General features: G+C 38.1%; 2 protein-coding genes across 3 annotated transcripts; one reads left to right on the top strand and one right to left on the bottom strand.

Annotated features, from left to right (window-relative positions):
• Positions 1-19,688: 19,688 nt before the first annotated feature.
• Positions 19,689-40,480, bottom strand: GOLGA5 (golgin A5). Its single transcript, XM_026679211.2, has 12 exons — positions 40,268-40,480; positions 36,630-37,231; positions 34,664-34,882; positions 33,098-33,317; positions 31,149-31,272; positions 28,170-28,373; positions 27,218-27,517; positions 24,868-24,966; positions 23,813-24,038; positions 22,694-22,799; positions 21,968-22,031; positions 19,689-20,460 (listed from the first exon to the last, which is right to left on the bottom strand). The coding sequence occupies exons 2-12, from the start codon at positions 37,183-37,185 to the stop codon at positions 20,380-20,382; spliced, it is 2,199 nt and encodes a 732-aa protein (XP_026534996.2). The 5' UTR covers positions 37,186-37,231; positions 40,268-40,480; the 3' UTR covers positions 19,689-20,379.
• Positions 40,481-43,131: 2,651 nt separating this feature from the next.
• LGMN (legumain) lies at positions 43,132-71,769 on the top strand. Of its 2 annotated transcripts, none has more exons than XM_087952090.1 (14): positions 43,132-43,214; positions 50,635-50,794; positions 55,831-55,928; positions 57,395-57,476; positions 57,957-58,042; positions 58,150-58,225; positions 58,851-58,913; positions 61,503-61,569; positions 63,561-63,679; positions 65,434-65,523; positions 66,342-66,542; positions 69,051-69,221; positions 70,455-70,522; positions 70,932-71,769. In XM_087952090.1, the coding sequence occupies exons 2-14, from the start codon at positions 50,657-50,659 to the stop codon at positions 70,966-70,968; spliced, it is 1,296 nt and encodes a 431-aa protein (XP_087808216.1). In that variant the 5' UTR covers positions 43,132-43,214; positions 50,635-50,656; the 3' UTR covers positions 70,969-71,769. The 2 variants fall into 2 exon arrangements, with proteins under 2 accessions (XP_087808216.1, XP_026534994.1); XM_026679209.2 differs by having other exon boundaries at positions 43,132-43,218.
• Positions 71,770-72,089: the final 320 nt, after the last annotated feature.

The following is a 72,089-nucleotide window of genomic DNA, read 5'->3' as shown; positions in this document are numbered from 1 at the left end:
GGGTTCCTCTTTCTAGTGAAGCTGGGACCCAACTATCTTTGAGTAAATGTTTGTATGCCACACTCACTGGAGTGGGATGGAAAGTCAGGGGAGACCTTTGCAGTCATAGGCTCGTACTCAATGTATTTGATCCAGCTGGATATAGGAAAGCCAACTCCAGATCAAACCTATTAGCATAAATTTCCCCCAGCTTGTTTGCACTAGCAATGATAGCCTGATCTTGTTGGTAAAAATCCTGCATATTTACCCAAGTTCATAAATAAAACACTATAAGAAATTCTTAAAATCAGTCTTAATCTGTATTCTGTATTTATATCTTATTAGGACATGAATTTGTTATGTAAAGTATTTATATTCCACTTTTCCATTAGAATTCCCAAGATACCTAATCATGCAAAAATATGAAACGATTGATATGCAGTTGGCAAAACCAAATAAATATGTGCTTTAGCACGCAAGGTGAAGTCATCTGTAGAGGAAGGAAAATTGAGCAGCACTTCGCTTGACATAGAAAGATTCATTTGACGTAGAGAGCAAGGCAATTCTGGCAGCATTGAAGACCAAGTTTAGGAAGTTAAGAATGAAGAAATGAAATTGTAGCACTGGACAGTAACTTGCTAATCATGCATCCAATTCTCCTTCTGTGCATGATCCTAATTGGGTACCCGATTAAGATTAAGAGAAAGTACAAGGATTGGAAAATTTAGAATATTATTCAGAAGAGAAGAATATGGTGCACTACCTTGCAACAATATTATTTTCACACACCCCATTGTAGCTAGGCACCTTTTCTGCCTGTGTTATAAAGATGTACTCCAGGGGGAGGATGAAGCAGAATCTAATAATACATCTATCCATTCTGAAACCTTTCCATCCTCCTCTGAGTCTAATTAATTGGATCCATTTTTTTTTTGGAGGCCTTATAATGGGATGCTTCTCTCAGCTACCACTACATTAGCACCATTAAGCAGCCAATATACAGAAAAACACTTCAACCCTAGGCCTATTTAAAAAGATTGCTCCAGCTTTTGAAATTTTGAAAGGAGGTTCCATGCAAGCGCTTATGTCTCCTGACCATAAAACAGTCATACTCACTGTTTTTTTTTTTGTGATATAACAAAGCAGCAAAAGGGTATAGCTCAGAATTTTGTTTGTTTGTTTCCAAGGAGGATGCTGATTCTACTATTTATCTAATTTACCAGCTGTTTTGATTACCGCTCTAATGCATAAGAAATATTTTAAACAGTCTAATGCTAACTATTGTGACTGCAAACTGTTGATGGTCACATTTCACATAGACTTGACCAATGGAAATGGATGCCTCTTTTACAATGCAAATGTGTGCAATATGTAGCCTCATTTGTAAATATCAGTGGAGGCAAAATGACTGAATATGCAGACATCTTAGCTCATTGTTGCTTAAAAGAGTTGTGATGGAAGTCAGTTTTCATGGTTATTCAAAAAGGAAAGGACAGGAAAAGAAATATATAAATAAATGACAACACGCATAAACAGTTTCAGTTAACTTATTGCCTTCTCTTAAAATCAGTAAGTGATCTCTTCTTCCCATGTCTCATCTCTTATCTATAAACAGGCCTTAAAATATCATAATTTCAGTCCTGATCAGCAAAAGTCCACTAAGGGTTATCAGAGACAACAATAAATCCATTTTAACCTTGATCAGATAAACCAACTTTAAATTTCTTCCTTTTACTTTTAACAATCTTGCTCTTTAGTCTCTTTAAGGAAGGTAAGTAAACGAACTTGATTTCTTTTTATTTTCTTTATCCCTTTTCATAAAATTCTTCAAGTTTTAACAAGCTTCTTTTGTAAACCCAATATAGAGAAATTATCCAGATTACTGTTTTGGTTTGTTATTTGAATATCCCTTCATATCAAATATATTTATTACAATCTTTGACCAGTTTTTACAGTAAAAACAGAAACAGTTTAATACAATTCATTATTTGGAAATGAAAAGAATAGGACAATAAAATGATATATCTAATTCTTCTTCATCAGAATACCATCTCCAAAGGCGAATTGACTGACAATTGTCTGAAGCATTTTTTCATAGATTTTGAATATAACAACTCAGTTCCCAAGGAACGATCTGTACAAATTGATGAAACTTGAATTTAATTTTTGCTAAAGATTGAAGGAAGTTCACTCATTGCTGTAAAACCTGTTGATCTAAAGCAGGGGTGTCAAACTGGCAGCCCATGTGTCCAATGCGTCATGAGCAGGCCATGCCCACCCCAGCCCCATGAAGGGAAAAAAACATAATACATCACATGATGGCAACATGACACCCATGATCTAAAGATTCCTAAAAGCTAAAAGGCAATTAACAAACAATTTCCAAAAGTGATCGCAAAAGGAAGGATGCAAACCAGAGGTGGTATTCAGCAAGTTCTGACCAGTTCTGGAGAACCGGTCGTGGAAAGTTTGAATAGTCTTCAGAACTTGCAAATACCACCTCTGACTAGAATTTTTTCAATATATGTCAGGTGTGCCTCCATTCAAAATCCAAGAAAGAAATCCTTAGACTCCATTAAGCTAGTAAGCCATGCCCACCAAGCCATGCCCACAGAACAGGTAGTAAAAAAAAATATTGAATCCCACACTGATGCGAACCCTTTATACTTTTGATGGCACCAACTGTGGCTTAGGCAAGAATGAGTTTTCTTTATCTGAGGACCCAGATTGTTGGGGGCAATATGCTGACTCTGTAAACCACTTAGAGAGGACTGTAAAGCACTGTGAAGCAGTAGATAAGTCTAAGTGCTCTTGCTCTTGCTATCTCCCAGAGCTTTAAACTCACCAGAGATTGTTGTCTTGTGGTCTCCTTGTGAGAAGCAACTATATGGAGCACTTGTGGGGAATCTCAAGTCCTCTTTTTGTCCAGAGAGGAATTACGAAGAGCTGAACTACTTGCCAGCTTTTTATTTTGCTAGAGTTGCCAGTTTTGATTTTAGCAGAATCATCTTCAGTTTGACATTTCTTCCCCAAAAGCTCATTTTGGCACTAGCTCTTGTGATTTCTTACCCTTGCCTGGAGTAATGTGGAGTGCAGTAGATATTTTGAATAAGGTATTTGTTATGAGGAGACATATAATTTCTTTTAAGTAACATGTCTGATAAACTAGACATGCCTGATGTCATTAGATAAATTGGCTAGCCTTGCCAAAACCAAGCTGAATGAGTGATCAGTGTTACTGAAAGATGACATTAGCACAAATGAAAATTGACAAACCAATGACAGTAGAGAAGCAAAATGCATATTTTTAAAAGCACCCTGGCATCTTAACATGAATAAAACATCAGAAATGTTTACTTGAGAAAGAAAAAGAGCAGAATGAAGGTAACTGTACAAGCTGTTTCTTTGAGGCTGTCTAGAAAAAACAGTGCAAAGAAGGGACCATAGTTAACGCTCCCCATAAATCCAACAGGGTCATTTCATTGGAGGATGCTGTGTACATCTCAAATCAACTTCTGAGTGTTAGGTGAAGACTAGACTAAGAAGCCAATATCATATAGGGCAGGTATATGTAACTCTGAGTTTCTTCTTAATGTTTTCTTTGCGTCTGTTGTAGCTGATTGCTGATTCTATAGAGCAGGGGTGTCAAACTCACGATGACACGTTGTCGTCACGTGACGTATCACAACTTTTTCCCATTTGCTAAAACGGGTAGGCGTGGCCAGCGTATGATGCATCTGGCCCCTGGGCCATGAGTTTGACACCCCTGGTATAGAGAAACCGTATAGTTTCTCTAAAGCCATTTCTTTGACTCCCTACACCTGAGGCAGCTACATGACTTACCAATTAGCTCTTGAATCAACTTCAAGCTGTCACTTTTATCAAAGACCACCAACAATTTGTGATGAGAATACTTGATGCTTTGCCTTTGCTGTTACAAACTTGGTAGCATTCTAAGGTAATCAGAAAAAGTCTGGTTTGTTTGTGTTGTAAGTAGATGTCATATTATGGTTAGGCACACACAGACCTGTACTCTAGAAAACTCTCCTCCCTGAACTTTGTGAAGTGCTTACTTATGCATCTTCTAGGCAGAATTTCCATGAAAGAAGTCTTGGTTTTCCTTGTCCCATCTTTCTTGGACATTTCATTACAATCTGGAACCTAGGACTGCAACATACTGTTGATTAAATATGTTAATTAAAATGTTTCTACACATATCCTAGTTAACTAAACAACAGTGTGTTCCTATTTTTTTTTAAAGTATTGTTTTAAACTTATAGGGTTGGAAGGTTGGAATTTTTCTCGTCCTACCGTCTGCCTAGGGCAGGATTCTCCATTGTTGGATTCCCAGACAAATGGCTGTCCAATCTTTCATTCAACAGTTCCCCGATGGAGCATCAAGCTGTTGAAGAATGTGAATGTGGATGGTATCTATGACTAACAAATCACTATACTGGTGTTTTTTTAGTAAATGTAAGATATGTAGACTTCAACTCTTGGAGCTCAGGAATTGAATTTAATGCATGGACTGTAATTTTCCCCAGAAGTCCATGCATCTTAGTTGTCAAGGTATACTATGCTGGTGTGAGTCCAATGCTTAAATTCTTAGATGTGAATCATCCCAATTCAGTGTTCTATAGTAATTTACAATATAGTGCTCACTTCTATGAAACATACATGGAATCAAACCATGTAATATGGTTTAAATGATAACAAGCAAAGTGTCAGACCTTGCTTACTAGAGTTATATCTTGTTTTTCATATCTTCTACCATGCAATTGCTCATGGAATATATTGGATTCCCAGGTAGTGTCACCTCCATGCATCACAAATGTATCTTTAGCAAGACATCCACATTATATGCCTTAAGGCACAATTTCCAGTATCTTGTCTTTCAAGCAATTTGAGAGCAACTCAAGCATATAATTCTCATTTTAAATAAACATGAACAGGTGTTTTTTGAACTCTGTTCTTTCCATAAGTATGACAAATCTAAAATCTTTTTTGTTCAAATCCATTTTATTTCTCTGTTAATCCAAAATTTCAATTCTCTTCTTACTATATTTTAAAGGAGTTGTGTAACAGTGGATATTCCTTAATGAGTATTTTTTATTATTTCCTGGACCATGAAGTGAGATTCTTGTCAGCAACACATCTGCTTTCAATATCCTGGTTACAGCATATAAATGAGATATGATGACTAAACAAAGGAGACATCCAATTAAATTGCTACTGCTTCTTGCTTTCAAAACATGCATGAAATTAATTGATTTATGTGAAAATTAGCACGAGGACTATGAGTTTTAATAAGCTGGCAAAGTAACCTTAGCTGTTTGAACTGAGACTTTAATCAAGAAAGGTTTACTGAGTAAGCTTATATGATAATATAATATGATATATATGGTAATAATATGATATATAAGGTAAGGATTTGGTCTAGTTTATGGCGAGCAAACAAAATATGGACAGGGACACTACCAACACAATGGGCAGGAGGCATCTCTCAGAGTTAAATCCGATGAATATGACATTAACCATAATTTCCTGGGGGAAGTTTGATTATCTCTGGATCATGTGTGTGTGTGTGTGTGTGTGTGTGTGTGTGTGTGTGTGTTTTTGATTTAAAGGATTTATTTATTTAATTATTTAACACTAATTTATATTACTTTCTGCCCAAAATTTGTCTGCATTCATTGGGTTTTTCTGAGAAGAGGAAGGAAAAGGAGAATCCTCCAGTAGTGCCAATGAAAGGGCTGGGAAGGGAACAAATTTCTAATGACCAATGACCAGGAGTAACCAATTGAACTCTGCCTAGAAGTATTTATCATGCACTTTGAACTCCAGGGCTCAAAGAATATCTATCCAGGCAGTTAAATGAGTCTCTATCAGTGGTGGGATTCAATTTTTTTTTACTACCGGTTCTGTGGGCGTGGCTCGGTGGGCACGGCAGGAGAAGGATATTGTAAAATCTCCAGTCAGAGGTGGCATTTGCCGGTTCTCCGAACTACTCAAAATTTCCGCTACCGGTTCTCCAGAACTAGTCAGAACCTGCTGAATACAACCTCTGATCTCTATCCATTTCTATGACAATGAACACAGGAAATATCCACAGGAACATAATGGGCCAGCAACAATTCCACTGGGCCAGCATGCTGGTTATCCTCTTTGAATGACACCTAATTGGTTGTAATGTGTAAGTGTTGCATGGATGTGGGATTCTTGAAAAAAAACTTATGTATTCAATAAGAACTTGGTGCTGACTCTAATAGGTTTTGCTTAGCAAAATGCAGCTTCTGCATTAGAATAATCCTTTTTCCTATATTTGACTCAGTGATTTAAATCTGATGATATAATCTAACTTAGTCTGTTCAGCCTTTTCCAACAGTCTTTATTATTTCTGCCTGTTTGGGTAGAAGTAGACTTATTATATGCCTTTTTCTCCCCTCTTTCCTTCGTGCTTCTGGGCGGTTGTGGATTCTGTTTGTCTTTGTAGCTCAGTGTTTCTTTTTTTATTATTATACACTGTTGGCTCCTCACCAAGCTTCTTGCCAGAGCCTTGAATAAAATTGTTTATATTATATTACAGATCTTGTAATATTTAATTTGTTTGCACATTGGTTATAATGATAAGTGAAGTAATGCATTTTTCTCTACTAAAAATGTATATCCCCACTTTATTTTTTCAAAGGAGTTCAAATGTATCTTATTATTTTCTGTGAAGTCAGACTGAAACCAGCTTTCCCCAGGCATAGTCTAACATGCCAACGCACAATCTAAAATTATTTGAATAAGCAAAGCAAAATTTTAAGCCCATAGTTATCATTATTATACTCTATAACTTAGAAAGTAGACTGACTGTTTTTTCTTGCTAATCAGCCTGCAGAAGAATTGAATGTTCTTAAACCAGTTTAGTTTAATCTCTGTTTCTTTAAATATATTTATATATTTTTCCCATCCTTTTTTAAAAAAATTGATTCATCCCCACACCCTGCCAGCTTTTGAGTACTCCAAGGTTGAACAAATTCTCTCCAATTATCCAAGAAACCCCCTAAACAAGAAAATTTCTATAAACCTGGGAATTATTTTTGAAGAATAAACAATTAAATTATTTTAAACTGATCTCAACTCTCAATAATTTACTTAGCAATAATATGGAAGTGGTTTTCCAGTGCCTTCCGGGACATTTTTGTTTTTAATTCAACCAGTCTAGCCTACAGCTATGGATTAGTCTCTCTCCAAATACTAACCGAGTCAAACTTGGCTTAGCACTTTCATGATCAACCATGGTTAAGTACATATTGCCAGGTGCTATGAAGGGTACAGAATGCCACCACTGAAAACTTATTTTATATATAAAATTTAATTACAAATTCTAATTATAAAAAATATAATCCAATACAATAACGTTTAAAAAAGAGAACAGAAAGGAGTAAAATGTACCAGAAAAGAAAGAAAAGCAAGAATAAAAAATATAGAAATATATAAAGAAATAACTACTAACATTTATCACGGGTATAAAAAAAATTAGCGACTCTTCACTTCCTGCATGATTACAAACGTATCTTTTCATTGCATAACCCATCTCTTAACTATAAACAAATCCACAAAACACCATCTTTTCAGTTCTAGTGCCAGCAGAATTATTATTATTATAATGCTTTGCAATATTTTTACAAGCTTGCAAATCTTTCCTCTGTCTAAAATATTTCGTTCCCCATAGTGTCCAGTTTCTGAAATAATAAAATGTCCCTGTCAATTCATTTCTTTCACAGATCCTGCATCACTATGTTCACTCTCTAATGTAGGAAAGTTGCACAGACAAAATACAACCTTCTAGGTACTAAGTTTCTTGGCTCCTCAGTTTGGAAATACAGAAATAAAATTAATACTTTGCTATTTCCAAAGGTTTTTAACTGTTGCTCTTTAAACCATAATTATGCTGCAGGGACCTTTTCACATCTACTGTTTTAAACACCTATGTTTTATATTTTTATTTATCCTATTTTACATAAGGTTAAGGCAGTGGTGGGATTCAATTTTTTTTACTACCGGTTCTGTAGGTGTGGCTTGGTGGGCGTGGCAGGGGAAGGATACTATAAAATCTCCAGTCAAAGGTGGTATTTGCTGGTTCTCCAAACTACTCAGAATTTCCACTCCCGGTTCTCCAGAACTGCTTAGAACCTGCTGAATACCACCTCTGGGTTAAGGCAATCAATGACTAAAAAAATGCAAAATTATGAGATGTTGCTAGATTGGATCAATGAATCGATTGTTCCCGCTTGGCTCCTACAAGTATGAATGGGAAACTAACCCAAAACTTACTGAAGCAGAAAATAATGTCTGAATCAAATTCTTACTCTTCTAACAATTTGGAACCTAAAAGCCAAATTCAAACTCTGATTTCAAACCTAGCCTTTTAAGAAAAATCCTAACCTTATAGTATTAGTTTGAATAAAATTATTCTCCTTCCTCCTCTCCATATTTTTCTGTTCATGGTTAGTTCAGATGCATATTTCTGCTTGCAGAAGTGTCAAATGGGACCAATCGATAACCTGTAGTAGCATGCACCATCAAGAATAATAAAACCAATTTAGTTGTAGACTGACTGATAGTCCAGGCATGATATTCTGAAAGGATAGTAGTTGTGGATTTGTACTAGGAGTGTCCTAAGTTTAGTCTTTGGCCATGGAAAGCTGATTGCAAGCCAGTCCATTGTTTCAACTGAACTTCTCTCTTAGTGGTAAGGTGAAGTTTAAAGTAGTATTATGAGAATTATCTACAAGCCAATATAAAGAATTTATTTTAAAGCAGTAAAACTACTTTATTGTTTTATTGCTTTAAAGTAAAAGTTTAATTATACCTAGTTTTTACATGCAAATTAATTCCTGTACTTTTTACTTTTTCCCCAGAATTCCCTGAACTTGATTCTAACCAAATGCCCTTCTAGAGAAGTGGCTCTCTTGTAGTCATTTTGTATTTTGTATGTCTTTTTTGCTCTGGCTTCTTTGGAAGCATCAGTTTTTTTATTTTTTTCCCCCTACTGCCTTTATCTGCTCAGATCTTTACTTGAAGCCTATCTGTGGAAAAAGTCTATGGACTTTTCATACATGTTTACTGTACGCCATCAAAATAATTTCCTCCTGATTTTAAAATCAGAAGTCCATCAGCCACTATCCCTCTCTCTGCTTAGTGCAGGAATGCAAATGGCTGCTTGGCCTTTGCTTAGATACATCCAGCAAAGAAGGAAATGCTCCAAAATCAAACTGCTATTGTTGTTGTTGTTGTTGTTATCAAAAATAATTCCCTAACATTCAACTGAAATCTGTTTCCTGTGGTCTAAATCCTTTATCTAAATCCCTTTCTCTGCCTTATGTTTTGAATGACTAAGATGCCTTGACCTTTTCAATATTTGAAGATGGTTGTCATATTCTCTGTCTCTTTCCTTCTCAACTAAGCATATCCACGTCCTTTGTTCCCTATGGTTTCCTGTCCTCTAACCATTCACATTGCCATTCTCTGAAACACTTTCAGCTTGTCTGAAATGTTGACAAGTAATGCACAAACTGCAATTACAAAATCACTTGTCATTCTATCTTTCTGCATTTGCAGATGAGTGAGCTAGCATTGCCTAGAGCATTGTGCTACTTTAAATAACATTAATTTTCTAATATAGCTAATGATAATAAAAGAGAAGTCTTCTGTCTTGCTTTGGGGAAAAATATATATATCTAAATCCAGAATAAAGGGCCTTAAACCCCAAACAATTCCCCCAAAAGCTTTAGCTGGAGTCATATTTTAGTCTAAGGAAGGAAAATAGGGAAGCTAAGATAAAAATAAAGAGAAAAGCCTCATTATATTTGCCCACTCAGTAAAAGAAAAACATGCATGTCCTTTGAGTTCACAGAATTTTCCAGCTGCCTTTCCTCTCTGTATATTTAACAGTTTTTCTAATGAAAGATAACAGAGAAATGGCTAATAGATAATTTCAGCTCCCAACATATTAACAGCGATAATAATAAAACAAGATATTTGCTTGAAAAGATGGTGTCCGTTTTCCTGCCCTGATTGCTAGCAAATAGAACACTTTCATAAAGACCTGATTGCTTTGCCACATGGCCCTATTGACAGGGTACAAAGGCAAAGAAGAATTTGGTAACCACATTACCTCTATCACCAGAATAAATATAGTTGATACAATGAGCAAAAGAGAAAAAATAACACTTACCTAGTGGCCATTTACATCACACAACAGGCCTGAAATAACCAGGTTCCATCTACTTCAGCATGACTGAAAATGTTGCCTCATCCTGTGTGTTTTTCCATTTATTGATCTATGCTGATGTAGATATTGAGTATAAAATAGAGAGTTGGGCCCATTCAGTCTCTTAAAGAACAATTACAAACCAGCCAACCTATCCCAACCAAGGAAAAGGGGTTCTTTTGTGGGGGTGGGTGGGTGAGGCAATTATTCTGAGCCCAGAAAGGGAGGGTGGTCTATTCAAATTATGGTCCAGTTATTAGAAATGATTCAAGGAATGTCCTCTATATTTACCAGATAGGAACAAAATTCCTCATCCCCCATTTGTGAACTGAGGGTTTGCTGAGAAGAAAATGAAACATACACAAACAAGTAAATGGGAGGAGTGCAAATGGCTGCATACTTCCTCCAGGTGAAAATGTGATGTTTTTCAAAATTAGATATCACTTGGGAGAAGCTGCTTGCCTGGTGAACATAGGCATTCTTGAAATAAAAATCACCTCAAGATCAAGGCATAAAATATTCTCAGAGCCACAGAGAGGAATGACAACCGTTATTCAGGCCTCTTATGTATTTTTTTTACGTCAGAGTTCCTGAATCTACATAAGAAAACATAGAACAAAACCAATTTATATTGGAAACTACCAAGGAGGAAATAGTTTCTTCCTTTCCTTTCCTTTCCTTTCCTTTCCTTTCCTTTCCTTTCCTTTCCTTTCCTTTCCTTTCCTTTCCTTTCCTTTCCTTTCCTTTCCTTCCCTTCCCTTCCTTCCCTTCCCTTCCCTTCCCTTCCCTTCCCTCCCTCCCTCCCTCCCTCCCTTTTGGAATATTTTCATCCACTGTAAGCATATTCACGTTATTCTATGCAAACCAGCCCCTCAGATGTAAAGATGAGCATAAAAGGTAACTGGCACACAGGGGTGGGCTGCTGCAGGTTCGCCCAGGTTCGGGAGAACCCGTAGCTAATGTTATGGCCGGTTCAGAGAACCTCCAAATCCCACTCATGGCTGGCCCCTCTCACCCCTCCCTTCCCCTCCCACCCATCCCCATGCTTCCCAGGAATCTCCATGTGGCCCGTTTTGGATGCAAGGTAAGTGCAGGGCCTGCATGGAGGCTGGTGGAGGGTGAAAAACGGCCATTTCCAGCCTCTGGAGGGCCTCTGGGGCCCGGGGGAGGCCGTTTTCACCATCCCAGAGGCTCGAGGAAAGCCTCTGGAGCCTGGGGAAGGCGAAGATGCCCCACCCCATCATGGTGCAGGAGGCCAACTAGGCCACGCCCAACATGGCCATGCCCGCCCAGCAACCAGGCAGAGAACCTGTGGCTGAAATTTTTGAAGCCCACCCCTCCTGGCATATATGAATATACTGACACATAAAATGATTTGACTGAATAGAAAAAAAAACTATGATGTCATAGAAAACCCTACATTCCAGAACAATGTGGTAAATCCAGTAAACATGTAGAAGTTTAAAGTAGTATTATGAGAATTATCTACAAGCCAATATAAAGAATTTATTTTAAAGCAGTAAAACTACTTTATTGTTTTATTGCTTTAAAGTAAAAGTTTAATTATACCTAGTTTTTACATGCAAATTAATTCCTGTACTTTTTACTTTTTCCCCAGAATTCCCTGAACTTGATTCTAACCAAATGCCCTTCTAGAGAAGTGGCTCTCTTGTAGTCATTTTGTATTTTGTATGTCTTTTTTGCTCTGGCTTCTTTGGAAGCATCAGTTTTTTTATTTTTTCCCCCCTACTGCCTTTATCTGCTCAGATCTTTACTTGAAGCCTATCTGTGGAAAAAGTCTATGGACTTTTCATACATGTTTACTGTACGCCATCAAAATAATTTCCCCCTGATTTTAAAATCAGAAGTCCATCAGCCACTATCCCTCTCTCTGCTTAGTGCAGGAATGCAAATGGCTGCTTGGCCTTTGCTTAGATACATCCAGCAAAGAAGAATCCACCATCGCTCCAAGGAAATGCTCCAAAATCAAACTGCTATTGTTGTTGTTGTTGTTGTTATCAAAAATAATTCCCTAACATTCAACTGAAATCTGTTTCCTGTGGTCTAAATCCTTTATCTAAATCCCTTTCTCTGCCTTATGTTTTGAATGACTAAGATGCCTTGACCTTTTCAATATTTGAAGATGGTTGTCATATTCTCTGTCTCTTTCCTTCTCAACTAAGCATATCCATGTCCTTTGTTCCCTATGGTTTCCTGTCCTCTAACCATTCACATTGCCATTCTCTGAAACACTTTCAGCTTGTCTGAAATGTTGACAAGTAATGCATAAACTGCAATTACAAAATCACTTGTCATTCTATCTTTCTGCATTTGCAGATGAGTGAGCTAGCATTGCCTAGAGCATTGTGCTACTTTAAATAACATTAATTTTCTAATATAGCTAATGATAATAAAAGAGAAGTCTTCTGTCTTGCTTTGGGGAAAAATATATATATCTAAATCCAGAATAAAGGGCCTTAAACCCCAAACAATTCCCCCAAAAGCTTTAGCTGGAGTCATATTTTAGTCTAAGGAAGGAAAATAGGGAAGCTAAGTTAAAAATAAAGAGAAAAGCCTCATTATATTTGCCCACTCAGTAAAAGAAAAACATGCATGTCCTTTGAGTTCACAGAATTTTCCAGCTGCCTTTCCTCTCTGTATATTTAACAGTTTTTCTAATGAAAGATAACAGAGAAATGGCTAATAGATAATTTCAGCTCCCAGCATATTAACAGCGATAATAATAAAACAAGATATTTGCTTGAAAAGATGGTGTCCGTTTTCCTGCCCTGATTGCTAGCAACAGAACACTTTCATAAAGACCTGATTGCTTTGCCACATGGCCCTATTGACAGGGTACAAAGGCAAAGAAGAATTTGGTAACCACATTACCTCTATCACCAGAATAAATATAGTTGATACAATGAGCAAAAGAGAAAAAATAACACTTACCTAGTGGCCATTTACATCACACAACAGGCCTGAAATAACCAGGTTCCATCTACTTCAGCATGACTGAAAACGTTGCCTCATCCTGTGTGTTTTTCCATTTATTGATCTATGCTGATGTAGATATTGAGTATAAAATAGAGAGTTGGGCCCATTCAGTCTCTTAAAGAACAATTACAAACCAGCCAACCTATCCCAACCAAGGAAAAGGGGTTCTTTTGTGGGGGTGGGTGGGTGAGGCAATTATTCTGAGCCCAGAAAGGGAGGGTGGTCTATTCAAATTATGGTCCAGTTATTAGAAATGATTCAAGGAATGTCCTCTATATTTACCAGATAGGAACAAAATTCCTCATCCCCCATTTGTGAACTGAGGGTTTGCTGAGAAGAAAATGAAACATACACAAACAAGTAAATGGGAGGAGTGCAAATGGCTGCATACTTCCTCCAGGTGAAAAATGTGATGTTTTTCAAAATTAGATATCACTTGGGAGAAGCTGCTTGCCTGGTGAACATAGGCATTCTTGAAATAAAAATCACCTCAAGATCAAGGCATAAAATATTCTCAGAGCCACAGAGAGGAATGACAACCGTTATTCAGGCCTCTTATGTATTTTTTTTACGTCAGAGTTCCTGAATCTACATAAGAAAACATAGAACAAAACCAATTTATATTGGAAACTACCAAGGAGGAAATAGTTTCTTCCTTTCCTTTCCTTTCCTTTCCTTTCCTTTCCTTTCCTTTCCTTTCCTTTCCTTTCCTTTCCTTTCCTTTCCTTTCCTTTCCTTTCCTTCCCTTCCCTTCCCTTCCCTTCCCTCCCTCCCTTCCTTCCCTCCCTTTTGGAATATTTTCATCCACTGTAAGCATATTCACATTATTCTATGCAAACCAGCCCCTCAGATGTAAAGATGAGCATAAAAGGTAACTGGCATACAGGGGTGGGCTGCTGCAGGTTCGCCCAGGTTCGGGAGAACCCGTAGCTAATGTTATGGCCGGTTCAGAGAACCTCCAAATCCCACTCATGGCTGGCCCCTCTCACCCCTCCCTTCCCCTACCACCCATCCCCATGCTTCCCAGGAATCTCCATGTGGCCCGTTTTGGATGCAAGGTAAGTGCAGAGCCTGCATGGAGGCTGGTGGAGGGTGAAAAACGGCCATTTCCAGCCTCTGGAGGGCCTCTGGGGCCCGGGGGAGGCCGTTTTTCACCCTCCCAGAGGCTCGAGGAAAGCCTCTGGAGCCTGGGGAAGGCGAAGATGCCCCACCCCATCATGGTGCAGGAGGCCAACTAGGCCACGCCCAACATGGCCATGCCCACCCAGCAACCAGGCAGAGAACCTGTGGCTGAAATTTTTGAAGCCCACCCCTCCTGGCATATATGAATATACTGACACATAAAATGATTTGACTTAATAGAAAAAAAAACTATGATGTCATAGAAAACCCTACATTCCAGAACAATGTGGTAAATCCAGTAAACATGTGAAAATACCATAGGAAGCTCTTTCCAGCATAGTTAGGACTCTGTGTTTTGGCATATATTTCATAATTTCTATTTCCCTTCTGGAATATTCTGTGATTATGCAACATCCATACAAATGGATTTCAGATGGGAAGAAGGGAAGGAAAGAACTTTTACTGGAATAAAATAAGAAGACAAATATTTCTCAAGTATTCTTGACTGATAATTTTCAGGAGACAAACAACAAGGAGAGATAAATTCAGCAAAAAAACAACAAACTAAAAAAACAAATGATGGAAAATACTGAGGATGCAAGCAATAAAACAAATGAAGAAATTAAGGACATTTCAGAAATGGATGAACAAAATGGTGAAGCTCTAGTAGAAAGTTCAAGTATCTTTCAAAGAACAAATGATGAACACCCAGAGGAACAGCATGATCAGCATTTTATTTCCAGCAGTGACGTGCAAAAAATGACAGAAGAATGCCATCATGGGCATTCAAGCCAGCCAAAAAGTCATACTTCTGTTGGTCAGCACTCTCTTCGCAGCAATACAGCATCAATAAAACATGGAAAGGAAATAGATAGTGAGTTCAGTCCACCATTGGTAAGCCGAAGAACTGGCAAACCACTTAGCAACAATTTTAACCAGACAAGTCTCATTTGGGAAAAAAGGCCACTTGCAGAAATTCTACATCCTAAAATACTTCCAATAAGTGGAGATACCAAAAAAAATACAGATGCTGAAGAAGAGCATGTACCACCTTCTGATGGGGATATAGAAAATAAGCAGGCTTCCTTTGAAATCTCCCAATCTGTGGAGGGAGAGGAATCTAAAATTGATGATCAGCTGTCAAAAGAAGAGGAATCGACACTTAGCAACCAGCCTAGAGAAACAAAGGTATCCCAGGACAGCACTAAGAGTATCCCAACACCAGGAGAATACTATTCTAGGCCAGAAAGTTCAGAATGTCCAGAAGGACTGCAGATAAAATTTGAGGAGCCTGTGGAGGAGAAAAAACCTCCCCGGTTGCAGCAAATAACTGCTGAGGAAGGTGGTGTTTGGGTTAGCAAGAAGACAGGCAAGGAAGTTAGAAGCAATTTCAATCAAACAAGTCTCATTTGGGAAAAAAAGCCACTAGCAGAAATCCTACAGCGTTCTTCAACAAAGAATAAAACCACAAATCCAGATGAGGCTCAGTTACCAGAGGATTAGAAAGATTTTTCTCAGGTTGAAAGTTCTTATGAGGCTCGTATATTAGTAGTTTTTGAGGGGTGGGTTAAATACCGCTTCTCTAGGACTATTGAGTATAAATACTACTACTACTACTACTAATATTAAATGTTATGAATATCTGTTCATACATCCTTACTTCACTGAACATGTACAAACAGTTGAAAAGAAACAAAGGTTCATTAAAAAGGAATGGAAAAATACAAGAAAAGTCAGTGTACAGTTGTGCTGTAACCTCTATTCAATGATACATCGGTTATGCTAATGGTCCCCCATTTTCTGATTCATTTGAAGATAATTTGTTTAGCTCAGCAAATATGCAAAAGGATGTCTTTAATCCAAATTATGGATATGTCATCTGTAAAGATTACAGAGTACTGCTGTGAAAATGGACATTTCTAATCACTTAATCCAGACTTTCATTTTCAGTGGAAAGCCTTATTATTAAAAATAATGAATTCATTGAAAATGAAATTATGAATAAGGTTGATCTGGAATGAAGGAAATACTCAGAAGTATGAATTTCATCTTTATTCTTGATTCATCTTTATTCTTGAACCAAATAATTGTTCATACACAATACTGAATCATAATATGATTCCATTTTGGTTAGCATTGAATAGGCTACCGTTAGGTGCATTCTGCCTCCTTGTGCGTCATGAACAGAATATTATAGAAGACTTTTAAGCTGGCAGATTTAAAGTTGGCAGGTAATATTTAGATTTTTCAGACCACCATACTTTCAGTTTTCTCAAACAGATTATTTGCCCAACAACCCACTTTGGAAATCAAATTGGAATATTCCTTTGTTGTCTTTTTTCAAGTCTACACTAATATTCATACAGTAGAGTGAATTTGTTTAAAGTTTAGCACTTGGAGAGAAGAGAAAACTATTAGTGCTTACAAGATGCTCTGACAGCTACATACAAGATGAACAATGGTTAAAGTATCCCGTCCCTTGAATTTCTATAGATTATGAATTAATAACAATTTTTTCATTTCCCCCTTCCATGTAAAGTAAAATCAAATATTTTGCTAGCACTTCTCCTCTGCTTTTCTAAGCCATATATTTGTCACAGTGTATTTGTAGAAATTTGTCATGTTATTGTTCGGGGGGAAAATAGGCGTCTTCGGAAAGGCTGCTGTGAGACATAATGATGAGGAAGATTTATTGTAATAATTATAAATTATGGATTAAAAGCCTATGTGGTCACCATGGCAGCAAGCTGAGCAGCAGGGTTATATAGTCAGCATAAGAGCAAACTTGAACCTGAAAGTTTCAATTCTATTTTTTAAAGTGAAAACGATCTCCATGAAAAACAGCTTATAATTATTTTTTTATGCTTCTCTGGCTCTTTCTTCAAGAAAGGCAAAATAATATAACAGTTATAGGTTGTGTGTGTGGCCCGTAGAGTAGCATTTTTGCATTTAAAAGCCTTGTCTTTCCAAATGGCTGTGATTGTGGTGTTTCTTACTAAATATGCTAGATATTTCTTGGAAGAATAGATTTACAACATATTCAGACCTAAGGATATTTAAGTGATTTCAGCCGCTATATCTGCTCTAATTCCATGTTAAAACTGTGCATAGGAAAGGTGAATATGTGACAAGGATGCCCTCCAGTGGAAAAGAGGCCACCTCCATTAGGTGCAGAAGCGTTACTGAACTTCCTCCTCTGATAAGAATGGTGCTATTTTTGAATACGGGCTGCTGGTACATGTTTTGCAAATAATAGAAAACATTAATACCACTATTTTCCCACATCTGACCAAAGTTTTCTCCCATTCTCCAGCCTAGTATTTAGTGGATACAGAAACAACTTTGAATGAATTATTGATTACTGCAGGGAAAAAGAGTGCTACTTATATCCTGGATCTTATGCAGTTACTTATATCCTGCATACATTGATAAATGCCATAGGAAAAAGAGACATCACAATATTTTGTGTGGCAGTTGCGTAATGTATGAATAATATACATGTGTGTATTCATCATTAAGACACCTGTATTTAGATCTGTGGGAATCTGTGGGGGAATTGGCAACTAGGCTGGAGGAAGGGGGTCAAGCAAGAGCCAAGCTTGGTGTTATTACACAGCTGAAAATGGCATAAGCATGATCTCCCCCAGAATCCACGAAACCTTATCTGGTTATTCCCAGGGGAAGGCAAGCAGTTTGGTGAGATTCTTGTAACATAGGTGCTAAACAATAAAGTTCAAAGTGTTATTCATGAGTGATGTTTGGTTGCTTGTGCCTGACAGAATCTAACCTAATTAAGGTTCTCAGCTAATGAGGGACAGAAATGTTGAAGTTACACATTTAAGACTGATACCTTGTAAGTATCCTATGTCAATCGTAATATATAAAAAAAGTCCTGAAGTAGAGAGTAAACTCTTAAGCTAAAATCAGTATCTAAGAACAACCACAGAACTAGAAAAGCCTGCGATTATATGATTTGTCCTTTGATATAGACTAAGGGCCTGTGGACTCTGTGCTGTGGACTCTTCTCCACACTTCCTGAGGTGAGGGTGGCTTCATTGCTTCTAAGCTTTGGGGGGGAACCTAGATATGCTGGCATGACTGGGGACTCCAGCGGATGGGTGAAATGGTCAGGTGGCTCCATTACTATTATCATCCCTTCGCCTATTACGGTAGTTGTTTTTATAGTTTAATGTTTTAATATTTGTTAATGATAATTATTTTAGATATTTATTTAGTTTTGTTGTGTTGTGACATGGGCAGCTGTATACATTAGATAAATAAAAATTATAAACACCTGGCTATCAAATATATGTGCTTATTTGACTGATGAAGTGAGTTTTAAATCAGTGGGATTTTTTAATGACTAGATACCAAAGCCTGGCGAGTCAGAAATGCTGAGCTGCTGCTTCCTTGTCTTTTTCTGAGAATACCATTCATGTATTCTCATATTATGAACGGGACAGAAGCTCTGCTCTCAACTTTAGCATTAATCTGAAAAGCCTTTTTAACTCCCTCCCTTTGGCTAAGCTGCTTCAACATGTTTGGCTATTACACAGTTGAACGCTTTTTGACAGGACTGAAACCACACCTACAAGAGATCCAAAAGTACATTTCAGAACCACTTTTAAGCCAATTAACTGTTAATATCTTGACGTCCTTGACACAGGTTGTGCTTTATGCAGGCGGCCAGATGCTTGCAGGGTCTGAGCTTTCCTGATTGCGATGCCCTTTTGTGAGGCAGTTTGGGTGGGGGGAGAGCGCTTTGGATGACACTGCAGGAAGACCCGTTCAACTTACTTTCTGGTGTAAAGCTAGCTCTCCCTCCTGAGGCGCACCTTGGGAAGCGTGCATGTACCACAACAGAGCTAGTAAATTGGCAGCCAAACTACTACTTGGCATAAGCATTGCAATCTCCTGGTTGATGTAACAATGCCATAAAATACTAATACCGGTATTATAGTACTGGTAGTAAAAAATAATGAAATATTTGATTTGCAAATTGAAGTTGAGCGATTGTGGAGAAAGAAATCAATGGTTGTACCAGTAGCAATAGGAGCCCTTGGAGCAATACCAAAATTTACAACTTATTAGACCTGAATATTCTGACTTTGCAAAAACCCACCTTACTTGGAACTGCCTAGCTACTCAGACGTTACTTTAACAGCTCTTAGGTCCTTGGTTAGGATTTGAACTGTTTTTACCAGTCCCAGACTGTGAATCGAATTGAAGATTAAATAAAATAACAACAACAACAATAATAATAATATTCTGCAGTTTATAAATAAACATTCTATTAAGGACCTATGTATTAAGATGAATGCTATGAAAATCTGAAGAAAAAATACGTTTTAATATGGCAATTAATAACAATGTCAAAAATGCAAAGATCAAAAGGCACTGAATTTTACAATTCTTTATGTGCTCTATTGTACATAATTAAAATAAGCATTAACAAGTTTTCTGCATTATCATGGAAAATAAATTTCTGATATGCTGAAGAACCATATTTTAAGGACCGCATCATCTCTATTCTCTTCATTAAAGCTTTTTAAAGAAAAGCATTCTGCAAAGCAGCTGTCAAATCCATAATATATGGAACACTTTAATATTTACAAAGTTTAAAGGTGCACTAAAGGGAAAAAACAGAATAAAAGCTGCTTCTCAGCTTCTAAGTACATTTATTTTTTGGACAATAGCCCCATTTCCTGTAGAATCAAAAATACATTATGTTACATATACATCTATAGTCTTAAAACCAGGTTCCGATGCATATATATGTTTTTACATGAATGTGCCACAAAAAGAGGGATGAAGGTGGCAGCAGCAGTTTCCTGAAGAAGTTGCTTGCTTTTACAGCTACTAAGCTTAGATCCCATCATGTTATTTAATTTTTCTCAAGCAGCTAAAGAAAAGATGTAATGGTTGTTCAAATATTGACAAAAGCTTTTCTCTTCAAAGAGTCTTTATTGGATTCTTTTTCCCATTGTTATATTGCATGGACGAGTCTCTTCCAGTCTGGTCTAATTTCCACTTGGATTATCATGATGCATTTCTGGTGTGTATGTAAGTAGAACAATCATGACCCAAAGATGAAGCAGGACCTGCCAAAAATAATAATAATAGGAATAATGCAAGGTACTTTAAATCAAAATAAATCATATAGTCTGATGTGCGAATTGGTTGCAAGCAATATGACTGATCTAGAAAGCTTGTTCCTACTTGAATGGAGAACCATCTGAGAAATCCATGGCTAAACTGCAGACTAGATTGGGAAGCCAAATAAATATACCGTATATTATTTTAAGAAGGCAGTGGCAAACAAAATTTCCATTTCATTTCAAGAAAATTGCATAGAAGTGTCCATGTATCAGGAATTGTATTGGATTTGAGAATAACTTATCTTTTTTTTTGATACAGGAACCAGAGGCATCAGGACCTAAATATGGATCATTATCCAAAATGCTGTCTGCTGCCTTCATTGTTGTGACCTGCTGTGCTGTCCTATAGAAAAGCCCTCACACGGAGAACCAGATGACCCACATCCTGTGTGCTGAAACCCTCCTGAATAGAAGTCATCTACTTCTGAACTTTTGAATTACAAACATTCACTGATATAACCAAACCAGTCTGAAATCCAAACCTAGAATGTTCCAGAAGACAGAAGAAAGCAGAAGAGGGAATTTACAGTGTGCGCATGTGTACACTTAGTAACACCATCATGCATTGAGAAGCTGAGTAGATGCCACTGGACACTGCCCTCTCCTGTCTGTTCGCTGATCTTGTGGGGTTTAGTTTGCAATGCACTTCCTTTGTGTAGTGAGTAAGGTAAAAATTGTATAGTTTTTCATAGTTGAATGAACAGCCTTGTGGAATGCAAGGAGAGAGCTGTCTGTATTGCTCTTTCACAAGCAGGACTACATATTTAAAGTAACCATAACTGCCACCAGTTACACTTTAAATGTAATGAGCTATGGAGTCTATAGAGATTCTCAATCATCTCAATTGTCCCAAAGGTGTTTTTTTTCAAAAGGCAACTGGGCTTTGTTTTTCGTTGAAGATGTTTAGTTTAGTTCTGAACTGAAGAAGCTTCTTGAATAAGCGAAATGTCATCAGTGAAAGACAAAGTCCAGCTGCCTTTTGAAAAAGCACTTTTGGGATAATGAGCTACAGAATTTTAAAGACTTTATCGCTTGAGATGATAGTGAAGTATATAAAAAGACAAAAAAATATGCAAAATCTTCTTTCAAAGGCAAATTTGCGTTAATTCCATCCTGCTGCACAATTACAAGTAGTAAATTGTGTAAGTTCTTACTTATTTTTATCCCACCCTTATTTGTACAAATAACTCAAGGTGGTGGACATATCCAATACACCTTCCTCCTCTTATTTTCCCCACAACAACCCTGAGGTGTGTGGGACTGAGAGAGAAGGACCTGCCCAAAGTCACCCAGCTGACTTTCATGCTACTTAGATTTATAGCGAGCGGTTACAATTATACCTCACCTGTTTTGTATATTTCATTCATTGCATATCAGATCAAAATGAAATAATATATACCGGTAATGAAAATTACATATGTTGCATTATGAGTACATTAAGCAAACTCACCATGTAAATGATTACAAATACCCTTGCAATGGGATATCGACGCAGAAAGATTCCAAGACGAATGCTGTAATCAATTACAATAAAAATATTAGAAAATACCCTAGCGTAAGTGTGTCACCAGAGAGTTGCATAAAGACATTATTACATTGCAAGTTTTATTGATAATTCATTTTCCAAACATCCCCATCATTCAGATTTTCCACAAGACCCAGATATTGCTTCAACATTTTAATCAAGATATCCACTGCAACAGGGGTCCCCAACCACCGGTCCGCGGACTGGTACCGTCCGCGGAACAAGTCCTACCGGGCCGCTGGCTTGCTGGCGCCGCCATCTTTTTGATGAAAAAGTGCTTCGGTGAGCTTTACTGGGTAGAAAGCTCACCAGAAGCACGTTTTCATCAAAAGATGGCGGTGTTGCTATCTTCGTTGAGCTTTTCCAGGTAGAAAGCCATTTCTACCCGGAAAAGCTCACGAGGCGCCGCCATCTTTTGATGAAAAAGTGCTTCCGGTGAGGTCACGGAAGCACTTTTTCATCAAAAACAGATGGCGGCGCCAGCTGATGCGGCACCGGCACCGCGGCGCCCAGCTGATGCCGGTACCGGGCCGCGGCGTAAAAAAGGTTGGGGATCACTGCACTGCAAGATCAAGATTTCTTTCAAAGATCTTCTCCCTGGACATAATTGCTTCTTCCAAGCAATCTTTCTATTCTCTGCCTTATCCTCACCTGAACTGGTCTATAGTACTTGCAGCTTTGCGAACCTTGCCATACATTCCCGCTGCATTCACATCGAGATCACCAAAAAGGACAGGAACATTTCGCATGCGAGTACCTAGAGTAATAATAATAATAATTTAAAAAGCCATTAGCAGCAGTAAAAATGATGAATAAACGACAATAAATATTCATTACATAAAGTATGACGATATTATGAGAAAGCAAAGTAGCAGACCAAATTAGAAGTGTGATTTTTTATAATGTTTTGTATTTTATCATGACCGCTTTGTCAGAACAGAAATTTCAAACATATTCAAAAGGACTTTGGATGAATCTGTGAGGATTCTGCATTCATTTCAATTTTATTTTAATGAAATACTCCACAGGTCAGGCAATCTACGTCTGAAAATGTCCTCACTGCAGAACACAGGTTGCAAAGCTATTATCGGAAGTATAGTGGCCAATTAAGAATCATGTAATAGCAAAAATCTTTTGGGAAAACTCTCTCAGTACTATAAAATGAAGCCATCTGAGGTAAACAGTAATTTTTCATTGTAACATGGAGCCCATTACTGTCTCTATTTCATAGGTTTTCAGGTGTGAAATTCATTGCTTATTTTGTTGCATTTTATTTATTAAACTTTTATGCCACCCATCTCCCCTATAAGGTGATTCTGGACGGCTTTTCTTGTGTAACAAAATGGCTCATCTATATGTATGAGAGGAAAATACTAGAAGATGAAAAAAAAATCAGAAAATATTGGGAAGGCAGAAGGGAAAAGGAAAGAGAAACCACGCAAAGACTGAGAAACTCAGAGGCTGTTGAAAGAAAAAGGAAACTGTGAATAAAGGAATGGAATGGAGGCTGTTCCATTCCTTTATTTGATTGGAAGGACTGATTGGTGTCATAGCAGGAGCATCAACATTAATGTGTTAAGCCAGTGTTTCTCAACCTTGGGAGGTTTAAGATGGGTGGACTTCAACTCCCAGAATTCCCCAGCCAGCTGCACTGGGGAATTCTGGAAGTCCATCCAAGTTAAACTTGCCAAGGTTGAGAAACACTGTGTTAAGCTTTCCAATCTATCGGGATATACATTTTCACAATAAACAGTTCATTCCTCATTTTACCTTCACTGTTGTCAATTCCTGCCATATTAATGGAGGAGCCATTTGTTGAAGCCCCTTGGACAGTCTTCAGCTGCTGCTCCAGTCGTTCCAGCTGATAGACTAAAGCATTTTTTTCTGTGCTGAGATTCTCCAGCATGGTTTGTTTCTGAATTAGCGTCTCTGTCAATTGATGCAGCCGATTCTCTAACTCTGTTTGGCTACTGCTGCTCAATGTTTTGTTCGTTAGCTGCAGAGTGAACAAAATACTATTGGAAGAGAAGCACCTTCATTGGAATGAGTGCGGTCTGAACGAAATGCCTTGACTTGCATTTTGCTCTACGCTCTTGCTTTAGAGCAGGGCTGTCAAACTCCCGGCTCCCAGGCCAGATGAGTCATACATTGGCCTTGCCCGCGCCTGGTTTAGCGAAGGGGGGCAAGTCCCAATATATCACATGACAATGCCGTGGCGGTGTTTGACATCCCTGCTTTAGAGTGAAGCACATAGCCCAGAGTTCTTTCCCTCAGAAAAGCTGGGAGTGGAGGAAGGATCAGGATTTGCTCTCAAATAGGCATAAAATACTATTAGGCAGCAGAATTTGACAGGTCTCATTCCCTCACCCTTTCCATTTTTGGAAAAAACTTGGCATAGAGAAGAGGCATGGGGCTGCAGGTGAGCAGATTCCACACAGCATGCTCTACCCAGCATTTCTACCACCAACCCGAATGTGAGATGTCAGGCTTGGCAGAAGAAAAAGAACACATTCATTTTTTGTTAAAACTTTGTCAATCCGGAAGCATAAATCCAAACGTTGGACATATATTGTATCTAGCTTTGTCTCCAAAGAATGATCTGCCTGAGATGCCATAACTTTGAAATAAAGTGATTTGACTGTCATTGTACCCTTATTTTAAGATTTTTCTTTTTAATTGATTATTTTTATTAAGAAAAGATAAATATAATATTTTTAAAAATAAATCCAACAGTTGAGCTAATTTCATTTCAAGGTTAGCTGGTGCGATGTTACAGGGGCATGGTTAAAAATGTTGACTGCAAAATTGTTAAGCTAATCCATTACCTGATTTCTTAGCTTCTGAATCTCCTCCTCTCTATCTGTTATTCGGCTTTGCAGAGAATTCTTTGTCCTGTACAATTCTTCCTCAGTATAGCGTAATTCCTGGAAAATAAGCATGTCCAGCAGCAATTAATATATTAAACGTAACAATAAAAGCAAAACACAATGGTACTACTGTGACCTATTTGTGTTTACAACTAGAAACTCACTTTCTTGTGAGTTTCAATTCTGCAACTGAAAAGGCATTGCCAAAGCTGTGAAACACTATATTAAGACCATAATGAACATTTAGAAATTCCTAGATTCAGGCAACTCATTACAAAAAGCAGTATTAGTAGCGGAGAGCAGTTTCAACATTTATTTGAAAATGTAAAAAGCTGACAGTTTATGGCTTTGGTTTGTTTTTTTTTTGTCTCATTTGCTTTTTTCTGAATAGAAGGGAGGACACATAGTAATTACATATGTAAAAATGAACAAAAACCTAATATACCTGAGTGAGCAGAACCCGTATCTACTTACTGCAAAGCCATTTCTACATAATCATGGGAGGAAAAAAAAAAAGCTTCAGCACTCTTTTAATATATCAATCTTTAATATATCAAATACAACCTGAATAACTGCAGAAGACTAAGATTTAAGGAAGAGTGATGGCAAATCTACAGTAAACAAAGGACAATCCCATATGACATGAATGCTGAGGACTGGACAAAAGTATTGCAACCGTGTTGATTTTTACAGACCAGGTGCTACAGTTTGGCTTCTTCCTACAAACCTGTAAAATAAGCAAGGGGGTTTCCTCAGAGACAGAATACTGTTTTTGTCTCAAACCTCTCGATCTTAATTTTAGCACTGTTTCAGCATGAATATATTCGTTCTTGTATCATTTATCCGAACTGTTACTTAACTCCACTAATAAATAAATGAAACAGGAATACTCGAGGGAATTAGATTAGTGCTTATATGCCAACACAAACAAAACAGATGAGATTCAATTCATTTCAAAGTATTTTTTATCCCAGAACAAAAAAAAAATGGATTAAACATGGAGCTATAATAAAACACCACCATATGGCTTCAAGATACAGAATTAATATTATCTTTTGAAAGCAATCATAGATCTTTTGCTTTTTCATTAGTTCAATTCGACCCTGTCAAATTAATATGGAGTTTCTTGTAAAACAGGTAATCCTCCAAGATAAATAATCAGGGAAAGTAAATTAAACACCTTGCCTTTGATGGTTTCATCTACAACTGTTCAAAATAACAATAAAATCCACTGAGTACAAGAAAAGATACCTATTTTCAATTGAATAGTATTTACAGAAATTTCTGTGGAAAACCAATTGCTGTGACAATTTCTAGAGATCAATTTTGTCAGCTAATTACAGTTGCATCCAAGTGAAAAATTTGTGTTTTAGTTTGCCCAAATAAGCAGTTATATGTATATTATGAGCTCCATAAACAATAACTCATTTCAAACCTGCACATTATCCCGAGTTGACTGGATAATGGCAAACCATTTATAAATTGGTGTTAGCAAAGCTGGTGTGGTTGGCCCTGGGTTCCTCCTAATGCAAGACAATGCTAGACCTCATGTGGCTGGAGTGTGTCAGCAGTTCCTGCAAGATGAAAGCATTGATGCTATGGACTGGCCCACCCGTTCCCCAGACCTGAATCCAATTAAGCACATCTGGGACATCATGTCTCGCTCCATCCACCAACGCCACATTGCACCACAGATTGTCCAGGAGTTGGGGGATGCTTTAGTCCAGGTGTGGGAGGAGATCCCTCAGGAGACCATCCACCACCTCACCAGGAGCATGCTCAGGCATTGTAGGGAGGTCATACATGCACGTGGAGGCCACACACATTACTGAGCCTCATTTTGACTTGTTTTAAGGACATTACATCAAAGTTGGATCAGCCTGTAGTGTATTTTTTCACTTTAATTTTGAGTGTAACTCCCATCAAAGTTAGATCAGCCTGTAGTGTTTTTTTCCACTTTAATTCTGAGTGTAACTCCAAATCCAGACCTCCATGGGTTGCTAAATTTGATTTCCATTGATAATTTTTGTGTGATTTTGTTGTCAGCACATTCAACTATGTAATGAACTATTTAATAAGAGTATTTAATAAGAATTATTATTATTTACTATTTAATAAGAATATTTCATTCATTCAGATCTAGGATGTCTTATTTTTGTGTTCCTTTTATTTTTTTTGAGCAGTGTGTATATCTTTTCCATATGTAAACCCCCAAATATATCAATGTATTCTGATTTTTCATGAGATTTAAGAGGGAAGCTCCTGAAATACTACTCAGCAAGCCATTTCAACTCTTCCCAATATTTACCTGTTTCTGCCTCTCCAGTTCAGCCTCTACTTCTTGTTTGGCTGTTTTGTGTGTTGCAATTTGATCCTGCAGATCTTGAATTTGCTCTCTTGTGGACTCAGCTTCACTTATCTGCTGTGCTTCCATATCCTGTAGTTCAATTCTCAGCTGTTGCATTTGGCCCCACAACTTCTGTACTTCTTCCCTTTGCATGTCCCGTTCGTGCCTCAGTTCCTCTAACTCCATAATGCTTGCTGTTTGACTATCCAAACCTTCAATACCGGAGCCTTCTTTTAGACTGTTTATCAACTTTTCCTTAGACTGAGATGCAAAGACAAAATCAAGGATAAGTGAAATTGCATTACAATCCTTAGTTTGTTAACTGTAACCAAAAGGCAGAATGTAAATGCAGTAATGGAACCTTATTTGTGCTCAGCATCAATACTTTGCTTTGGGACAGAAAGTTTCCCGTATTTAACATTAGTAATTGCCTAAATGTCAAGGTGAGGAATTTACGGACCTCTAGCAGTAATTGGAATTTTAATCTCTCACTACTACTGCTCGTGGAGGATAAAATTGATGGGAATTGGAGTTGAACCCCCCTTTGGATGGGAAACAAATTCCCTATCTCAAATCAAAAATATGGCAAATGTGAGCAAAAGTGCATGACATCAGGTTGCCTGAAAACATTATTTAATAATAACCCTGTTGAAACTTTTCAAATTGAATATAAAATTATACTGAATGCAAAACTTCCTTAACAAGGATTTTTTCCGGTGATAAGTGATTTATATAAATATTTTTAGTCCTTTCAAAATATACTAAAATCCAAACCTAACTAACACTTTTATATTTTATTATTTTATTAACAAATTGCATCTGTTTGTTACTTTAGGTTATAGGACAGCCTTCCCCTTTTGTTTGTTTAGCAACGTCAGGAGGACATTGTTGAACTGGATTACTGTGGTGTTACCTGGAGTATGCGCGTGGCTTTCTGCTTGTAGTCCACCAACTCTTGCTTAGCAGACTCCCAGCTAGCTTTGGCTACTTTAATTTGCTGTTGAAATTCCTCTGATTTCCGTTTTTCTTCCACGTATTTCCTCTCAGATGCGGTTATGGCTTCAGCCAAGTTCTGACGTTCAGCTTCCATTTTACTCAGGCGAGTTGCAAATTCATTCTGACGGAGGAAGTTTTGTTTGGTTTTAGTATAAAATAAATAAATAAAATGCTTGTATTTGTTACTTTATTCTTGATAAACAAACATAATAATAAAGAGAACAGTTTGGACTACTGGTTAAGACACCAGGCTAGAAATCAGGAGGCTGTGAGTTCTAATCCAACGTTGGGTATGAAACCCAGCTGGTTGACCTTTGGCCCACACTTTTCTCTCAACCCAATCCATGTCACAAGGTTGTTGTGGGGAAAACCGGGGGAAGAATGAACATTAGGTATCTTCGTTGCCTAGAAAAAGGTGAGATATAAACAACTGTGTATGCATACCTGCAAAAATACTTTTATGTCAATCTGCCAATTAATAACTGACTAAGGTAAAATGGTAGTGCTGATCATAGAATTCTAGATCTAACATAGATGTTGTGGAGCAGGATTGAGATGAAGAAGTTTGGCTCTCATAGTCCTAGTTAATGTCTCAGTTGCTTTCGATACCATCAATCATGGCATCCTTCTGGACCATCTCTGAGGACTGAAGGACATACATTTGGCAGTGATTCTTTTCCTTCTTCTGAGGAGTGGATAGGTAGGCTAATCCTAAGGCAGTGATGGCTAACCTATGACACGCGTGTCACTCGTGACACGCCAAGGCACTTTGACTGACACGCCTGTTGGTGTGGGGAAAACCTGCACATTTAGAGGCTGCCTGTGCTCTGCTCCAATCCCTGCTCCCTGCTTGTTGCGTGGAGCGTGGTGTCACCGCTGCCGCAAGATCTTTGCAGCAGAGAACCAGTTTTAACCGCCATAAACTGAGGTTTGTCAGTTTCATTACCTCAGGAACTACAGGAGGAAAGGAGATCCATGAGGTTCACAGCCCTGTAAGGTGGCCTTCCGATCCCCACATCCTGCACCTGCAGCCCTGAGACCAGGGAGACGAGTTTCACAGCCCTGTGTGATCACCCCAGCCCAGTCCGTCATAAACCAAATTATGGATATTTCTTGAAGTGACACACGACCCGAGGAAGGCTACACTTTTTCCCGATTTTCGACACACCAAGCTGAAAAGGTTAGCCATCACTGTCCTAAGGCTTTCTACTGCGGAATGCCACAGGACTCTGATTTTATTATTATCAGTTGTTATTAGTTTATCAGTCATTATTGGCTATTCACTGTGTTTTATGTTTGTTGTGTTTGTAAGAGCCGTGGAAGTGGCAGCGGTTAGAATGCAGTACTGCAGGCTACTTCTGCTAACTGCCAGCTGCCAGCAGTTTGAGTGTCACTGGCTCAAGGTTGACTCAGCCTTCCATCCTTCCGAGGTCCATAAAATGAGGACCCAGATTGTTGGGGCAATATGCTGATTCTGTAAAACTGCTTAGAGAGGGCTATAAAACACTGTGAAGCGATAAATAAATCTAAGTGCTATTTCTATTGTTATTATTTATTGCTTTAATTTTTCTAGCTTACTGTCCTTGCAAGTATGCCACTTAAGGGCCACCTGTAGTTGAAATAGCTTATAAGCCTAAATGCATGTGAATGGATGCACAGGAAAAGGAAGGAAAACAGATTGCCCAGACTGACCCTTATTTAATACTGATGTTTGAGATTTCATATTGATATGGCAGATTAAGACATACTGTTTGAAGTTTGCTAGCTTACCATCCATCCACATGGAGCAATCTTTTCCAATCTAAATAAGTTGATGTTGACTTCCAGACTTCTATAGCAATGATTGCCTGGAAATTTTGAGAATTAAAATCCAGGTATCTGAATGGAAAGCATTATTTTTTTTGGGGGGGGGGACGGACAGACGGACGGACGACCCTGTTGAAGGATGGGATAAGTAGGCTCAATTCTGATTTTTCACAGCAGATACATCCTGAATATGAGGGTACAGGTGAATTTTGCTCCTTTCTCAGGATAATCTTTATGAGACCTCTAAAACCACATTTTTAATTATTCTAATAATTTCAAAATAAATATTACTCAAGACTAGTAAGATTAAAACTTATGATTATCACATGTACTGTAACCGAGATTTTGCTCTGTGTATATATTTGGTCTGTCCTGGTTTTACAAGCATGTTCATAGCCTGTAAAAAGCCCTCTTGGAGCTGCAGCAGGAATTGACCTTTGGCCCAATTGTACAGAAAAGCATAGGGCGAAGATGGGAAGTGAGGTCCTGTTTTTTTCCCTTCCAGGCACTGAATGCATGGATTCTCCACGTGAAAAAAAGAGAAGGCCTTAAAAACTCTCAGTCCAAACCTCACTTAAATTCAGAAAAAAAATCAATCCGGCATTGCACAAAGCTGGATGAGCAGTTGACAGAAAGGCAGCCTTCCAGATGATATGACTAGCCAAGTGTCTCAACGGTAACAACACACTGCATTTTAAATCTAATACTAGGCGTTACTGAAGCTTAGGACATTTGCACAAGCGTGGATACCTTTCAAATAGATCATGACTCGGGCACAGAATGTATTCAAAGATATCTGAGCTTTCATTCTAAGCACATATGATTCAATATCAATATCAACAAATATTGATCCAATAAATCTGAAGTGTCTCTGTCTCTATTACTGAGATATAGTTCAGGGGTGTCCAACCTTGGCAACTTTAAGACTTGTGGACTTCAACTCCCAGAATTTCTCAGCCAGCAAAGCTGGCTGAGGAATTCTGGGAGTTGAAGTCCACAAGTCTTAAAGTTGCCAAGGTTGGACACCCCTGATATAGTTCTTCCATTGGTGAAAAAAATTAAACAGCCTTCCCCAGGTCCACTATCTAACCTGCATCTGCTTGTAGTTGTCTTGTTCTCGCCTAAGAGTGGACTCCGCTTCATGTAACCGCTCCTGAAGAGTCTGCAGGGCTTGATTGTGCAGGCTGTTGCCTTCGCTATTATCCTGTATTATTCTGTATAGGTAGAGGACAAAGATTTACGGAAACATCTTTTAAGATCCGCATTAACAGATTAACAGAGTTGGAAGGGACCTTGTAGGTCATCCAGTCTAAGCACCCCGCCCAAGCAGGAGACCCTACACCATCCAGTCGCTTCTTGAAAGCTTCCGGTGATGAAGCTCCCACAACTTCTGAAGGCAAGCCGTTCCACTGGTTGATTGCTCTGTTGGAAAATTTCTCCTTATTTCTAGGTTGAATCTCACCTTGATCAGTTTCTACCCATTATTCCTTGTCTGATCCTCGGGTGCTTTGGAAAACAGATCGTTTTAAGGCTATGTGGCAGCCCCTCAAATATTAGGAAACTGCTATCATATCTCCCCTGGTCCTTCTTTTCACTAGACTAGCCAAGACCAATTCCTGCAACCATTCTTCATAAGTTTTAGCCTCCAGTCCCCTAATCAATTTTGTTGCTCTTCTCTGCTCTTTGTTGCTCTTCTCTGCCAAAGATATCTATCTTTGTGGTGTACATATTACTTCTTTATATTCTGTAGTGCTCGCTATCCATCATTTTACATCCTCTCGCCATTCCCAACATCAGTGTTGGTATTGGCTTACAGCTTTTGTTTTTATCCTTGGGTCATAAGGATAAGGTTATAAGGGTGTCCGGAGTTTGGTTTAAGTTGGGTGACCATTTAAATGTTTTAAATAAACTAATAAAAAACCCATGCAAACCCTTTTTCAATTATTTGTAAGGATGAGACAATAAATAAAGGGACTAGCCTTGCTTACTATCTCATCAGAACAGAGTTAAAGAATAATGGATTTAGGTTGCAGGAAGGTAGATTCTAACTGAATCTTATGAGGGGAAAAACCCTTCTGAACAGTAAGAACAATTAGGAACTAAGTACCCAGAAAGGTGGTGGGTTTCTCCTAATTGAATGTGTTCAGAGATTAGACAATTTTAAGTCGGAATTTTGCTCTGAGTAGGATGCTGGACTCAATGGGCTAAAAGGCCTTTACCAACCCTATGATTCTATTTACTGACTGAAACATTGTTTTTGAAATACTTAACGATTTAATCCAATCCTTATTTCTTCTTTCAGTATTACTTTAATTTAGTTAATGAACAATTTTTCTATTGAACAAGAAAAAGGCAGGAGTGGAAAGGGGGCTGGGTAAGGAGAGCCAGAGGTTTTAAATCACAATGAAATGGAGAGCCAGAGGTTTTAAATCACCTCTGCAGTATTGATCCTATCATCTCAATTTCTAAAATGCCTTCTTTCCCTTTTATTTTCATGGCATGATATGTCAACATAATTTTTCCCATTTAATGTCAGAGGTACAGTAAACAAAAAGCACGGGAAGAAATGAAAATACTTAAATCATGCCTGGGATTATATTTTAACTGAGTAGTTTTGCTGCTTTGATATATGTATGTATGTATGTATGTATGTATGTATGTATGTATGTATGTATATGTATATATGTGAACAAAGCTTACACTCTTTTTCAGAATGTAAGCAAAGTATCCACAGAAAAAACTAAAGCAATAATTTCCACCAAATGAAAAAAACAACAACAGAACATTAATTCCTTCCCCTTTTGCTTTTCAAGAAGAGAGAATAGCATAAATAGGAATCCTCTAATCATGGATCCGGTTTTCAGATGTCAACAGATACCTTTGCTATTAACATATTATTTCAAGTAAATGTTCCTTAATATGGAGAATTAAGATCAGAATACAGACATACATACACACACACATGCACAATTATTTGGGCACTGAGCTTCAATTTAAAAAATCCCAGATAAATACAGTGACACGATTGATGCTGAATACCTTGATTTTTCATTCTGCAACGTTTCTAGGGCTTTATTACGTGAACTAAGAAGTTGATCAGCCTCCTGTAATCTCACTCTGAGGACAGCCAATTGGGAATCCTTGGCAGCGGCAGCTTCGGTCAGATCATCAACTTGAGCTTGAAGTTCCCGAACAAGTCTGTCATTGCTTGAATTGTCAGCATTCCATTTTTCAACTCTTGCCCGGGCATTGGTTAATTCTATAAAGTTGAGGTTAGTAAATATCAGTAAGTTTATAGTCCTTATTATTATGTACGCAACATGATTCTGTCAGTGATCAGAAAAAGTTATTTGGTTCATGTGTTGACCCACTAAGCCAGAGTTTTTTAAAATTGTATTAATAACCATAATGCTTAAACCAGAATGTCTGGATTTACATATCCTATAAATCCAGAAACAGACTTTAATTATGGCTTAGCAAATTACATAAACTCAGTCATGTTTCTAGTTATCTAACTATGGTAGGAGAACTGGTTTGGTGTGGTGGTTAAAGGAATTGGGCCAAGAATGGAAGAATGTTTAGCCATGAAAATATCTGGATGACTTCGGGCCAATCACTCTCTCTTAACTCTAGAAAGAAGGCAAACCACTTTCAAAAAAGATTGCTGTGGAAATTGCATGGAGTTGGAGTCAAGATTGACTTGAATGCACAAAATATACAATATAAAAATACTACAGTTGGGATATTAGGTCATACTGGAAGCAATCATTACTCCTTTTATTCTTCCACAAACCTACGTGAGTTCTTCCATTTTTCTCCTGAATTTGATCACTGGTTTGGCAATGACAGTAATCTTTGAAAATATCAATCAGCTTCAGATCCTGCTTATGCAGACAATCCTGGTTGTATTAAGGCTTACGCCACTTGAAGCAATGTTCTATAGAAAAGCAAGCAATGGAAACAAAGGAAGAATCCACGTAGAAGAGAAGTAGATAAAGCATGGTGCACTTTCTATCTCAAATCCTAATTAGAAGGAATATTACATTTTAAGTTGAACATGGAATTCTCATTGCTCATGCTTTACATGCATGAAACACTTGGCTCTCTCCCTCTGCATTTCCAGTTAAGGATGGAGAAAAAAATTAATCTCCCTAAGAGGGCAGAAAGGAGCAATAGCATTATCAGGGATAGGCAGGTTTACCAGGTACATATAAAACCAGTAAACCACTAGAAAGGCAGAAGTAAATTACTAAATGAGACATATACATTTGGCTATATAGGAGATAATGAAACTGAAAAGAGCTCCTCCAAAGTGTGTGTGTGTGTGGGGGAATACTTTTAGAAATCTCTGATTTAACCCATTTCTATATGTTCATCCGAACATCTTCTCAACAAGAAAATATAGAATGTAATTTGGTCTACTTCAAAGCCATAATTTAGCATTTAACTTTGCTACGGAACACAAAACACCTTGTTTTGATGAATACCACTATTATTATTTTTTTAAAAAAGATGGTTCTCATTTGGACTGAACAGATTAAAAAGACTTATTTAACTAGCAACCCACCAAAGGATCTTTTAAAATGTGCAAACTTGCATTTCTACCTGTTTGGGTTTCTTTGGCTCGCTGAATTAATGATGCCATTTCTTGATTTAAAGATTGCACTTCGTTACGCAGTAGTTGATTTTCAAGGCGAAGATTGGACAGTTCATGTGATTTACCGTCATTAAGAGTAAGGTTGGGATTAATTTCTGGGGTTTGCAATGAATCCTTTTTATTATCCACATCAGTCTCTAATCCAGAACTGGAACTATCAGATGTCTCTAAACAAAGAGATACATATTGAACAGAGCCTTTCTTTCTTTCTCTGTTCAATTTCTATGACAAACTATATACCTAATGAAAGTGTCATTGAGGTTAATGGGATTGCTACAATAAATAATTGTACATTAGCTTTTAAACAGGAAGATTAAAAAAGCATTACCAAAATAAACAAACCAAACATCTGACATTTTAAAAATAGGAGATCATACATGAAGACTTCTTAATTTATGACCATCTTGGAAAATGCAGGCAAAAAGTGCAGGTTACATATAAGGCCTATAAATGCACTTGTGTGCAAAGTGGTAAGCCTCAAAACACAACTGAACAAACTGTTCATTTCAGCACACTGAAAGCCAAAAACCCCTGCTGTTGGCTGGGTCTTACTCTGCCTAACAAAACCAACCTTGCAATAATAAAGGTAATAAACAAAGTACATCTTAAAACTAGAAATGAAAAAAAAAAATGTTATCTTCCAGTTATTTTGGATTATAATTCTCACAATTCAGGGACAATTTCCATGCTGGCTAAGGCCGATGGGGGCTGTAATCCAAAACCCTCTCAAGAGTACCCATCTGCCTATCGCTGTCACATCACTTTTGTTAGTACATTAATCAAAAGAAACCTATGTAGTTTCACAGGTAATTAAAAGAATTGCTAAAATAAGCAACCCTGACTATTTGCTTCATTAGTTCAGTTCCCACAGTATTATTTATTTCATTTAGCAAAGAGTGCCTTTGTAGGGATAAACAAAAGTGCAGCAAGGGTGAAAACCACTTAGAAATATCATGCATTCTAATCCTAAGGAAAAATGGCCACCTACATGAAAATGGGAGCCTATTACCAGGGAAGACTTAAAAAGGCATTTTGCCTTTTATTCCAACATTTTGGAGTATTGTGTGCCATATTAATAAACAGATACATTTGGATTGCTATTTTAAGTACCCATACGTCTGTTTGCAAGAGGCAAGTAAGGCCTCAAATTTAAATGAGTTTCAGAAGTGCATCATGCATTTTATAATTTGTAGCAATTTTAGAGAAATTAACAAAATAAAACAAAAATAAAACAAAGCCTTTAGAATTAATAATGGAACACTGACTTGCCTAGACACATTCAGTATGGATTTGAATGACTAAATATTTATTTAAATATTTAAACTTGCATCATCATCCTCTCGAGGGGCAGGGATTGCTAGAAAATTATAGAAATAATACATTCAGTGAACCTGTACCAAGGAAATAGAGAACTCTGATATTTCTACATTTGCTCCCCATGGACTAATCTAATTATTATATTTAGTAAGATTATATCACCTGCTTTGATCCTTGAAAATCATTTTCATAAAGGGCAGTCTCCACCCCTTTGTAATTTATGTGAATGCTGCTTATGAAACAAGCATTAGGAAATCAGATGATGTCTAATTTACAAAAGAAGCTTGGTATGAATGCGTAGTAATCTATACCACTGCTCTGCAATCTGGTGCCTTTGAGTGCAGTTCCCAGAATGGGGACTTGGAGAGCTTCTCTATTAACCCCTCTAAGTAAACATGGCTTTTCAACAAACTATCCAGATGCTTTGATTAGAGTTTAGGAGACATCCTAAACTGTGACCCATATGCTTATATAATCTTACTTTAGCCATCATAATCAGAATGATACTGAATGGAAATCAATATCAAACCAGGTTCCTGTCACCATTAACACCCTTCAAAAGAATCCTTAACACATTCCATAGTTATGCTTAACTACCATTGCCTTGACTTTGAATGGAAGGGTCTTCCCCTGTTTTGATGCTGTGTGAACTTGCTGACACAGAGCTAATACTTGAAGTCCGAGAATGATTTTGAACAGTGGCTGCTTTGCTCTTCTCCCTTTTCAGGTCCTTTTTCCCGCTAGGTTCTTTTTCAGAACTATTCAGAAAGTCAAACAGGAGTTCATCGTTTGGTTCGGATTTTTTCCTTCTCACAAATTGGAAAGAGGGTCTGGACACGGAAACTGTCTCTGTGGATGGAGATCCTTCCACAGAGGCCCTGGATGCTACATTGGCAGTTCCTGCTAAAATTGTTGCCTTCTGATGTTTGATGTTCTCAGCTGCAGATGAGATAAAGCTTGATGTAGATGACGCAGGACCCTGCTGCTCTCTAGTCTTATATGGATTGGGATACACGCTGACATCATCCCCCTGGCTATCAACGTAGTTTATGCCACTTGCATTTTCTTTCTTGCTTAAAGCAGATGCAGCTCCTTGGTCTACTCTATTGAGCAGGTCCTCTGCCTTGCCAGCCAGGTCGGTAAACCAAGACATAATGGAAATCAAAGAGTATGTGGAATTTTATCATCCAACGTTCAACCTGGGGGGGGGAAATACAAAGAACAGAAAAGTTACACCACACAGTCACAGACTAAATGTCAAAAAACGTTATTGCAATGTTTCTTGAAATGGAGTTAATATAATTAATATAGTTTGCCTTTCCCATTCTGCATTATATGTGTTCCCACATTTTTATAGACAAGTCAAAGATACATTAGTACACCATCCCTGGAAACAAAAGGAGGATGTCAAAAGGAAGCTGAGAAGCATAGGTTCAAACTGATAAGAAATGCTAATGTTTCTTTATATTTTAGAAGAGGACTGTGGAATAGTCAGCTATCAGGTGGAAAGCTTCAATTCACATCATATTTATTTTTTGCTCATTAATTAGAATCCTTTGCCTTGGATTTCTAAGAGATTGTGGCATCTCTTTAAGGTATACCTTGGCTTAAACAGGAATCAGTTGTTTTGGTAGTATAAATGACTTGCTGGAGATTGATTTGGGGTAGAGTAAAAGGCAATTGGCTAGTATCAGGCAATTACTAGGAGACATGCAGAACATAATCCACTTGGAAATTTTCCTCTGCAATTTTCCCAAGCTACACAAAAAACAAACATGGATGTTTCTAATTTGTTAAATGTAGGGAGGAAGCTGAATTCAGATGGTTCACTTCCAAACAGTTACGTCAAGAAAACATGTATAAAATAATACTAGTGGCATATCTGTATCTGACAAATTCATATATTTTACCACTGGAATAAATGGCCAGAAATATGAATAGAAATCAGTCAAAAATATTAAAAAGTGCATTTGCTTTACCTTTAAACATAACGCAGGAAATTATGTAACTTTCATTCATTTAATAAACTATTAAAACAATTGTGATTTTCCTTTCCGATTCTTATCTGCATTATTACTATATGGTTAATCTATGGGTAATTTATCCATATTATATTAATATAGTTATTAATTCTTATCAGCAAGCCCAAAATGCACAATTTCCTAATGTAAAATCAGTCAGATGTAAAAGATCATGTTCACGTCTGAAGATTCAATCAAAACTGATTTACTGTATTCATGTAGATGCACAAGAAGTCTCAACTAATGGTTAGCACCTGCTAGGAGTTAGAGATCAAAAGAATTTAGGAGATGAAGTGTTGGATTTACGGCTATGTAGAGATCCTAGGTTGATCTCTCTTTTAACTCCATCCCCATAGGTTCTGCCAGCAAAGTCAGAACAGTGATCTTTCTGCCAAAAATAAATAAGTTCCTTGCAGCTGCTACATTTTTCTGATTAATGGATTAGGTCAAACTAAACTAGTCCTTGTTATGTTATTCCTGGGAGCCAGAGGTACATCATCTCTGAAAGGTTTATTCCTAGTCAATGTCTGAGTTCAAAATGCAGTATGTTTCCTTCTGTTCTACAGTCCCAGGTCATTTGGAACTGAATATGTAGTGAATGGGAGTGTAGTGATCTTTGTTTTCTCCTCTTGGAAGAAATTATGTGCAGCATAGAAATCCTCGGATTATGGCTTTATCAACTTCTGCTATCAAATAAATTACATTTTACAATTGATCACATAAATGCATACCCGAAAACAGTTCTATTTTGCATACAAAAGTAAAAGTTTAGGGTATGCTAGCCTCAATATTCTCCTGTGTTAGTATGATGTTACCTAGTTTGGGTAATGGAACATCTGCAAGTTCAGAGAGCACCAAGGGACCCTCATTTCAACCCTGAGCTGCAAATATTCTCCTTTAAAGAAAAAAATATATGTGAAAACAGAATTTTTGAAAACCATGTAAATGGCATGGCCATATAATATTTACAAATACTGTCATGTAATGCCCTCTCTTACTAAGGTAGGCCAAATTGATAAGAAAATGGAACATAGTGTAGCATTCCAGGCAGCTGAAATAAGACCACTTGTAGGTCCATTTAGTATTTGCAGAAGCTCTTACCATTAGTCTACTGTTCTCAAATTTGCCTATTCTTTCTATTTACTCTATAAAAAAGAAAAGTCCAATCCATGCATTCAATGTTATTTTGCCAAAGGTTTTCTCCAACTTTCTAACATCTTCACTTGGGGCCAGATGCTCTTCCTTGTCCTTTTAACTATCGTTAACTTCTTTCTTTTCCTTTCTTTTCCTTTTATCTTTCTTTGTTTTTGTCTTTCCTTTCCTTTCCTTTCCTTCCTTTCCTTCTTTCCCTTCCTTTCTTTCCTTTCTTTCCTTTTTCTTTCCTTTCTTTCCTTCCTCCTTTCCTTTCTTTCTTTCCTTCCTTCCTTTCCTTCCTTCCCTTCCTCCTTTCCTTTCTTCCTTTCCTTCCTTCCCTTTCTCCAGGAGAAGGACACTACATTTTTCACGCTATCACCCCGTTAAGGCTGCTCCTCTTTTATTTGGCCAGGCCTCTCTTGTCTTGTCTTCAGGGGAGACATGATAGCGGTCTTCCAATATTTGAGGGGCTGCCACAGGGAGGAAGGGGTCAAGCTATTTTCTAAAGTGCCTGTAGGCCAGACAAGGAATAATGGATGACAACTGAACAAGGAGAGATTTAACCTGGAAATAAGGAGAAACTTTCTGACAGAACAATCAACCAATGGAACAGCTTGCCCTCGGAAGTTGTGGGAGCACCATCACTTGAGACTTTCAAGAAGAGATTGGACTGCCATTTGTCAGAAATGGTGTAGGGTCTCCTGCTTGGGCGGGGGGGTTGGACTAGATGACCTCCAAGGTCCCTCCAATTCTGATTACCTGTTATTTGTTATCTGTATCTTTCCCAGATTCACGGCAGCCTTTCAACAGGTAAAGAGATCTCTGCTACTTCTGACCGATGACGCTAGCAAAACCTGCATTGGCTGAACCTACCCTGCAGTTCGTGGGGATCCCTGACACAACAAGAGCAGGAAGGAGCGAAAATCACGACAAGCTCGAGTCCAAAGACGGTCTAAAAAATCTCTCGGGGGTCTTTATTCCTTTTCCCGCCCCTCCGATCCCCTCCATCTGCTCAGGCGACCCCCACATACACATACAGTCATACACCCACACCCTCCGGTCTTTTAGGCCTCTGCTTACCCCGGGTTTCTTTCGCCACCGATTCTGCCACGATCCTTTCAACCAGGAGCCCAAAGCGGACCCGGAATACCGAGACAGGATGAAAAGGAGGCAAACGGGTTACCGTCAGCCCGCAGAGGCATCCGGATAAACCTTCCGGGAGACGTGGCCACTAGCAGGCGAGCACAAGGACCCAACGGAACGTCTCCCCGACAAGGTTTGCAAAGCGCCGGCGCGGACAATACCTGCCGGGAAGTGACGCAAACACGCATGCCCGAACCCGCGCCATTCTCGCGAACGACCGACCCGTTTTGGGGGGGGCGGTGTGAGTGAGAGAGAGAGGGAGAGGTGGAAAAGAGGTAGCAGAAATAAGAGGGTTTGGGGGTTTTCTTTGGTTTTTTTTTGCTTTGTGTTGAATGAAAGAAGGGGAAAGGATTACGTTTTTGACTGGAAACACCGATACCGACTACACATTTATGACGATGAGGTGTGCGCTGCAATCTAGATCCACATGTAGTGTTTTTTCAAGCTTGACAACTTTGAGGTGTGTGGACTTCAATTCCCAGGATTCTGATGCCGGCATTGGTGGCTTAGGAATTCTGGGAGTTGAAGTCCATACACTTTTAAATGTTCCAAGGTGGGAATCGCCGACCTAAAATGTTGCACTACCAATTTACGTCGAACAAAATTACTTAAATTACTTTTCGGTGATTTCATGGACACGTCCGATTTTGTTTTGTGTCAATGAAAAGGATTTGCTGCTGCCGTTTCCAGAATGTTTGTAATCTATTTCACCATCCAGACTAGTTTTATGATTTCTTGATGCTTTTTTGAGCTCAGCCAAAATTGGGTGATAATACGGTAATTGTATATTTAGGAGAGTTAGTGTCAGCCATTATGCATTTTCATATAATATTTCCAAGGCATCCTTTGTTTCAAGAGGTATTTTTCTTTTATTCATAACAAATGTGATTAATACTAATAAAAGGTGTGCTTTGAATATATGCAACATGTTTCTTATTGTACAACCACATCAACCCTTTATAGAGAATTCAGTGTAATTGTTTGGCTTGATTTATGTTTAGATGTTATACACATAGGAATATAACATCTATGTAATATATTTTAGTTATCACCACAATTGCCTGATTATGGAAAAAATTTAAATTAGAATGCAGGACTTATTCTGTATTAATAAATCTTGGGAGGTATTATACCTCAACATAATTTACTGGGGAGAAATACTTATTTATGTTTCTTATCTATACAATCATGGTTAAAATAATAAAGACTAAGATAATGGAGTCATCTTTCAAGTAGGAAGACATGGAGAGTTGTGAGTTTAATTAGGCAATTTAATTTTGAGATTTGACTGCTAGTCTCAAGCTAATGATGGAATTTTAGTTTTCATCCAGTAGAGGGCACTGTCTGAAATCTTTTAGTGTCTTTTAAAAATGGGTTTTGGTTGGTGAGAAAAACATACATAGTAAAATGTGAAATATATTCACAGCACTGGAGTAGCTTTCCCCCCTAAACCAGGGGTCTTCAAACTTGACAGCTTTAAGACTTGTAGACTTCAACTCCCAGAATTCCTCCTCGTCATGTTAGCTCAGGAATTCTGGGAGTTAAAGTCCACAAGTCTTAAACTTGCCAAGTTTGAAGACCCTTGCCCTACACCATTTCATGTACTGTGCTTGAATTTTAGTGTTTTACTATATGAAATTACTTTTCCTGGTTTTTAAAGCATTTCTTTCAAGAACAGGACAGCAGAAATGGGATCATTTATGTTTTAATTAGGGAAGGACATACACATACAGGCTTAAGGAGTGAAAGAAAGGAAAAGGCTAAAAAATTTCCAAATCAAATCAACTCAGCATTCTCACTGGAAGCACAAATGACCAGGCTCACATTATCCTACTTAGGACAAATTATGTAAAGACATAAGACAAGGTTCTAATGCTGGGAAAGATGGAAGAGAGAGGACAACCAAGCAGCAAGGCTTGATCATTGTGGCAATGTATGCCCCATTGGAAAACTTGCAAGAACAGGTTAGAGACAGATCATTATAGAAAAAAAAAATCTATGTGGCTGCTAAGAATAGGCACTGACTTGATGACACATAATGATTTTCAAAGCTGACTGTTAAGATAGATAGTCCATAGGTAAAATCTGTTTAGGGCACTGTTCATCTCGATAAGATAAGATGAAAGGGCTAAAGTATGGTTTACTGATCTATGGTTCACCTTGAAATGCAATTATTTATCTCCGCTATTTTTCTAATTACAGATGTCTTTTACCAATTTCTTTGTAGGATGTCACAATGTGTGCAATTTGATTCTATTTTTTGCGAGTAAAACCTCCCGAAGGGCAAATTGTTAGTCAGGATAAACAGGAGCGCATTCAGAAGTATTTTCTTTTTCTGCTGCGGTCAATGAGGTTAAATCTCATATGAGTGTCTGTAGGAACGCGACCTTTGGGCGACTTGTATAAAAAAAAGAAAACTCGCTAATCCGGAGAAACCGCCGGAACGCTTGAGCAAACACGCACCGGGCTGCACAAGCGGGAATCCTGTTTGCGAGGAATTTCCTTACCCTCCCAGGACTAATCCAGTCGCAGCCCCGACTACCCGCATCTACGGGAGTTTATCCTTGGGCTGCTATCTTCGTTCCCATCATGCAACGCTCTCTCACGCGACAGCCTCCATCCCAAGGGATTGCCATCCTGCGCGCTCGGGCCTGGCCGCTGGATGCGTTTTGCTGGGAGGTCAATGGTCGCAAAGTCCGCCAATCACGCGCCTGCCCCACCTCTTGGTTTTTGTTTTTTTTCCCCTCCTTCCTCTCTGATAAAGAGCCCCACTTAACCTTCGGCGCCGCCGTTGGCTCTCTGTTTTCCGACGGAGCGAAGGTGGAGAGATCGGATCGGGCGGGAGCAGCCCCATTTTCGCCATCACCTCGTATCTTCTCCCAGTGTAGGTAAGAGCCCACTTACGGAAGGTTAAATGTCGCTTGGCGGGAAGAGCACGTGGAATTGATAGGAGGTGGGCATTAGCTTGCAGAAAGACCCCACTCGGGTTGCTTGCAACGAAATTTCATTTTAAATGAATGCCGATTGGTGTACATTCCAAGTGATAATAAAAGCTATTCTATTCTTGCTGCCGGGGATGGGACGGAATTGGGATTACATTTCGCGGTCTTCATCCCTCCCCTCCCTTGAAGGGGCGAAAGACTCGATTAAGGTCCCAAGAATAGCTGAGCTGGATCACTAGCTGGAAAGGATCCAGCACTTCGCCCTGCCGAGGGTCGCCAGAACGACGACAGCCATTTCCCAGTATTGGTTTCGCAGCCTCTAGTTGTGGCTGGGAATGCCCGGCTCCTGCTGCGTCAGGTGTGGAGAATCGATGGCCTGATGGCTTTCGGGCTTCGATGATTTCATAGAAGTGACCCCCAATGACCCTCTCACTAGCCCCTTTTGCGATGGCTTCCTTCCTCCCAAACTATCACTATTGATCTCACCCCATTCCTAAGAGGTCTGTAAGGGGCGTGCATAAGTGCACCATCGTGCCTCCCGTCCCTGTCCTATTGCCCTCATTTATTTGTGCCTATTTCCTATATTCTTACTCATGTTTATACTTATACCTATTATCTTGTAAGCGATTGACAAATAAAATAAAAATACCTGGCTTTCTCGGTGTTGGGAGTGGATGAAGCAGTGTTGAAGGGGATGCTCTTTTCAGAATTTTAATTTACACAAGACTTAAAATGTTAACTGGCTAAAATGTGCAGCGATACTGAATTGTGTAGTTGGACCCCCAGTGGTTAAAGATTCAGGAAGCAGATGGGTGCATTTCTTTTAGAACAGTAATTCTTAAATTGGAATGTGAAACTTAAAACAGGTCAAGATAGTGGATATGTATGGCTTCATATAAGTTGCCAGGAATCGTGCCAGAATCTATGACACTTACCTAAGTTATATTATTAGTAGATTAGTATCTTGCCTACACATGTCTCAGAATCCTTTGGTGAAATGGAATGACCAAAATACAATTATCAGAAAAAAGAATACAACAGAAGTTAAGCATTCCTTTTTTTGGCTATTTGTTTAAAGTGCATTGAAGGGGAAAATGTTACAAACATTTAAAAAACTATCTCAGAAACCTCTGTGGGAGTCAGCATGGCTGAAATTCAAGACTTCTCACCAAATAAAAATTAATATTTCTTTAGGAACAGTAAGTTCTACAAACCACTTTTCTAAAAGCACTTAAGGGCAGCCTTAAATTTTAAGAGCCCTGAGTAGTTGTGTTCACAGAAACAATAAGCTAGCATGCTGCCGATTGTTGACACAGTAAACCACTCCTGATTAGTGTTTTGTGGAAACCCAGATGTTGGATTAATGAGTTGCTTATTTTGTACAGTCTATTATATATTTTAGTGCTCCAGTTTCAAAGGGTTCCCTTGACAGTTATATGACTAGTGAAAACTTGTGCATGATTTCAAATGATATGTAGGAGGAAAGTTATATGTATTTGGTGGTTTCCCATACCAATGGTTAATAAAGGAGGAAATGGGGGGAAATGTCTCTAGAGTGTTCGTTTAGTATATACTAACAGCAAATTAATTTATCATTTACTTTTACAGTCAGATGCTTCATAACAACATGGAAAGTGTTCCTTCCCTATCAGCAACAGGCATTAAATAAACTGGCTGTGTGTATGTTCATATTGAGGGTATGGAAAGTGTCCCAATGGCAGTAGGAACATTTGGGGCTGAGCCTTCTAAGCTGGGAGGGTGGCTGCAACAGATCCCAGGAACAAAATCAGAGATCTCTGTCCAGAAGAGGTTAATGCTAGGAATAGCTAAGATATGGCACAGAACCCTCAGATTCTACTAGGCCTCTGATGGAGCAGGGGTCACCAACTTTTTGGGCCTCGTGAATGACCAAACTCATAATTTTAAATCCTGTGGACCAGAGACCCTGTGAAAATCCAAAAAAAAGTCTGCAGGAAAATTCCCCATCTTGTTTTCCTACCGATCGATCATTCTTTATTTGGGACCGCAGGATACCGTTTCCAGCTCCGTTTTCGGTGGTGGGGAGAGAGAGAGAGACTTTTGGCTGCATCCAAGGAAAGCAGCAGAAGCCTTTCTTTCTCTCCCCCAAACACTGCCAGAAATGAGTCTTTGTGAGACTGGCGCAGCCTCTTGGAGCAGGATGCCTTGCAGGGTCCCAAAGACTCATTTCTGGCGGAGCTTGGGGGAGAGAAAGAAAGACTTTTGCTGCTTTCCTTGCATGCAGCCAAAAGCAGAAGAAGAAAGAAGTAGCCCGGTGGCCAGGCGAGGCACATGGGATGAGTGGGGCAAGTTCCCCCCCTCCATACTTTTCCCCCTCCCCTCACTATTTCATGTTCACAATGCAAGTGACGCAAGCCTTGTGTTCCTGCAGGCCATTTGGTGCAGGCTTGTGTTCCCATGCAGCCTGGATTAATTGCTTTGGGGGGTGCTTTGGAGAGAACATTTCTCTGCGGACTACCAAAAATTTCTCATGGACTACTAGTGGGCCCTGGCCCACTGGTTGGCAACCACTGTGATGGAGGACCCAAAATTAATGTTTATGAAGATTCTCAGTCATCCAGGTCATGGTGGTCATAGTTGTCCCAAAAGGCAATTGGATTTTCTTTGAAGATGTTTCGCTTCTCATCCTCCTTCGAAAAGTAAATAGGGATGGAACTGACTTCACTTTGGGGGAGGGGGGAGTTCCATAAGCGGGGCACCACTGTAGAGAAGATGTACCTCCTCAAACTCACCAAACATTATTCTCTAACAAGTTGGACCTGCAGCATGCACCTTCTGCCAGATCTGATAGGATGGGCAGATGTAATTGGGATGACTCAGATAACTTTGTCCCATGCTAAGAATTTTAAAGGTTGAAACCAGCACCTTGAATTGGACCTGGAAGCAGACTGATAACCAATTCAGCATGATAAGCAAAGTAGAAATACACATAACTGCCTGCACTGCTGCCTTTTGCACCAAGTGAAGGTTCGGGATGCTTCAAGGTTCTTCAAGGGCAGCCCCATGTAGAAGATATTACTGTAATCCAATTGGGAGGTGACAAATGTCTAATTGATCATATGTATGTAATGTAAAATTGGGGCATTAAAATTGACATAAGTTTAATGATTCATGAGACTGAACTATCTTTGGGGTTACTGCTTTTATATTGCCTTTTATATTTTTGTAAGCCACCTGGAGTCACTGGGAGTGATTTGGAAGGTCATAAATTTTCTTTAATAAATTGATGTTTTGCATTTGAAGTATTCAGTGGCTGGGTATTCTGTTCTAATCAAGTCTAGATAATGTTACTGTTATCACTAGTTAATGAAAGAAAATGTAACTTTTTGAAGTAGAAGTAGATAAATCTCCATTGTAACATGATTTCATTGGTGTCTGGCTGGCTTGGATAAATTTTGTTTTTCTAAGATTTTTCTGATTATTGAGAGGTGGTTTCTTTCCCTATTTGCTTCAAATCAGGAGATCTATAGAACCCTGATAAAGCATGTAGTTTGGACCCTGACATTTTGGGGCAATGTGTCACAAGTTAATGAAGTGCTGCTGGAGTGTGGATAGTAGAATCAGGACAAGAACATATAACTTGAAACATTAAAAAAAAAACATCCTGAAAGCTACATGTAGGTTATAAGATACTTGGTTAAGCTGGCTCCACTTGTAATCAATTCAGTCATGGGTGCAATAGTGGTGTAAGAAAATGAGTTTATGAGTTAAGAATTTCAACATACTGAAGAGATAATCTTTTAAGTACAGCATAAAGTCAGGGTATGAGGAGCACTAGTGGTCTGGAAGAAGGCTGAAGAGTGGTAGATAAGCTTTCCCAAGTGTTCTCTGATGCTTATCTTTCCCTGTCAAGCATGACAACAGGACCTGAAGGGAATTGGGTGTGTTTGGGGTCCACCTTTAATATGAGACAGGTGTATGTGTGACTTAACTGGCTTAGCCAGAATCCTAAGTGGGTTGAATGCATGTACCTAGAACTCTGATCTCTCAAAGATTGTTGGTGGACAAATCAACACAATGATATTAAAATCAAGTCCTTTCCTTCTCTTAGAAATATTAATAGGTCATTGCTAGCCAGCTTGGATTGTTTTTATCTAAAAATGATGAGGCTATTTAATCAAATAGCTCCTTAATCCATAGTTTTAATACTGCATTTATCAGGAAGTCTCACAAAAACCTGCAGATTTTTTTTTTTTAAAAAAAAACAATGTAATTAAGTTTAAAGTACAGCACACTGGGTATAATTATGTACTCAGAGAGTTCAACTGCATATACTGGAATGTTTGCATATTCTGAAAAGTTCCTGTGATTTCCCAACTTCTCTACGTAAGGAGAATCAACACCATAATGTCTTGTGATTCTGTGTTGAAAGAGGCCAACTTCCTGATGTACTCATTTTAAGTCAATGTCAATAAGCTAAGCCAAAAAAAAAAAAGAATCAATGCCAGAACTGCTTCCCATAAAGTGAGACATTTAAAAGCAAATTGCTGCAAAATTGATTGGACTGAATTATCACAACAAGCTTTGGAGGAGAAAACATGCCCCTTTTTATATAGTGACTTTCATAGTAACAGAATCTTGATATGTAGCAGTATCTGGACATCAGCTTTTTTTGTTTTTGTTTTGTTTAGAACAGGGGTGTCAAATTCACATAGTCACCGTGTCATGTAACATTGGGACTTTTTTTCCCTTTCACTAAACCAGGCATGGGCATGGCTGGCAGGTGATGCATCCAGCCCACAGGTTTGACAGCCCTGATCTAGAGCCTCTAAAATGTATTCTACTGAAATTGTGCCATATCCCCAAATAATAGTGGCATATAATTCTACTTAAACAGGCACAATTACCTTATATTAAGCCTCCATTAAACTAAGTGTGCCTAATTTACTAAAAAAAAGAAAGAAAGATCCTAATAATTGGGGTTTTTTAGTTTTGTTTCTTGGGTGATGTCAGCATGGTGCTTTCTATAGCCAAAATTGTTGAAGCAAAAATATTTCCCGATCTCCCCGTCCTGATGGTTCATGTTATAGGGGGCATCTGCTTTTTCTCACTTATTATTGAAAGCTAGAGAAGCACTAGGGCAATCTCTATATATTTTATACTAGCTGGATCATCGGGTGATTTGTGCAAGTGATAAACAATTTTTAATGACTTGCAGTGCCCTTTTGCCTTTTAATTGTTTTGTATAAACTAAAAGAAAGAAGAAAACGTGAAAGAGTCTACAGTTAGACTATGGTGAACAGTGCATTTATGTAAGAATAAATAGATCAAATTTAGAAAGTTTTTGCTGTAGCTAAATTGGGGATAAATTAAGTTGTCAGTGTGGTATAGTATGGTATAGAACAGGGGTCGCCAACCTTTTGGACCTCAGGGACCACCAAACTCATAATTTTAGATCCCAGGGACCACTAACCGGTTCTGTGGGCATGGCCTGATTTGTGGGTGTGGCTTGGTGGTCATGTGACTGGCTGGGCATGGCTTGCATGTAAATATAAATATTTGTTTTCTTAAGTTTTCGCGGGTACTTACATGTATGGTATTCAGCTTTGTTCGGGTATTTTTCCACGTCATTATAGTTTAAAAGCACAACTATAATGACGTGGGAAAATACCCGAACAAAGCTGAATACCATACATATAAATATTTATATAAATATTTAGTTTTTCATTTAAAAAAGAGCAACTTTTACCCAAAATCAGGCAAAGCAGGCAGATTGAGTTGTTCACAGAATCACAGATTCATTCAGTGATCGATCTATCTGCCATCGGCTAGCTCAGTCTGTCACATAAAATTTGCTTGCAAGCAAACTCATAAAATTAACTCACAACACACCATGCATGCAAATATTGAATTTTTTATTTTAAAAAAAGAGCAACTTTTACCCAAAATCAGGAAAAGCAGGCAGGCGGATTGAGTTGCTCACAGAATAACAGATTCATTCAAAGATCTATCTATCTGCCATTGGCTAGCCCAGTCTGTCACATAAAAATTGCTTGCAAGCAAACTCATAAAATTGGCTAGCAAGCAAACTCACAAAATTAACTCACAACACACCATGCATGTAAATATTGAATTAATATTGAATTATTTAAAAAAAGAGCAACTTTTACCCAAAGCAGGTAGATTGAGTTGCTCACAGAATCATTCAGTGATCGATCGATCTGCCATCGGCTAGCTCAGTCTATCAAATTTGCTTGCCATGAGTCTGCACTGAATTTGCTTGCAAGAAAACCTTCAGTCCTAAGGGAGGTTCGGCTGTGCTTAGCTAGAAAGCAAGAAATCCAACCATTTCCTGCTTCCTAGCTAATCTAAGTCTCCCGGCACAGCAGAACAAATGATGGTCGGAAAAAGGAAAAATAGCAATTTAGCAGGCAAGTTTACCGGGGTAAGGAGTGAGTGAGCGGAGAGGGTTCCTGGGGGCCATGTGGGCGGCACAGCCTTGTGTTCCCGCGCAGCCTGGATAAATTGCTTTGGGGGGGTGCTCTACGGGTGAGATTTCTCTGCAGCCCACCAAAATTTTCTCATGGCCCACCAGTGGGCCGCGGCCCACCGGTTAGCAACTGCTGGTATAGAATAATGGTCACCAACTGGTGGGCCATAGACCACTGGTGGGCCATGAGAAGATTTTGGTGGGCCACAGAGAAATGTCCCCCGCAAAGCAATTAATCCAGGCTGCGCAGGAACACAAGGCTGCACCAGCCACATAGCCTGCCTACCCGCTGGCCCCTACCATTCAGCCGAGTGCAAACCTTACCTTGACTAGAGCCACATGAGCTGGAACTGGAAGGTAAGACCAATGGTGGGGGAGGGCAGCAGCTCTTCCACCCGGGTGCCTGCCATGGACTGGAAGAGTTGCTCCGGGATGACCAAAGGGCCAGTGCTGTGACTATTGTGGCTCTGGAATATGGGACCAAGCTTCCCACCAACGTCAGCAAGCCACCGTCAGTCAAAATTCCTATTACTGGTCCACGGGATTTAAAATTATGAGTTTGGTGGTCCCTGAGGTCCAAAAGGTTGGCGACCCCTGGTATAGAATACTATACCAATATAGTAATGGTGGCTAAAGCACCAGCCATGGATCCAACTCCAAGCAGTCAAGTATAAATGCAATACATTAACAAATCAATCTATCAGCTAATTTTAGGTGCATATGCCTAGTTTAACTAAATTCAAAAGAAGTCATACTCTTCTATCCCTTACTGCACACGTACTGTAAGTATGTGAATAATACTTAGATTGACTTTGTAAAATTCCTTTTTACAGGCATTTTGCTAAGACTTTGTTTCATATCTTGTTTGTTATCTTGTCTCCCACTTCTGGTAGGTCTTGAGTAAAGAAAGAAGAGATGGCCTTGAAGGTAGCTGTATTTCTGAGCTGTGTGCTGGGAATTAGTACCCTAACCCTGGAGGAACCTGAGGATGGAGGCAAGCATTGGGTTGTCATTGTGGCTGGTTCCAATGGCTGGTATAACTATAGGCACCAGGTGAGAAGGCTTTGAGTTCCAGTTGAACAATGAATAAATAAACAGAGGACTTCATGCTAAATTGAATGAAATTTTTCAGAACTCTCTCTACCTAGCTAAAAATGTCAGTAGACTGCACTGAGAATGAATGCCTTGTTTGTTGAAGTTTAGCCTACTCAATGCGGGATTTTTATTATTAATACTATATCCAGATGTATAATAATAATGAAGTAACCCAAGATTTTTAAGCCTGAGCTGCCCATCAAAGTAACTGAGCCACCACTGTAACCAATCTTCTAGACTTTCAAATATTTATTCTTACAAGAATAAAGAAGAAACTCTGCATGAGGTGTACTATGGTAGAGGACATTGTTCTTGTTAATTGTCTTAACTGTCCTCTTGAGTAGGAAGGCAAGATACACACGGAATAAGTAGAATCAAAACATTACTTCCAATCTGCTTTTAGCACAGGTATGATTTAGATTTATTTAGACTTCCCGACCCATCCAGAAGTCACCAACTTGGCACCAAATCTTAACATTTTTAGCAAACTTTGAGATACTTAAGAAGTTTGGCGTTTGTTCTTTCTTTGCTGCAGTGCAGAGACAGAACAGACTATACTTTCTCCTCATTTAGCGGCTGTCAGGGTTCCGATGGATGCCCTAATTAATTCATGAGCCTCGAGCCAAGTTTCAAAACATTCTGCATTCTGTTCCAATGACTTGGTCGCTAAGTGAATACATGAATGAGAGAGATATGTTGTGAAGATCACTGGTTGCTACCATCTCATTCAGATACATTTCTCTGGTACAACCTGTTTTTCCTTCCTTTTTTGCCCCCTTACCGATTGGAGAGATTGCTTAAACAAACTGTCTCTCCCTGAGCTGCTTCCCCCCCCCACCCCCCCACCCCCACACAAAGCTTCCCTAAAAAGTGCTAATGCAAGTTTACAGGCTCAGGTCTATGACCTTAATTAGTTGATTAGAACCTTGCAGCCTGAAACTGACCAGACTTTAATCAGTTTCACACTGTCAGAAAATTTTGTAGTGAATGCTACATAGGTCTCAAATGATTTTTTAGTTACAGTTGATAATGTTTGTGTTTGTGAATGGTCGCTAAGTAAGATAGTCATGAAGCAAGAAGTGCTGTAAATAGGGCATTCTGGTAAGTTTTGCAGTTCCAGTTCAGTTTTGTAAACATTAAGTACAAAGCAGGTCAAAGAGAAACAGACAGAAAGATATGTATGGAGGAGGAAGCTTGAGGTAAGAAAAATTTCGTATAGATAAGAGAAGAGAAGTTGCAACAATGAAGTGAAGTTGCAACAGAAGCTATAAAACAGCAGCTCTCAGATTCTGCAGAAGGATGTTTACTTTAAAAAAAAACGCTAAATAAAAGCTGCAGTGATTTTTATTGTGAAATCTTCCTCTCTTTTGCATCAAACTTGTTTGTCCTTATTGCAACTAGAAACTTGTTGATGGAAGATGGAAACTGTACTAAACTGCAATTGGCTAGAATAACTAGACATTGCAGAAATGTGCAGTCCTCTTAAAGAAGAGTCAAGTCTGAAATTTTCACTGAAGGAAACAAAATGACCATGGTAGAAACAACTCAATTCTATCTCTTTTCATGGCCTAAAAATCAATGTTTCTCAACCTGGACAACTTTAAATTATTTGGACTTCAACTACCCAATTTCCCCACCTGGCATGAGAATTCTGGGAAAATTCTGAGAATTGAAGTTCACACATATTAAACTTGCCAAGGTTGAGAAACTATACCTAAAAATTGCTCTGTCTTCAGGTGTTTTTTATTCTCTGTTTACTTTTTATTATTAATCTCCATCTGATCTGTGACATTTCAGTATGTGACTTGGCTAAAACGTTTCTATAATTTTTATTCCACTATGTTTGCAATAGAGAAGAAAATGGAAAGCCTAGCATAACATTAACCTGTGCATTTTGTGTGACAAAGTTGTCCTACTGTTGGAACATATATACATATACATTTTCAGAATTGTTGGATTAAGAAATGCTGTTCATTCTGTGTTTCCAAGAAAAATATATTAAGGAAAATACTAATATCCACTATAATGCAGTATGGGGTGGTTTTGTTTGCAATAAATCTTTTATATTATTGACTTTTTAAGCACTTTTGAAAGATTCATTACAGTGTCCTGTGAAAGTTAAATGTTGATTAATATCTGTTTCTATCTGAACAAGGAAGTTAGAGGACTTCAGATATTGTGAATAGCATCCAACAATAAGAACTTGGATAATTGTTCCTTTGGCTTAGCTATAGGTTTAATTTCTGGTTTAAAGGAATTTTTCCAGTATTTTTCAAACCATATAGAAACATTCACAAGGTAAATAATAAATTGTCACCACTTTTTCCTGCTCTTTATTTGGAATAAGTTAGGCTTACTATAATGGAGTGGCTAAAATGAAAAAGTATCTATTGTTGTGAGCATATAGGATGACTCATAATTTTGCAGGTGTTGGCTTCTCTTTCCCAAGCAGTGACCCATGCAGCAAACCACAGAAATTCAGTAAAGCATGAATGCTGTAAAAATGGTCTCCTGTTGCAACTGGAAAGTTCCAGAATTACACCTGCAATTTACCACATCATCAAACCTTTATTCTGGTCATAAGGGTGAATTATAGTCAATTAAAAAGCATAGAAAATATCTCAGAGTCTAAAGAATAGTAATTATAAGAAGCTAAAGGATATAAAACAGAAGTGTATGTATAAAGCAAAAGTCTAAAAAGAATCTAAAAGAGGTAGAAGCATTAGATGGATGTAGGATAGACTAAATCATCACAGTACAGAGCACTCTAGGATGCGGAAGTAGTGCTCACTGGAACTAGTTTATAGCACAGATCATCTGTTGAATTTTAAGCACTGATGCATACAACATGACAACATATGTTGTATCAGGGTCGGTATCTGTAAACAACAGGGAGATGTAGACTTCTCCTATGCACCCTGGGTAATGGTGTACCCAGGTGTAACCATTGTGCTGTAATGGTAAGATGAGGCTGGTGCAAATGTCTCTGTAATATAGGCACTGGAGAAATATGGGTTCTGTTATTTCTGTGTGTTCAGAGTCACAAGGACATTGTCTCTGTTGGTAGAGAATTTTCCTGTAACAGTCTTCAAGGACAGCTGAAGAGAAGACATGACATCCCGCCAGAATAAACCTCTGTTGGTTAGATACTTCAAGTTTAGTTACGTATACAATAGGGAAGACAGAATTTCTGTTGGATTCACTGGCGATAAGGTGGGGACCTGGTTAAATCCAATTGGTAATACGTTTTTGCTACACACCTTGGCTTGACCATATCCCATGCTGACCGGAAAATCTAGAGAGGAGCCCAAGGATGAGATCTTAGTTGCCATTGTCTTTTCTCATGCGGATTGAAAATCATCCCTCGTAGTTTGTCAACAAGGCCAAGCAGGGGGGAAATTATAGTCGAACCAATAATTGAGTATGGTCACCCACACAGTAGTCTTCACTGTAGTGTCCCTAGTCTCAGGGTACCATTAGAGACTCATTTTGGGACTTGAAGGGCCTATCTTAGAAATTTGGATTGAATATGTTCTACTGGTGCAAAATCAGAGAAGGGGTCCAGCTGAACACCATAAAGAAGTTTTGCTATTGGCTTTTGAAGGTATATAGTAATCACCTCTTATTTTGAGGAATTTAAGGATAGCGGATGAGCTGCTCTGTGCATTGCAAGCAATGCAGTCCTGGGTTTTTCTACTGTTGGCAGAATGAAGGACTAGATACTTGAAAAAAGAGACATAATCAATCTTCTGGCCATCTATTGTCCAGGAGTGGCTTGTGAGCCTTTTGGCAAATGCCATCATTTTGGTTTTCTGATAATTGAGTTCTAGCTGGACTTCTTTGCAATACTGTGTTAGAACCTGCAGCTTAAACTGTAATATACAGGAATACAGACAATGCTACTGGAATTATGCATCTTATATTCAGTTCTGAGTTTAACATTAATTCAACTCAGAGAATCTATGGTAGAGGCTATATTCACTTCTGAAATTCTGGAATTGGTGTTCTGACCACCAACAAAGTAACTGTTGGGATGAGTGACCTCTTCCAAAATGATGTGAGTACCATTTTTCTCCCTATTTTGTTTTGGTCTCTGTGCACTTGCTGATGTCACTCACCTGATTCATACCTGTTTCCTTAGTTATTTCTTTTAGATGGCACTATCTTTCTCTCTCCCCAGTGTGTCACTCAGCCTGCTATTTTCTTCATTCTCCCATTGCCTTTTACACAGACCTTTTCATCCCCAGCATTGTGCCCAATATTTTTCCACTATGGACTCTTGCATTTCCTATCTATGTTCCATCTGTACCATGCAACAGTGATCCTTCCTTCCTTCTTCCCTCTCTTCTTCTCATAGATGGACTTGCCATGAGTCGTCCATCATGTTTTCATTGGAACCTGCCCAGATCCACATTCATTCCATCTTCTCTATTCCTACTCTGCTTTCTAAGGTTTCACTTTTAGGTGATGCTGCTGCTACTTCTTGGGATGTATTTTGTCAGGTAAAGACATTCTAGTCCCCTTGGCATTTCTCTGACAATATGTTTCTTCTCTGAATTTTGGAGTTTCTCTAAACTCACCTCTCATTTTGCAATAACTCAATTTTGGGTACTGTACAGTGGACAATCATTAAGTTGACAATTTTAAAAATAGGGATATACATGGAAAATGGAATAGTTTCACAAAAACAAGAGCCACAAAACTAAGCCGTAACACATAAAGAACACTGCAGATATGACCCTATTAGTATCATATAATTGTTTTCAGATTTGGCTTGGTGTTCAGTATGAACGTGGCTCAGGGCCCCGTTGAACTGTTCTTCTCTGAATGTTTTTTTCTGAGAAGAGGCTGTCTGTGATTCTCAATGAACAATTGTGTTCCAACACTATATTGTGAGAAACAAGATATTAACTTAAGCAAAATCCATATAATGTCATACTGTCTTGTCTTTGTTGAAAAACAGTTGGTAAAGAAAGCTATCTTATATTTTTCAGGCTGATGCATGTCATGCTTACCAAATTGTGCACCGGAATGGTATACCAGATGAACAAATTGTTGTTATGATGTATGATGACATTGCTTATAATGATGAGTAAGTAATAAACATTTAGCCATAACAATACTACAGATAAAGTTACAAGAGGTTTTTTTCTCATAAAGTCTCAATTTCACAACTTCACCTTTGCTTACTGTTTGATGAATTTCATGTAATGCTTTCAGGCGCATCCACAACCAAATCATTTGGGCTTATTTGGCCTTAACACCCTATTTTTTTCCTCAGGAAACAAAAACACAGATTGCATTCCACTGGAATGATCAATACAGAGACTTCTCAACTTATGACCAATTGTTTAATGACCGTTTGTGGTCATGACAGCCTCACTACGGATACTTTACAACCTAAAGCACTTTCAGCCATCATAAAGTCTTGCACAGGGTCTCCTAATCCCATAAGTGTATTTCGAGTGCTTGACAACCTGTTCTCATTTACGACTAGTGTCCTGCAATCATGTGATTGCCATTTGCAATCTTTTCTGCCAGCTTCCCTAAAACGTCAGCAGGGAAGCCATCAGGGAATGTTGCAAGTGGAAGAGATGTTGGATTTGAGATCTATTTCCTCAGTGCACTGAGGAATTTCCCTTCCCTCTTCAAAGAAGAGAAATTATCCACCGTGCTGGAGGAATGGGCCTCAAATCTGGCAGAATTGCTAATGAATGTCAGCATTCTAGAAGACTCAAAATACTGACATTTACTAGTGTTTTCCCTCTGGAGAGGCAGAAACTAGTGAATGCCAGTGTTCAGAGTCTTCCAGAATAATGGTGCTTGTAGTCATTCTCTCTGGTGGGGAAGGGAGAAGGCCTGGGATTCCCGGGTGTGTTGTGAGGCTCAGGGCCTCTACCTGTCCCACCAGCCTAGGAGGCTCAGGCCCACTCCCTGGTAGGTTACTATACAGTGCAGTCACTTAATTATTGCAACAGAGCGATGGGGTTGTAGTCATTGAGCAAAACAGTCACATGACATTTCAATGACCACTTCACTCAACAACTAAGTGGTTGTAAGTAGGGGGAGTATCTGTAAATTTGAATGAAGACATAAGGGGAACAGAAAATATATATATTTCCTTAGAATGTGATCACAAGCTAGCTCATAGCTCATCTTGGGAATCACAATCTTTTCCTTCCTTCCTTCCTTCCTTCCTTCCTTCCTTCCTTCCTTCCTTCCTTCCTTCCTTCCTTCCTTCCTTCCTTCCTTCCTTCCTTCCTTCCTTCCTTCCTTCCTTCCTTCCTTCCTTCCTTCCTTTCTTAGCTGTAGACTAATATTATCATGAAATTGGAGGAAAAAGGAAAGTAAAGGGAGAAAGTTTAATGGATCAGGATGGGGAAATTGGCTTCCCTGAAGGAAAAACTAGATTTCCCCCCAATGAATATAATTCTTATTTAGCATTAGACCTGCTTTATAAGGTTCTCCTTTCTATAGCAGTTGAAGTTCATGTTGTGAAATCTCTGGAGACTGATATTTTATGTATGTCTGTAATATTCACCCTTTTTCCATTTCCAGCAATCCAACCAAAGGCATTATTATTAATCGACCAAATGGCACAGATGTATACAAAGGAGTATTAAAGGACTACACAAATGATGTAAGTGTCTAATTTCCTTGCATGATGATAGGGAACAGAAAAGCTAATGTGGATGAAACAGTGCTTGTTGCTATGAAAGCAGTAATTAAATCCAAACAAACAAATACTGTTTATCCAAATAATAAGAGAGTGCAAACAATTGAAAATGCTATTTCGTTTTAGCTTTTACGCTCCTGGACTTTTAATCCTGGACTCCATACCTAGTTTTGTTACCTCAGACCAGTCCATTAGCATGTATTTTCTCTGCTCTCATCATTCTCTCCAACAGCCGTTTTTTCAATGATGAGAGTTGCATCCTATACTGTATTTATCCCTCTGGTGGAGAAACATTGATATTACTTACGTATAATGAAAGTGTTATTGTATTATATATAATAATAAAGGCAGGATATAAATTAATAGATATGCTGGTTGTGGGTTGCTTGCTACAGATACAAAGCAAAGAGCTCATTTCGGTTTTCAATTTGTACCGATCTGTAGGATGTAACACCAGATACCTTCCTTGCCGTGCTGAGGGGTGATGCTGAAGCAGTAAAGAACAAAGGATCAGGAAAAGTATTACGAAGGTAATAGGAAAAAGGACAGATTAGCTTCTCAAAAGATGACTTTATTGCTAATGTAACTTTCCAGACTCTAAACATAAATAAGTGATGAGTTTTTTTTAATTTTACAGTGGCCCCAAGGATCATGTGTTCGTTTACTTCACGGATCATGGCGGTCCTGGAATTCTGGCTTTTCCAGATGATGATGTATGTTTTTCCACACAAAATGCCTGCCTATGTGTCTGCAAGGAAATCAAAAAGGGAGAGGGGAAAGAAAGATCCTGGGTGTTTATTTCTTTGGCGTTTTATGAAAAGGAAACCAGAATATTAGTTCCTGAATTTGATACGCGCTCCTTGCAGAAATCATTTCTGAATGTTGGGGGGAGGTCTGTGTGTACGTATGAATAATAGTATGAAAGAAGCATGTATATTGGTTGATAATTGTAATGAATTTTCCAAGGTGTGTGTGTGTGTGTGTGTGTGCACGCAAAAACACGCACATACACACGCACACACACATATGATTGACTATAAAAATAGAATGTAAATAATCATTGCTTTGATTTCTAAATTTATATCTTCTTTCTCTAATTTGAGGATATATTGAAGTTAGATAAATTATGAGATTTATTTTACTCCCAACAACTTGATTTTCTCAAAATAGGGACTAAACTCAAAAATCTCCCTTCTCTTTAATTTCATATTCATGGATACTTATACCAGCATATATCTCAAATTGTAAGGGTTTCATATAATTTTGGGAGAGGAATATGCACTGTAAGTTTCTAATTTCATCTGCCCAAAAGCTAACTGTGAACAATTTGTTTTCCAGCTCAAGGTACAACACCTGAACAAGACAATTAGGTATATGTACCATCAAAAAAAATACCAAAAGGTAAAATTCTTACCTTCCTGATATAAAAATAGTAGAGTTTTCTTTGTAGCTTCATCTGTAATTTTTACAATAGTTTAATGGAAATGATGACATTATAGAAAATTAAAAGTTTATGTTACCAAGTATGAAGAATTATTCTATAGCAGTAAACCTACAAGCTTTGTTATTTATTGCGATTGACTGCATGAAAATTTTGATTTTGAAGTGCCTGGGAATCATGCAGTCTTTAGTTCTATGCTATGATACAATAAATTTTACACTAATAAACTGCTTGGAATGTGGCCTTGTTCACAAGATTATGAGGAAAATGGAAGGAAAATGAAATGGATATTAAATCTGGGCTCAGTTCTATGAAAGCTTCTTTTTGTCTGTACTTTGCTGCTCTGGTATGATTAATGACAAGTAAGAATTAATTTGGGATATAAGATATAAATAAAATAAGAGCAGACTCTACTCCTTTTTAGCATTGATGATGTTACCTATGAAACATCTGTAAGAAAACCACCAAGCTCAGAGAGCATGAAGGACCCCATAGGTCAAGTCTAAACTACAAACATTTAATCATTACAATTCACTTAAAAAAAATACAATGGAATATACAGTGCTACATAGCTAAGCTGTCATCTGTATTGAAACACAGATGCTTATATTATTCTCTGCTTGATGTGAATGCTCATTTCCAGAGAAAAAGATAAAAAAGAACCTTTTTTTCTTCTATTAATCCAGAAAGCCCTAAGAAGGACTTTGTTGATGTGTTCAATTATATTCCCTTTCCAATGTCTTAGAAACTTGTATAATAAATCATCCAATTTGAAATCGAGCATTTAAAAATAATTGTGTTTAAATGTACCGTGTTTTCCTGCTAACAGATTGGAAAGAGCTTCAACTGCCTTTCTGTCAGTTTTTTTTACAAAATTTGTCTTTGCCAACAATATGTGAGAACTGTAACTCCTACAGTCCCTAGCCAGGATTCCCAATCACTGGGAGTGCTGACTAAAAATTACAATTCTCAATATATCTTGAGGATTCCAGATCAGACAGGGCTGGTTTAAAAGGCAATATACCGCTGATCAGCATGAAATCTGGTGAAAACTTTCTGGGACTTATCCAAACAATCTATAAGACACAAACAGCAAAAATAATAATGAATGGAGAAATTACGGATAGCTTAGAGATAAGTAAGGGAGTGAGGCAAGGGTGTCCCCCAGCCCCATTGTTATACATATTAGCAGAAGAGGTATTATTCAGAAGACCCAGAATAAAATACGACAGAACCGAGATATCAAAGGATTAAATATTAAAAAAGAAGAGTATAAACTCCAAGCCTTTGCCGATGATATGGTATTCAAAAAGGATAATTATGATAAATTCATAACCCAAATATTAAAAGATTTTGATTGAGGTACACTTAGCTGTCAGCCATATCCCGAGATATCTTACTTTATTTACTACCTGCATACCTAATTTGTTTGCAAATTCTTCATTTTGTTTTTTTGTGCAGTTTTTTGTTATTAATTTGGTTTTTTCTCTATTAATTTTCAGCCCCGCCACCTTTCCAAATTCTTCTTTTTCATTCATTAGTATAGTGCTTGTTTCTTTTGGGTCTTCCATTATGAATAAAAAAAGAAGAAGAAGAAAGATCAGTAAAACTTACAACTATCTATTAGATTATAAAATGAAGGAGGAAATTGTAAAAGAATGCATGGTAATTTGGACTAAAAATCTGGGCCATACTATCAGTTTAGACCAGTGGGAACATATTTGGCAAACAAACTTTAAACTAACAATGTCGGTCTCTTACAAAGAGAACTTATATAAAATGTTTCATCGCTGGCACTTACCACCGGCGAGATTAGCCAAAATGTTCCGTAACATGACACCCAAGTGTTGGAAATGTAATTATAATCAGGGAGCATATTTCCACATGTAGTGGACATGCCGCCATGTATGAAAATATTGGCAAAAAAAATAGAATATGGATAAAGGAAATAGCAAAATAGAGAGTAAAATTCAAACCGGAATTTTTTTTATTAGGCATGTTAGAACCAAATATGAAGAGGAAGCACCAATATTTAATTCTTCATATTATAAGGCAGCTAGAATAAGTTTTGCTCAAAATTGGAAATTGGCTATGACCCCTTCAGAAAATATGATAATAAAGTGTGCCGAGATGGATAGACTAAGGAAGTTGTTAAAAGATAACCAACACAGTGAACATTACAAAACATGGGATAACTGGTATGACTGGATAAAGAAAAGATGATATCTAAAAAATGTTACCTGGTAACATTTTGGAAAAATAAGGGTGAGGTGTAAATAAATATAAATAAACTATATGTATGCATATATAGAGTGTAAAATGATGGAGTTATTATAACAATGTATAACATGCTATCAGAAGTACAAGTGTATCTACTGCCTTAAACAATGCTGTAAAATGTAATTATATGTTTTTAATTTTATAAATGTTGAATAAATAATTTTTTTTTTTTTTAAAGGCAATATACTGGAGAGAAAAAGTGAATATAATGAACCAACAACTGCTAAAATGTTTCTAATGTTTCTAATGGAGTTTTCTATAAATTACAGATGGTTTTTTACATTGAAGCATGTGAGTCTGGATCAATGATGGAAAATTTACCTGATGATATTAATGGTAAGTGATCAGTCAATATTTTGATCTGGAAACCAATAAGTAACACTAGTGAAAATTCAGCTTAAAGGAACATTTGAAGGAAAAATCCTTATAAATCCAAATTTATATCACATACATTAATTTGTGAAATTATAGTAATTTGCAAAGTCACATAATTGACACTTTCACATAATTTATGCCCATTTATTTGTTGATGCAATTTGGGTGCTACCTCACTGCAATTAATTTTGGGAGGCTCACTAAAATCAATAGCACAGAATACAAAAATATTCAAAGCAAGGACAAGATGGCAATCCAACAACAAACAAACAAATCACAAAGAGGGAAGTCTCCTCCACCCTACCCCAAAGTCTGGGAGATCAACCAGGTATTCAAGTCCTTCTGGAATGCTATACGGATCTCAGGTGGGACCTCGTTCCAAAGGGGAGATAGCATTACAGAAAAGGCATATGCTTCCTGGGTCTCGAAAGATGACACTCTTTAATTGAGTAGCCTGGAGCATGTCCACTAGATTGGATTGTACCAGATAGGCAGAAACCATGGGAGATAGGCAGCCCCACAAATATCCAGGCCCATGGGAGACAGGCAGCCCCACAAATATCCATGTGGTAAGTTGCCAAGATCTATGTCATGTAGACTTTATAGATGATAACACAGCTTGAATTGCACACAGATGCAATCTGTCAATTTAACACAGCCATGGAGCAGAGGGGTCACATAGACATTTTGGACTAATTGAAGCTTCTGAGTGGTCTTCAAGGGCATACCCTTGTACAACAGTTTGCAGTAGTTGAGACGTGAGGTGACATTTATCCAGACAGACTAAAAACAATGAACTTGACTGTTCTTGAAGAGTGAAGATTTGATTGGCTATATCCAGTAAAATGATGATTGTTAAACTGAGTTTCCATTGTAGTTCATTTCAGCGGATAGGATATGTGTTGACAGTATAATTGAACTACTAGTTAATTGTGGTTTAATAATAGAGAACCTTGGCTAAGGTTGCTACTGGCTGACGTTTTCTTTATTTTGTATTTATTTTTTTCAATCTGCGAATAAAACAGTGCAAGTTTTCTTGTAGCACTTAAAACTTTACATTTTGGGGAGCATCTAATAGTATTTTGTGAATAAAACTAAAAAATCATATGAAAAAGTAACCTTGTGGCCAATCTTCACATTTACTCTCTTTGCAGGCCTATAAAGCAAAGAAAAGATGAAGCAAGATCATAAACGCAATTGTGGTTTCACTTAGTTGACCACTTTGCTTAACCACTGAGTTGCCAATACCAACTGTGGTTGATAGACAATATCTGTTTCAAGTGTTCAGAATCACTGATTTGAAACTGTTGAAGAACCATTAAGAATGTACAAGCCAACACAAATTGCTTGTGGTCTGAAAGAACTATTTGCATTATTTATGTGTATGAAAAGAGGCTTTATTCTTCAGTCTTCTAGATCAAACTTTAAACTGCCAGAATGAAGACCTTCTTGGCTTTGTCGTTGGCCAAAAATAAGTCATTATCGGTACATTCTTCAAAGATTTGAAATGTAAAGATGTGCTTATAAGTTATCAAATTAATGCCAACACACTCATTGGCATTTAGGTGGGACCACCTAGTCCCTTTTGTAGATTTTTGTAGATTCTAAATATATTAATAACATTTGTGATCAATTGAGAGCTCTAATTAAAATTGAAAATGCATATGAAGATCTCAGATACCATTCAAGTTGGGACAATTTCTCCTGTGCCATGCTGAAATTGCCAACATATCTTAGAGGTTTCATTACTGATTGATTACCTTGTTCATTCTGTCCTTTTAGTTTATTTCATTTGATTTAAAATGAAAAGATTTTTAAAAGAGTATGGATTGTTATTGGAGCAAGTTACCTTAAAATCCAAGTGCTTCAAATAGTACCATTGGTCAGGTTGTACAAGTATATCTGACTTCTGACCTCAGCAAGTCAATAGGGCCTAACCATTTTCTTCACAGTTTATGCCACAACAGCATCTAACCCTGAGGAATCTTCATATGCATGTTACTTTGATGAAAAAAGACAAACGTACCTGGGGGATTTGTACAGTGTCAAATGGATGGAAGATTCTGATGTGGTAAGTTGCCAAGATCTGGTATTTGCTTGTGCAAGGACCCATATTAGGGATTTACACTGTGGCAAGATGAAACATAGATATGTCTTTGCTTTTATTGCATCTGCCAATAGCCAGCTAGTGGCCCCATTCCAAATGATTTATTCCTATCTGGAGAGAATCATTTGGGATGCCCTTGTGAAAAGTATTGGCATCAGGGGACGGTCATGTCACTCGGAGTTGCTCACCAACGGACCTTGACTTGGCTGGTCCCATTAATAATAATGATAAAGGCATGGTCGATTATCTGGGAATAATTGGATTCTCAGAAACTTCTCCTGCGGAAGTGGACAGGATCCTTTAGGCTGTTAGGCCAATCACCTGACATGAGGTTGGGTCTATGCAGGGGTGTCAGCCTTCTTGGAGGAGGGAGAGGCTTATACTGTTAGCCTTGAAAGAAACATTTGTATGCCCCATCTTCAAAAAGGCCATTTATCCAGATAACCATCCTGGACAATTTTTGTTTAGTCTTCTTGTTGAGAAGGTGGTTGGGTTGCAGCTGCAAAGAGCTCTGGAGACAGTGGGTCACTTATATTCTGAATCAGATGGATTCAGATTGTATAGCATCAAGAGGGCATGATGGTTGCACTGGTTAGTGACCTGTGTTGCAACCAAAACAAGGATGGTACAACCTTAATGATACAGGAGGATTGCCCATTTAATCAGGAATGACAAGTCAAATTCAGTTTACCTAACATCACAAGACTCTATCCCAGGCAGCTCATTGGACCTGACCAGTCAGAGTCCATCTCTGAGTGAATCCAAATTACTTTATCCACCAAATATCAAGAAAGGCTCTGCGACCCTATAGGTGGCTCCTGGATTCTGACCTTCCTCACTAAACGGGTCATGCAGACGTAACAAATACGGAGAGATAATGGTGAATATGGACTGTTACTTATGTTCAGTCTTTGTCTTTCCCTTCTGGTGTTTCATCTCCCAGAGTTCCTGGGAGAGAAAAGCCACATAGGACCAGTCTGGTCCATGTCCTCAGCCACACACCTATTTCAGGCTGAAACTAAGGCCAATAATGTCATCCAGAGCCAGCTCTAGACATTTTGGAACCAAATCATATGGTTTGATTCTGTTAGGAATTTCTAAAAGGCATCTATTTTTTTCCTTGTGAGCTTTATATTTATGATTTTCATTCCTGGACCATTTTTTTTTTGGGGCGTTACCCTATTTACACAGTAAATATATAATCTTATAATCTATTTAATCTACTAATCTATATAATCTTAATTATATAGGCACCCATTGTTGTCCTATGGCAAGAATTCTGCAAAATTTGCATTGGTCATCGAGCACACTATTGTTTTTAGCTCTTTTATTGTGGTTTTTGGAAGTCTGAGGGGAGGGAAAGGAGGGAGGGAGAGAAATAACTTCACTTCGATATAATACCATTAGTAAAGTATATTGCAAAAATGTCTAAAAAGGCATATTCTTTTATTTCTCTGAATATTAATCACCGGTCCTTGCATATTCCTCATAATTGTTTTCAATGTAAAAAAAAAAAAAATCTATGATGAGTTTTGTGGAAATTCCTTTTGAGCTTAAACTTCTGTTGTGTAATTTGTCACTTGGAAAGTTTTTCAGCATTTTTTTTTAAAGATTATATTATAAAGATGCTAACTGAGAACCAAAACTTTGGAGAGAAACTGTCTTTGAATATTTGTTCATAAACGCCTTAATTGCATTGTTTCTTTTTCATCTTGCAGGAAGATTTGAAAAAAGAAACCCTCCACAGGCAGTTTGTGTTAGTAAGGAACCACACCAATACCAGTCACGTGATGCAGTATGGAAATATTGTGAGTAATTAATAGTAGGGAAGTGTTGAGACAGGTTTTTGTGAAAGTACCCTTTTACCCAGAAGCTCAAGAAGCTTCTTGAACGAGAAACATTTTCAAAGGAAAAACCAAGAAAGTCCCATTTCCACTTGGGACAACCATGACCTGGATGGCTGAGACTCTCTATAGACATCCACTTTTTCTGAAAAGTTCATTTTAAAAGCTACATTAGAAAAGGGGAAAAAAACCAACCCATAGAAGTTGCATGATTGAGTATTCTTATTTACAGCTCCATATAAGGAATGCAACTTTTAAACTGCTAGGCCTTTGAGTTTTGAAAGATGGAAAGAAAAAAAAGAGGGAGGGGGATGGAGAATCCTTTACCTTTCTTGTTTTATAGTTTCTAATCAAGATCTAACTTTCAATAGATTAGCTCACCACAGTAGGCATGGCCCGGACCTCTGCCAGGATAAAGAATGGCTAACTGTCTTCCCGAACATAAGTTTTCCAAAGTTAAGTTCATATATGGGGCAGACTCTGGCATCTTCCCAGTTCTAGAATTTGGATGATGCTGGGAGTTGTTTAGCATAGGGAACAGAGAATAACGGAAGCTCACAATTTTGCTGAGCTACAACTTTCAGTAATCCCATCTGCAATGGCATCCAGCTGTCCTTTGTTTATATTTTCTGTGCCAGGTAGACCAATAGGGACCATGATTTACAATGTGATCCTTGGATCTGCAAGCTCAGTGAGCCTCCTTGATAAATAATTTTATAAAAGAGTCCCATAAATGTGCTTCCATTTTTTAAGTGGTTGTCTTTTTATTTTTCCACTTGCAGTCTATCTCTCATATGAAAGTAATGCAGTTCCAGGGCTCAAAAAAGAATTCTAGCACCCCCATTTCATTGCCACCGGTCGATCACTATGACCTCACACCTAGCCCTGATGTGCCCCTTGCAATTATGAAGCGAAAACTGTTGGCCACCAATGATATCTATGAAGCAAAGGCAATTGTAAAAGAGATGAAGACGCATCTGGAGGTAAGAGTGAGGAGGAAATGCAACATGGGCTTCGGTTAGAAAGGGACTGTCTTGTGTTTCTGTGAAAAGCATCTCTGTTCAAACAGAAATGCTCCATTCACACATTAGGCTAAGCTAAGACTGAGCAAGCTGAAGCCACGGGGGTTCATACCAAGTCTCTGGAAACCCTTTCATTGACAGTGGTTAAAAAAAAAAATAGCAGCATGGCTTTCTCACCAGTGGAAACATAATATTTATAATGCTAGCTTTACAAAAGGATACCTTGCCTTAAAAAGGCAAAAGAATATCCTGCTTAGGGCTGTGACACACTACTTTGCATCTTGGCTTCCATCTACTCTGCCCCCCAACTCCCCATATATAAAATGTGGCTCCCAAGTAGCAAAAAATTGCCCACCTTTATATTAAACCATGCTTAATCCTTATTTATTAGTAAACCTCAATCTGTCTGGGAATGAATTAACTGAATAAACTATATCATGATTTAACATGATGTTTAATTCATGCTACTATTTGCCCAAAGGGATTAAAAATGTGCTATTAAATATATTTCCATATTTAGAAAATGCCGCTTCATTGTTTTATTTGAGGGGGAAAATGATACCTTTGAATAATGGTGCTAGGAAAAAAACCAGCTGATAATACAGTACTAGTAATTGACTAGTATAACGACCCATCTGAACAAGGTGTAACATAAAACATAAAACAAAGGTTGTTAAACAATTACAATAGTGCAAAATAAAATATATATGACACCATGTAAAACTGTAGTTATGGATACATCCAGAATAGAGGGCCCTTAACACACTTGTGGCCCAGGACCACAGCCAAGTCTTTACTGCAGGAAAAAAAAAAAGAAATTATTGGACAAAACCCTGAGGCCTGGAAAAATCAAAAGCAATAAAAATATGCTGTCAGCAAACAAGTTGGCTAGATACTACCACTGATGACCCAAGCATGGGTTTGCAAGAATTCAGAGGAGGAGGAGTTGAGGCAGGAACCATCTATTTTGGAGAACTGTGCTCTCGCTCTCTCTCTACTCCGAATTAGGCAAGGGAGAACTGTTGACTTAAAGTTCATCTTACTAACCAGGGATAGTAGAAGATCAGCTAGCTAGTTTGCCATAGTCCTCCCTATGTAGCAATTGCTAAACTCCACATGGTTTTGTCTTATTGTGATATCATTATACTTTTTGTTATTTAGAGCTTTAAAGTCTGGGACCAGAAGCATTAAAGTTGGATGTATTGTTGTATGGAGTTTGACAAGGATAAGAATAGGGACAGTAAACAACCAGTGAGCTAATAGTAATAGTGCAAATAGTCTTGTTCATTTCAGCTGAGTTGACAATGAAACTTCATGTCAGCCGACAATCAGACTTGAAATATCGTTTTCAAAAATGTATTGGGTTCAGATTTAACCTGGTTTAAAGGAAAACATTGAAAATGTTGAGACCTAAATCTTAGTATATTTTAAGTATATTAAATTCCATTAACTTGATGATTCTACTCAAAGAATGAATTACTTCTTCCAGGAATGACTGAATTGTATAGTGTTGCATCATAACTATGGATTTATGACCAAAATATTTACAACCACCTGCATAATTATAACCTCTATTTTGCAAGGTTTGCAGAATTGGGAAATTCCAAAAAGTTTTAAAAATGCATGAAACATTAGTCGGAATAAGGAGGAAGATAATATTAAGAACTTAAGTGTTATAAATGTAAAAATTGACCTTGAAAAGCTATTACGATTACTGTAGGCAGGTAGTAGTAGGGGAAATATTCATGTGCAAGTGAATACATTCTCATTTAGTGACTGTCTTATACAGCAGGGGTCCCAACCGCGGTCCGCGGACCGGTACCGGGCCGCGGAACAAGCCTTACCGGGCCGCTGGTTGCTGGGCGCCGCCATCTTTTTGGTAAAAAGCGCTTCTGGTGAGCTTTTCCGGTAGAAAGCTCACGGAAGCGCTGTTTCATAAAAGATGGCGGTGCCAGCGCTCGGTGAGCTTTTCCCGGGTAGAAAGCCATTTCTACCCGATAAAGCTCACTGGAAGCGCTATGGCGCCGCTCATCTTTTGACGAAACAGCGCTCGTGACGCCACCGGAAGCGCCTTTTCGCATCATAAAAGATGGCGGCGCCCAGTTGACGCCGGTACCGGCCACGGCGCCCAGCTGATGCCGGAACCGGGCGCGGCGTCGCGTTGGGGATCCCTGTTATACAGCAATCGTTCGCAGTTACACAGTGATGAAAAAAATAAGTTTGCATCCAGTCCTGGCAATTATGAAATGAAATTTTGAAATAAAATCAGAAAATTGTGATGTTTCACTTAGCAATCGCTGAGTGCTAATCCCACTGGTGGTTGCTAAAAGCCTGCTCTTGTTTTACTTTATCCTGAAAGAAAATGAAAGTTGTTCCAGCATTTTTTCCTCCAGTGTTTTTGAGGAATTCTTGTTATATTTCCAAGATCCTAAAAACATCAATTTCTCCTGTATTTTTTTTCTCTTTTAGGCCAGACAGCTGATTCAGGAGTCAATGCACAAGATCATGTTTTTAATAACAGGCTCTAAAGAGCATGCAAATAAAATCTTGTCATCTAGACTGAGCCTCAGAAATTATGACTGTTATGAGTCAGCAATGGATCACTTTAAAAAACATTGCTTTAACTGGCACAATCCTTTGGTAAGTTAACTCAAACTGTTGGGGTAGGTTCTAGGGATTGTGACTGGTCTTATTTGGACTGTAAAATGAAAAACTGGTCTGTTCTATTTGTATAGGAAGGAAAAGTTCCGTTTGGTTATTTGGTTGACCAGGATTGTGAATGTTTGCATTTTTGTTTTTCCACTTGAGCAAGAAGTAAATCTTACAATTTTAATAGTTATCTGGAATTGTCAAAGGCTTGTGTCAAGGTTCTAAGATATGTTGGGCATCGTGTTTCTGAGCCTCAGCTTCTTGCACCCTTAACTGTTGACCAAGTTGGTTGGGGCTGCTGGAAGTTAGAACTTCTTCAAGCCCGAAAGATCAAGATTCCTCATTCCTGGTTTGATAAAACTTCTTAGCATATGTTTTTTATTTGCTGTGAAGTACAACTTTGTTCAACAGAAGGAAAAAATTACTAAAATCATCCATTATGGAAAAAAAATGTTCGGTATGGTGTGTGCTTACTTCATGGTAGAAAAGATCCTCCGCTGGATCCAACTACACCCACAAAAAAGTCAACCATATGGCTTTGTCACTTCAGATCTGAACTGTTGCAATTTGCTGTGGAAGAGCTGACCTTTAAGGTCATTCAAAAGTGTCACATGATTCAGCAGGAGAGGGCTCATTTGTTACAGGTGCACCAAATAATTTTTTTAAAAAAATCTTTGTATAAAACACTACCAAGGGAGGTGTATTGGCTGCCAGCTAGCTTCTCGGTACTAGTGAAAGTGCTAGTTGTCACTTTGAAAGCTTCACATGGCTCAGGCCTATATCAGTGGGACCAACTCCTTAGGTTGAATCTGCCCGCCTAAGGCAATTGGAGAAAGAAGGCTTGTTAGGGTTTCCATTATGAGGAAATGCCATCTGCAGAGTTTTTTTTTCAATGATTGGAACAGTGAATCCCATTATTTGGACATCCATTACTTATTATGCTTCTGAAGAGCTATAACAACATAGTTCTTGAGAAGAGCATTTGAAGATGAGTATTATTCTTTTTTAAGGGGTGGTACTTCAGTTAAATAGTAACAGTTTTGCTTTTGGTTTTACTGTTATGTTGGTTTGCTGTGGTTTGCTGTGAGTTTTCAGAAACTGAGCAACTTAAGAAAACAGATAAATCCATTGAAAAGGAATAGGATAAATAAAATCTAGGAAAATCTCTTAAACCTGCAAATTGAGTTATGAAAAGTAATTTCTCTTGTTTTTGTTCATTTTCAGTATGAATATGCTCTGAGACAATTGTACGCCTTGGTCAATGTTTGTGAAACAGGCTATCCTGTTGACAGGTAAAAAAAGCACATGTGTATTTTATCTTATTGATCTGCTGAAAGCAAAAGCCAATTTAAAAAAAAAAAAAAAAGAAGGCCTGAAAGCCATAAAGAATATACTGTTATCAGTGACATTCTTGGATGGAATTTTCCTCCTCTTTATGTGATTTTAATTTTTTTTAAAAAAACGGTTTGCAAATTTCTGTAATGTAATCTCAGTGGGATTTCAAGAAAGGAAGGCACATATGGTCCATTGTTGTCAGCCCTTGTCTACTGCTGGCCCTGGTAACTTCCACATATAGACATTTTTATTGGTGCTCTGTGAAAATATGGTTTAGTGGTTGGTACTTTATAAAATTTTGATGTATAAATATAAAACATTAATGCTATGAAGATTTTAATAATTTACCATTGTTTCCTCTTGCAGAATACAGTCGGCTATGGATCAAGTGTGCCTTGGATAACTCAGTTCCAGTAAAATCTACCTCCTTTCAAATTAATAAATAACCATGGCATTAATCTGGAATAATCAACAAGGAATTAACCTAAAGCAAAGCAAAATCATTTACAGGCATATGTTACGAAGCAACAAGCCCATGTTATTTTAAGACAAGTGACTGGGTCCTGCACTTTAAAGTTTTCACAGTACACTGTGTTGTGATCCCACCCAGGTCTGTGTTTTACTCCAGGAGTTGCTTCTTGGCTTCCTTGGTTCTTCAGAGCCCTTCCAGTTGCCACCTAGATTCCTTTGGGTCAGCCTGGGAAACTTTTATTTGTAATATTTAACAAATGCGCTGACTGGCAGAAGCTCTTCTTTTTAATTGAAATATGTTTAGTTATTCCTTTTACAGAGGCTTTGGGTGTCTCAACTATTTACAGGTGACCCAGTAGATTTCTCAAAATTCCCTTTTGTGAATGTAATACTCTTGGTTTTTATAATTGTAGGTCAGTGCTTTCATGATTTGAAGGATACATTCTTAATTAAAAAGTTTACATTGCATGGTTCAAGAATAAAAATCCATCAATCTCTGCCTCCCCATTAAAACTGGGGGGGAAACGTGCTACAATGCTATAACATGATTCAGCTTCATTAAGGAACAAATCACGGTCTTCTATCAGGAGTGATGGAAGAATTACTTTTGCAGCTTCTACTGAAAGAGAAGATATAGTGTTTGTTTTCAAGTCTAATGTATGTTTACAAAAGTTGATAGGAGACATTGCCGTATTTAGGGCAATCTTTGAATTAAAAAGAAGTTGATAAACCATTTGTGTGCTTCTATAGTTTTTGTGTTTAAATGGGCGATATGTTATTGCATAAGAATTTCTACCTATAATATGTGTATTTAAGCTTTTACTGAGGAACCTGAACTGTTTTCTGGAATTTTTGGGGTTCTCCAAGAGTTTAGGAAATGTTCCTTGAAGAGAAAATTAATAATACCAGGGAAGTTAGCATGAAATGGAGTTTTTCCAATAAAACTAATCTGGAAATTATTCTGCTGGCTTCCTGAAGCAAACAACAAAGTTATTCTTTGTCCTTATACCTGTACAAAGAAATCAGCTGGGCAGAGATTTGAACTCTATTTTA

The sequence above is a fragment of the Notechis scutatus genome, chromosome 1, assembly GCF_049901735.1.
Source record: "Notechis scutatus isolate UNSWTSFEM ecotype Mainland chromosome 1, rNotScu1.2, whole genome shotgun sequence".
NCBI classification, from domain to species: Eukaryota; Metazoa; Chordata; class Lepidosauria; order Squamata; family Elapidae; genus Notechis; species Notechis scutatus.
This window is presented reverse-complemented; position numbering and strand designations above follow the sequence as displayed.

What these genes read in the sequence shown, in the direction of transcription:
- GOLGA5 (XM_026679211.2), bottom strand. Translation starts at nt 37,185, where the DNA reads ATGTCTTGGTTTACCGACCTGGCTGGCAAGGCAGAGGACCTGCTCAAT. An exon ending in TTCAGAAGCTAAGAAATCAG is followed by an intron (nt 24,039 to 24,867) that starts GTAATGGATTAG and finishes TTCACTCTGCAG; the next exon opens with CTAACGAACAAAACATTGAG. An exon ending in TATTTGTAATCATTTACATG is followed by an intron (nt 20,461 to 21,967) that starts GTGAGTTTGCTT and finishes TATTTTTGGCAG; the next exon opens with GTCCTGCTTCATCTTTGGGT.
- LGMN (XM_087952090.1), top strand. Translation starts at nt 50,657, where the DNA reads ATGGCCTTGAAGGTAGCTGTATTTCTGAGCTGTGTGCTGGGAATTAGT. An exon ending in GGATGGAAGATTCTGATGTG is followed by an intron (nt 63,680 to 65,433) that starts GTAAGTTGCCAA and finishes TTCATCTTGCAG; the next exon opens with GAAGATTTGAAAAAAGAAAC. An exon ending in AGATGAAGACGCATCTGGAG is followed by an intron (nt 66,543 to 69,050) that starts GTAAGAGTGAGG and finishes TTTCTCTTTTAG; the next exon opens with GCCAGACAGCTGATTCAGGA.